At 33.4% G+C, this 66,366-nt stretch overlaps 6 protein-coding genes and 1 long non-coding RNA gene across 10 annotated transcripts; 4 read left to right on the plus strand and 3 right to left on the minus strand.

Moving 5' to 3' along the window:
• Positions 1-531: 531 nt before the first annotated feature.
• Positions 532-2,086, minus strand: N-23 (nodulin-23). The gene is made up of 2 exons (NM_001248913.2): positions 1,383-2,086; positions 532-780 (listed from the first exon to the last, which is right to left on the minus strand). The coding sequence occupies exons 1-2, from the start codon at positions 2,032-2,034 to the stop codon at positions 758-760; spliced, it is 675 nt and encodes a 224-aa protein (NP_001235842.1). The 5' UTR covers positions 2,035-2,086; the 3' UTR covers positions 532-757.
• Positions 2,087-6,989: 4,903 nt separating this feature from the next.
• Positions 6,990-12,551, minus strand: LOC100809333 (NUS1-like protein). 2 transcript variants are annotated; one of them, XM_006605315.4, is made up of 8 exons: positions 12,208-12,551; positions 11,564-11,640; positions 11,252-11,386; positions 10,167-10,221; positions 9,899-9,986; positions 7,783-7,881; positions 7,330-7,437; positions 7,039-7,246 (listed from the first exon to the last, which is right to left on the minus strand). In XM_006605315.4, the coding sequence occupies exons 1-8, from the start codon at positions 12,507-12,509 to the stop codon at positions 7,223-7,225; spliced, it is 888 nt and encodes a 295-aa protein (XP_006605378.1). In that variant the 5' UTR covers positions 12,510-12,551; the 3' UTR covers positions 7,039-7,222. The 2 variants fall into 2 exon arrangements, with proteins under 2 accessions (NP_001242346.2, XP_006605378.1); NM_001255417.2 differs by having other exon boundaries at positions 6,990-7,437; positions 12,208-12,547.
• Positions 12,552-26,032: 13,481 nt separating this feature from the next.
• On the plus strand, positions 26,033-34,436 carry LOC100811132 (glucosidase 2 subunit beta). The gene is made up of 17 exons (XM_006605472.4): positions 26,033-26,386; positions 26,513-26,629; positions 26,747-26,842; positions 27,568-27,807; positions 28,627-28,853; positions 29,374-29,487; positions 29,613-29,705; positions 31,915-32,245; positions 32,342-32,431; positions 32,525-32,626; positions 32,730-32,787; positions 32,902-32,970; positions 33,124-33,211; positions 33,636-33,697; positions 33,807-33,858; positions 33,934-34,019; positions 34,092-34,436. Exons 1-16 carry the CDS (start codon positions 26,275-26,277, stop codon positions 33,994-33,996), a joined length of 1,914 nt encoding a protein of 637 aa, XP_006605535.1. The 5' UTR covers positions 26,033-26,274; the 3' UTR covers positions 33,997-34,019; positions 34,092-34,436.
• Positions 29,712-31,052, plus strand: LOC106797798 (uncharacterized). The gene is made up of 2 exons (XR_001386972.1): positions 29,712-30,145; positions 30,258-31,052. It is a non-coding gene; the product is annotated as an uncharacterized lncRNA (long non-coding RNA).
• Positions 34,437-36,219: 1,783 nt separating the features above from the next.
• Positions 36,220-41,258, plus strand: LOC100811666 (protein FAR1-RELATED SEQUENCE 6). Its single transcript, XM_003556641.5, has 2 exons — positions 36,220-36,449; positions 39,109-41,258. Exon 2 carries the CDS (start codon positions 39,109-39,111, stop codon positions 41,113-41,115), a length of 2,007 nt encoding a protein of 668 aa, XP_003556689.1. The 5' UTR covers positions 36,220-36,449; the 3' UTR covers positions 41,116-41,258.
• Positions 41,259-43,347: 2,089 nt separating this feature from the next.
• PK3 (pyruvate kinase) lies at positions 43,348-46,543 on the plus strand. The gene is given in 3 exon segments (NM_001249502.2): positions 43,348-43,582; positions 44,484-44,945; positions 45,417-46,543. Coding segments are annotated over 3 exon segments (1,509 nt in total). The 5' UTR covers position 43,348; the 3' UTR covers positions 46,230-46,543.
• A 1,590-nt stretch (positions 46,544-48,133) lies between these two features.
• Positions 48,134-60,136, minus strand: LOC100776559 (uncharacterized). Of its 3 annotated transcripts, none has more exons than XM_041013139.1 (5): positions 59,608-60,136; positions 59,311-59,504; positions 57,215-57,533; positions 54,569-54,661; positions 48,134-48,737 (listed from the first exon to the last, which is right to left on the minus strand). In XM_041013139.1, the coding sequence occupies exons 1-5, from the start codon at positions 59,713-59,715 to the stop codon at positions 48,687-48,689; spliced, it is 765 nt and encodes a 254-aa protein (XP_040869073.1). In that variant the 5' UTR covers positions 59,716-60,136; the 3' UTR covers positions 48,134-48,686. The 3 variants fall into 3 exon arrangements, with proteins under 3 accessions (XP_040869073.1, XP_003556582.1, XP_014628474.1); XM_003556534.4 differs by having other exon boundaries at positions 48,134-48,727; positions 59,608-60,127; XM_014772988.3 differs by lacking the exon at positions 48,134-48,737 and adding an exon at positions 48,746-54,119 and having other exon boundaries at positions 59,608-60,124.
• Positions 60,137-66,366: the final 6,230 nt, after the last annotated feature.

Here is a 66,366-nt window from a genome sequence, read left to right on the forward strand (position 1 = left end):
CAATAGATATTAAAAAAATTCTAAATAATTTCAAAAGTTGTTCATAGTTTAACAACATTCAACATATTTAGAAAACAACTTTTTAAGTTATTTAAAAATTTAGTGATCAAATTGAATCTTTTAAAATAATTTAGAGACCAAATTGATAATTAAGCCTAAAAGTCAGAGTTTACATGTGCAATCTTTTAAAAAAGTGAAAGATGATGATGAAATTATTAGAAAAAGAACATAACAAATTATATAAGAATCAGCAGAATGTGAATTGGAAAGTCTAAAGGAAGAAGAAAGTAGGGAACCCATGATAAAACAAGTATGTTTAAGTATCTTTGAAGAATTCCCTAAAAAAAAGTATATTTGAAGAACGATGCAAAGAATAGAGTCTAAATTTGCCCAATTAATGATACAAAATATTAATATAAAGAACTCTGTTGTTAAGATTGGGGGTTCAACACGGATTTGGATTTCCCCCGTTCAACAGATGCAGCTAGGTTCAACCTGAATTGATTATGCATGCTAAGAATCCAACGAAAAAATAGAAATAAAGCATGTTTTATTATTATTTAGTAGGAACACCATATCGTTCGTGACATTCAATGTTTATTTATGCATGTCAATGTAGTAGCTACTTGGAATTTTGAAGGTATAACAAATCCTTCATCATAAAACAAGCTAGCTAGCTTAAATCTAGTTGACGCATGTCTGGCTATTCTTCTACTAGCAATACTTCCAACATATTTTCCTTTATGCCTGAAATAATTTACGCCCTAATAGGCGGGCTACCTGCATCAACAAAATAATTTTTAAAACTTAATTAAAATCTAAACAACTGATAAATATAATTAATTTAAGAAAGAAAATCATTAAAAGCCACATTATTATACTACTAAAACATAGTATTATACACGGGATTACACATAAATTTAAATGCACTTACGTGTATGTATTTGTGTAAAATGAATTCTCTCGAGTTAGATTTTTACATAAATTTTCCATTTTAAAAAATGTATTTATCTCTCTTTTAATATATGGACAATATAAAATTTGATCGATAAAACCCCAGTTATTTAATATCAATGGAGAAAAATTAAATATTCTTCATGATTTTGTTACTCGAAAATTTCACATGAAAGAATGCATTATTCCTGTATTTGTATGAATAAAATGTTATTGATATGAATGACATTTGTATAAACTAAAACAATTAGAAGTATATAATAAAGTAGTGAGAAGTCAAGATAGAATTTATTTTTTACAAGGTTTATACATGAAGTAAGTTTGTAAGTAAAATGCAAAAATAAAAGTGTATTAATCGTATTTCATAATTTATAAATGGTTTCTTTTATGAAAAAAAACGGAGAATTAATTGGGAAAACAACACGTACCATATTCAGCTCCACGAGGATAGATGCATTGATTCATGGATGGAGTGAGACAAGCCTCTAAATCAGATGTGGCAACATTTGGAGCAGTGAGACAAGTTCGTGCAGTGACATGAGTACAGGTTCTCAAGGCAGTTCGTAATTGTATAGTCTCAATGAGTGACAAATCTCGAGGAGCTATGGGTGGTGATGGAATCGTTCTTATAATCGGACTTGTTGGTCCTAGTTTTGGCATTGGTGGTAATCGAAATGGTGGTAATCGAAATGATAAGGGTTGAACTTGATGGTCATCTAATTTGGACTTACGTCCACCTTGTGGATTATTCTTCCTTGGAAATACTTCAGAAGGTTCAACTTGAAGGTTAGTAACACTTGTTTGATAAAGTTGGGCACCATGGTCTACCAAGCATCTCTCCATAGAATCGAAAAGGCAAAGAGCCAACCCACCCTGGTTCTGCATTAATGCTTCACTTCCACTACTACTAGTAGTACTGCATGTTTCACCAACATGCGAAGTGCAAGGTGTGATGAACTTTTTTAACTTAGGAGACACATACGCCTCAGCTTCGCTAAGGAGACCAATACCAACATCTTCTGCAATTGCTGCACCTATAAATAGGAATACAGTAATTACTATCACCCTCATTTTCTCCATTAATTACTTGGTTACTTAGCTAGCCGCTAATAATTAGCACCTTACTTAATTTGAGACTAGTTTGGTGTGTGCTCATGTATTTATACTCATACAATATGTGAATTTTATAACAAAATCTAGGAATTGTATATAAATATTTATTCTAAAAAAAATTGTAACGACCTTTCATCTTTATAATATATTCAATTCTCACGAGTTGCCAAGAGACAGAAATATATCTGTAGAATATATTTTATCATTAAACTAATTACTAGTGCATTCATATTTACAACATATAAATGATAAAAAAAATATTTACAACCCTTTGTGTATTGGATAGAACAAATTAAAAACTTCCATCAAGCATTAATTTTTACATTATGGAAGATTCGGTTTAACAAAGGGATGTTTCATTAAAATTAAGAGTTGCTTTATTTTATTATTTAAAAATGTCTTTTTTTACAAGAATTTTAAAGAGACTTAATATATTATATAAAATATCAATTTTTATATTAATCTTCTAGTTTTTTTAACTGCAAAATCATTTATCAGAGTTTTATAATCAAACAATTCTAACACTTTACTTTCAATAGATAAAATAACTAACTCATTCAATCTATCTTGTAACATTGTTGATTTTAGATATGATTTAAGTAATTTTAATTTTGAAGAACGTCTTTCAACAGTAGCAACTGTTATAAGGATTGTCAATAAAATTCTATATGCAATGTAAACATTTGGAAAAGAATCTAAAGTTTTAATATAACTCAATACTTCTATTGGTGTGCTAACTTCTTTTCTTAACACTTCTCTTAATACTTTCAATTCTGAAAATAAATCAAGACCATCAATATCATAGCATTCATTAAACCTTAAAAACTTTTCAAGATTAATACAATATTTTTTCAATTCATCATCATCTAAAGCTTTAATTTTTTTGGAATCAAATAAAAAACCAAAAATAGTCTCATATTGTAAAAATTGTTCAAATCGTGTCTCAATAGAATTAATTGATTGATCTAATATATATAAAAATACTCAATACAAAAAGATTCTTCAGGTTAATGTGTGATCTCATTACTAATATTTTCATCAAAATGAAGTTTTTTAATGAATTTTATGTTTTTCACGAAATTTTGGCTCTATATCCATTTCGATAACCATTTTTTCTGTGGATTCTAAAGCCAATGCAAACCCGTTTTATATGTCAAAAAATATTTATTTATTCTGAATTTCAATTATAATATTATTTATATATTCATTTTTCCTTTAACCAGAGACGACTAAAGCCCAGGAAAACATAAAATAACACAAGTATGATGGTTTTTAATTGTTATATATTCAAAAGTATTTAGCCTACATGTATATAAATTAGAATAATTATTTTTAAGAATTATTCTTCAATAAAATTATTGTTAGGAAATTTTATTTACATGAAAAAATTTAGGTTTTTTTATAAGGTATTACACCTTTCAATCTATCCTTTTTATTAAGAAAGTATCAATGGTTAAATTTAATCTAGTATTTTTATCACAATATAAAAATAGGGAGGTAAAAACATCCAATGTCCTACAACAATAATTCGGCGAGTGTTGCTAAGTGCACCCAGCATTCTAAAAAATGGCAAAATTGTCCTTGCTTGGTTTTCCTCTTACGGGTCAAGTTGATCCGTAAATTGATCCGGAAGTCTCTTCCGGATCAAGTTGATCCGTAAGAAGAAAAATAAAAATTTTGTTAATAATACAATATATTTAAAGGTATTTATTTTGTTAATCAATCAATCATAATCATAATTCATGCTAATCAATCAATCATGTTAATCAATTATAATTTCCTAAAAGAGGATATATCTATATATAATCATAATTCATTCTAATCAATCAATCATGTTAATCAATCATAATTCATTCTAATCAATCAATCATGTTAATCAATCATAATTCTAAAAGAGGATATATCTATATATAATCATAATTCATGCTAATCAATCAATCATAATTCCCTAAAAGAGGATATATCCGAGAAAACTAAATCTAATTCAATCATAATTAGCATAAATTATGATTATATATAGATATATCCTCTTTTAGAAAATTATGATTGATTAGCATGAATTATGATTATGATTGATTGATTAACATGAATTATGATTATGATTGATTAGCAAAATAAATATCTTTAAATATCTTGTATAATTAATAAAATTTTTATTTTTCTCTTACGGATAAGTTGATCCGGAAGTTACGGATCAAGTTGATCCGGAAGTCTCTTACAGATCAAGTTGATCCAGAAGAGACTTCCGAATCAACTTAATCCGTAAGAGAAAAACCAAACAAGAACAATTTTATCATTTTTTTAGAATGCTGGGTACACCAACAATAATACTGGGTGCACTTAGCAACACTCTAATTCGGCCCATTCAGTCCCGTCACACAACCCATTTATTTTGTGGGCCGTAGCCATAACACCAATGCCCATTTCCCCCAAATTCTCGTTTCTTCTACTCACTGCACTGCACTTCACCTCACTTCAATTCCCCAAAATACCAAATTCCAATGGCAGAAGCAGAATCCGAAGCACTGCGCCTCAAGGCCATGGCGGAGTCCAAGTTCAAAGGCTCCAACAATAACGCCAAATCCGCTCTGAAGTACGCCAAGCGCGCCCACCGCCTCTGCCCGCACCTCACTGGTGTGTCGGAGACCGTCGCTGCCCTCTCCGTCCTCGCTGCGCCAGACTGGTACCGCGCCCTCGGCGTAGAGCCCTTCGCCAGCAGCAGCGTCATCCGGAGGCAGTACAAGAAGCTCGCCCTACTCCTCCACCCCGACAAGAACCCCCACGTGGCCTCTGAGGAGGCCTTCAAGCTCCTCGACGAAGCCTTAGACTGATGCCTAATTTGCCTTACATCTTACACGGCCCTGATTCTCATCACCCTTTATACATTTCTTCCAGCATTCATATTTCCCTAAGTTTGAGAACTTCACCAAAAGAATAAACTTTGCTACCAAGTTTATTGCATAACAAAACTAAGATATTATATAAAAAAAAAGGTGATTGCTATTCACAGCTCTCTCTTTCTTTTTAACACAATTTCTATTGTTTATCCTAAAATACCCTTAATCTAGTAACGTGTCTCATAAAACATTTTGAATTTTCTCTACATTATAACAAATTAAACCTAACTCTTGTTGCTAATGAAAATTATCAAGTTTATCACTACACAGACGAAACTACTGCCTTAAGTCATGCTTGAGTTTGAATCCATCTTTGCACTTCATCTTTGACATCAACCGCAGAGATCAACAAATAGTCAATTTTCCATCCCACTCGGGCGAGTTGCACTTAGTGGCTTTTGAGTGTGGTTTGTTACATAATTTTTTTTTTGTTGTAGTTTTATAGGAAGATGAAAATGTTGGTTTTGTATTTTTGTGCATTTTTTAAAATTAATTTCATTACAAATCCTAAAATTAAACAATAAAATAGAATAAATAAGAAGAAAAACTAAAATGAGAATGTAAAAAAAAAATTGTCAATGTCTTCTTAGAGAATCATATTTATTTAGCTTCTTACTAATTTAATTACTACAGTGCCAATTTTAATTTAACTATAATGATAGTTCACGCAATACCAAGTATAATAGTCTCATTTCAATAAGGTTATGTTTGACAAGATATTTTAATTAGTTTCTAACTTTTTTTTACTTGCTGAAAAACTTATTTGATTGTTCAATAAACAAACTTTTTTAGTAGTTTTTCAATAGATTTTAGCGCTTCTTGAAATGCTACTTGAAGTAGCATTTTTTAAAATGTTGACTTTTAACTTTTTATTTTATTTTTATCCTCGATATATATATTTATTTTCCTGTTATCTTTTTAAATAAATCATGATTTTAGTATTTGTCTAACATTTTATATTTTTCAGCTACTTCAATAGCTAATTTTACATAATACTTCTAATTTAATAAATTAGCTTCTTAACTTTCGACTACCAATTAATTTTGTCAAACATAGCCTAAATTAAATGACCTTGCACAAAGAGATTTAAGGAATATAAGTACTATATATGTGTGTACCACACCCATATATTTAACTTGGTTGAACCATCAATTAAACCTAACTTTTCTCTTTGTTGTTTGTTTGTTTAGATGAGAAGGCATAGACCTACTAACCCAAAAGAAAATAAAGGCACTTAAGTTTTAGAGCTTGAAGCACGGATACACCATCCTATGGCCCTATGTAGTGCATGTCCATAAATTTGACAAAGGATATAAGCATAATAAACAAAACATGCATCTTAGGAGGTGTTTGGTAGGAAAGAAGTTGAGTTTTTTGAGAATCATTAGTTTCTTATGTTTGGTATCTATTTTTAAAAACTTCACTATGAAAGAAGTGAAAATCTTACTTTCTTGAGTTTAATTTTTTTTATTACAGTATAAATATCATGTTACTCTTATTAATTTCATAAATATTTAAAATAATTGATAAAAATATCATACAACTCTTCAATTCGTAAAAAACTTATTTAAATGTTTACGATGACTAACTAAACCACGATTCCCAAGAATTACATAATTCTCCAACATCAAAGAAAAATTTCCCCTAACAAAGGCCCCTTAAGCTTAACAAGCACTGAAAAATAAGACTGCGCCAACTGATCTAAACACAGACCATCAGAAAAAAGGCAAACCAAAATGAGAGGAGCAGACATAAAAAAAAAAAAACTAAAACTGATAAGCAACAGTAGTGAACAAGTAGAGCAAACGAAAAAGTAGTTGCCAGGGTCACAATAATGGAGCTTCCATAAGCAAATGAATAATACCACAAACGAAACAAGAGTGACACTAAAGATAACAAGGTGCGTCAAGCGCAATATTCTGTTATGGGAAAGCCAGGTGTGAGTGGATGAACAAGAAGTGACTGTATTGTGTGAGGTGCTGTTTGTTGAGAAACAGAAAGAGTGTGAAATAACACATTTTAATTGTAGTACCATGTTTCAAAAGTACTTAATTAAATTAAATTTCAAAAGTTCTTTAACTTAAACAAAATTTATTACAAATCCCACGAGCTAGCATACATAAAATATACATATACACGATTACAATATTGCAATGTCATAATAACTGCTGTAAAAACAAAATGTCATAATAACTCTACCAGTTTCAAACAACACGATTCCTAACTCAGGCCTTGTCTACAGGTCAATATGCAAATTATCAAACCCCCATAGGTGATATTTCCTGAAATGCACGTCAAGCTTTTCAATGACCCAAGAACTACAACGTGTAGACAATCTGACAATGTACATCAAGGTCAACTAAACCTGGTTATTCGATGCTTCAAGCTCCAGTTCTCGGAAAAATGTGCGGAGACAGCCGTTAATGATGCGAGGGGCTGCTCCATCACAAAACCGTTTAGCAAGATCTACCGCCTTCAAAACAATTATATACAGAGTTATTTTTTTGGTGTTTGTGTGAAAACTATACCATACAAGATAAACATTTTTCATACAACATGGGCACGTGAATATGATAAAATTTTAAACACAATAAGACATGACATGGATTATAATACTAGTATCATATATAAAATTAATCTAAAGATAAAATAAAAAGTTAAAAGTATAACATTTTGGAATATTTTTTTAAAATATATTTTGGTGATAGATAGATAGGCCAGGTTAAGTAATGTTTGGTTAGCTTAATTTATACACCGGTCATTGCTCGGTTTGGGTTAACATCAATTTCTCTTCTCATCACATAAACTTAAGATGTACCTCATTAATGACGATTTGGTGTCTCGTTTCTAGCACTTCCATTTCGGACATGGCCAAGTGAAGAATAGACAGCTCTAAAATCTTCGCAGCTGGTTCATTCTGAAATCATCAATAGATAAGATGCAAACTACTATGAGCATTAGCAAACAAAGAGATCTTTAAAAATTAGTATAATATGTGTGCAAGGAATGAAACAGAAATAAGTTATTAAAAGCCAGACATGAATTCACAAATCTGCTGCTGAAACCACAGAAGGGCGGGCTAGAAATAAAAAGAAGCAAAGTCGAAATTATACATTAACAAAAGTAGATACAATAAACATCATCAAAAGATTATCAAACCAATAAAAATAAAATGCTATGCTAATGAAAAACTTGACAATGAAAGACAGATAAATTGAGATACACCAAACTTAATAACGGTTGTGCAGCAGGTGATATGCAAGGCTTGTAAATTCAATGTATATAGCGCAGCCAAGATGTTGTACAAATGAGAAGCATTTAGCAGCGATGAGCAAATAAACTAAGTGATCAAATGAAAATGATAAAAATCTAGGATCCAAAAAAATAGTAATCTGCCCAGGGTAACAGCTTACTTGCCTTTCAATAGGAGGAATTTCATGTTCTGTATATTAAATGAAGCAGGGGAAGGATGGAGTATAAACAGAAAAAGATGACATCTCCCATAATTAAACCCCATCCACTGATCAGGAATTTTCCTTATGAAGATTAAACTGTTCGGCAAAGTCCCAAGAATGTTTTCATATCTAGCACCCCCCCCTCCCACACACACACACACACACACGAGTTCTTCACTTTGACAATGGACAAATATACTAGCCTATCTACACCCTAGCTTGTTATTGCATTGTTTATATATAATAATGGGAACAAGTATCAAACTCTTGACAACTTGGTCATGGAAACTCTGATAGTGATAGTGATATCATGTCAAGAATAAGAAATAGGAACGAAACTATTTCCCATGATCTTAAATTTCCAACCCTCCATTAACTCCTCTCCTATTGTTTGTTGTTTCCAACATTGATTGCTTAATGATTTCAATACTTCCAATACAACACTAAATAGTAAATATTATTACTATTTCCAACATCATTAAAACTAACAGTTCAATACCTCCATAATCAATGTGAAATCTCACAACAGTTTTATAACACTCAATACTGGTGATAATGATATAAGTTGTTTTAAAATTTGAACTTTTAAATTAAGTTTCATGATTTGTTATTTAGGGATTTTATCCTCTTTTGGATTATCTTACTCCAGTATACAGTATGGTTATTTTATTAGGAAATAAAGTTATGTTAAATAGATCGTTGGTGTAAACTTTAATAAACTATTTTTTTTTTGCATAATAATATAAAGTATTAAGATTTCCTTTCTTCAGAGTGTTATATTATATGCCCTAGAAGGGTATTCTTAGTTTATCATTCTACATCAACAGGTCATTGATACCTAATAATATCAGTAATGGCAAACCAGCAGATTTTAGATGTAACCAAAGACAAGTCCAAATTATGTATTACACAACTTTTACTTGTTTATGTATTCTTTTCTTTTTAAATTAAATACAAACAAATATGCCTTAAAAAAATACTTTTGCTGCACACAAACAGATGATATAACCAGAAAATGGAGGGAAGAAGTACAAAGCAAAAATAGCACAACATTAAACACATACATTATGTGTAAAAATTGGTGATGGGAGAGATACATGAAAAAAGAAGCATAAAAGGAAGCCATGTCTCTGAATTTGTAAGCTTGGGTTAAACTATTTTTGCATGAGATATTTTATTCTTCTCATTGATCTACTCATATAGGCATTTTCTGTCTTTATATTCAACTATTGGGTTGTTCCTAAGGATGACAAATATATCAGGGGACAAATAAGTTTCAACATTGACTTTATCTATTTGCCCTTTTACAGGGAGGTTTGACTTTTTATGACAAATAATTGATCAAGATTGACACCATTAATAACATAGAAGTCTTTCAACTATAAAAAGAAATTGTGTCCATGGTTCATGAATTTGCAAGGGGGAGATGATCAATAATAAATTCATTACAAAAGCTACTGTATTTATCAATTATCATACCTTCCAATTTTGTGGGGCAATTTTGTTAATGACCAGGACATGACTGTCCCATGTATCCCTGACTGCAACCAATAGTTTCTTGGTGAATCTGCAGATAAAGCATGGTGTTAGATTATTATCATTGCTCACAAACTTTCACACACACAAAAGCACTCAGTCTTGAAGCGTGTATGTGTTTGGGAGGAGGTGGGGGCATGAAATGACAATCTTTAGCTAGCTACCAGTATAAATTTGAAGTATGAATTACATGTAAAGGGCCTACATTTACCTTAAAATCAGTTTGTTGTATACCAGCTTTGGAGGAGCTGTAAGGACTTCTGCTTCTGCCATGCAGAACATAACATATTATAACATTCTAGAGATGAAAGCAACAACAGAAAAACTGCACAGATAATAAATGCTTTACAACCCATTAAAAATTTCTCCGGGCATATATGTGACAGAGTGTTGTCACTGACAACACAGACTTCAGTCATATGAAAGAATGTAACACAATAAGGAAGGCTGTACCAATTTTACAATGCCTGAGATATAATACCATAAAAGTAAAAGTTTTCACCTGTAATATGTGGTGCCTGAATTAAAAGGTTCCAAAATAAATGTCATAAATATGAAACAATTTAATAGCAGAAAAAAAATGGTGCTTAAGTGTCCATAATGTTACTTGTGAATGGGCTTTACAATGTAATCACAACATAACTCTTGTCTAACATACTGTTAGCGTAGAGAAGTACCATTTCAAGGCTAACTTACAGTACCAGAACGCAAAACCTTGTTGCAGTGACAACCAAGGTAAAGACTTATTTTATATTTCTGGTTCTATTGACTACTAAACTAAAATGTTTGATATTGTATTCCTATGCTTTACTGATTTACAAATGCTACAACTTATAAGCTTAAACGATCAAAAAGTTAAAAAAAAAAAAACTACCTATGCTTACTTTCCATCCTGGGTAGCAAGAGAAACACAAAATAAAGACACGATTGACTTTCATCCCCAACAACTGCAATTTGACCAGCAAATTGAATTGACCAACCATATTTATAAGTCACAAAGTGTGCAGTGCAGAGGAGACATCAAATCAACAATGTGAAAAAAAGACTACTCAACATACGTATGTATATACATACACAAATTATGACAAATATGTATATACATACAATTATGCATACACAATATCATGAAGCAGTGGCAAATCCAGTTGACTGTATTTTATGCTTTCTTTTTTAAATGTTGCAAAGTTTAAAGTAAAAGAAATGCAAAATAGAGACATTGAACTTTCTAACACAATCCAAGCATCTTCAACTTATTTAGTGAGAGATTCTGGATCTATAGTTTTCTTGTTATGTTACCAATGGCAGACTCTTCTTCAATGTGCCGCAGTAGCTCATTTGCTTCTTCGTCCGATCCAACAGTAACAGGCGGCCCTCCGAAACTCATATGATTATACTCCAACAACTTTTCCTCATTAAATTTATATCCGGCTTCTGAAACAAACACATCAAATTCAACACAAAGGAGTTATAAGGTTTGGCTTGGTGGTTAAAAGGAGAAGAGAGAAGGAGAGGTCATGAGTTCAAATCCCTCCCACTAACAAAAACTAACAAACTAGCAACACAAGCCTCAAGTATGTAACACAATTCACACCAAAGCCGAACCGTTACCTCGCCGCGCATTCATCCGTTTCTCAAAGAGCCGAACCGGGTCCATTCCCTCCAAGCACGCAGCATAGATTATCGACCTGCACAAAACACTCTTGTCACAAACCAGAGTACCAAGTCTAATAATTGTGCTGTGAAGAATGGAACCAAGAGGTTTATACTTTGCAGTCTCAGTAGGAGTTATAAGGTTCACTTCATAATTAGGAATGGGGTTAAAGGATTAAAGGGAGATGGAGGAAGAGGTCGTGGTTCAAACTTTGAATCCTCACTAATAAGGGTTAACTAAAAAATAATATTTATCATAAAAATCAATGAAAAGCGTAAAAAAAGCTATGAGTAATTTTTTAATTCTTTGTGGTTAGCATTTGCCATATAGTAATATTAGTAGGTTTGAAACTTGGAATCCTCCATAATATACAAATAAAAACTAACAATTAATATTATCCAATAAATAAAACATAAGGTTGAATTGGAGGTTGGGAAAGAGGTTTTTTAAGGGTTAAAGGAAGAAGAGGTGAAAGATCGTGAGTTTGAACTTCCAGTCCTCACTAATATAGTAATAGTAATATTAGTGGCTTCGAACTTGGAATTCCCCACTAAGGTAACAACAAAAACTAACCACTAACCGATAAAATAAAAGAACTTACAGTGCGAGTTCTCTGGCGGCTCTGGGGCTGCAGAAGCGTCCCGTCTTATCGATTTTGGGAAGATAGGGTGAAGAGTTGTTGTTGTTATCGGGTTTGCCCAGAACGGGAGCTTCGTGTTGCGCGAGTGCGAAGGTGGAAGTGCGGAGAGAGTTGCGAAGGGAAAACGCTGCGTTTTGGGAGAAGAAACGGTTGTGTAATAATGGAGAAGGGAAAGAAGAGCGTAGCGGAATGGGGATTCTGGGTTTAGGAGTTGCAGAGCAAGAAGAAGGTGAAGGACACACGGGAAGCAACACTCCCTCCATTGCAACCCAAGATAATTGCAAATATCTCACACCTTATTAGCTGATACTGATATATATATATATATATATATATATATATATATTGATTGTTATGATTCATAAATAGGTGAATATCCATTTTTGTGGCTAAAGAATCAGTCGGTAACAAATTGATAAATTTAATCCTATACAAAATGTGACAGATTAATTGTTTCATTTATGAAACAATTTTATTGTTAATTTATAATATTATAGAATTAATTTGATGATAAATTATATTTTTAATTATCATATTAGTAGATCATGTTACTTAATTTTGTCTTTTAAGATTATTATATGAAAAAAATGTGATAAATTTTTTTAATTTTAATAAAATAGTTGTAAAATTTCTTATTTTTACCAATTTTTCTTTATATTTCATAATAAATACATAAATAAATTAATTAAAGATTATGAGATACGTAAAATTATAATTGATAAAATAATAATTAATGTGATCTTAAATTTTGTAAGTAACATATAAATATTAATAAAAATTTGACAATTAAAAAGGAATAAAGATAATATTAAGTTGTAAAGTTTAAGAATTAATTTATTATTAAATCATCTTTAAAATTGATCGGTCATACTTTATATATTTTTAGGGATTACATTTGAATTTGTCATTTTTTTAGAGATTAATTTATTATTTTTTCACACTTTGATGCACTAAAATACGTATTTAACCTAAATAAATAAACAGTAGATAGTGTATACAGTAGTTGAATTTTTATGTGCTTTCTTCTACATTCGCAGATGTTTTTTTATCAAATAAAAATTATAAAATTGTGGATATTTCACTAAAAGATTATCTACTAGTGTAAATATATTTTTTCATTTATTATTAAACTAAACAAATAATTTTATCATGATTATTTTAAACGGATTGTTTGTGTGAAAGAAGGTTGAAAATAAAAAAGAATATTTTAATGTTGTAAAATAAAATTAGGTTTATTTACTAAATTGGTCCCTATAGTTTTATCATTTGTATATTTTAGTTTAAAAATGGTTTTTTTAGTCCCTATAATTTACATTTTTATTCTTTTTATAGTTTGAAAGTGATATTTTTAGTTCTTATAATTTGTATTTGAATTTTCTTTTAGTCTTTATAGTTTGAAAGTGAATTTTTTAGTCCTTATATTTTATATTTTAATTTCATTTTAGTCATTACCATCAATATTATCAATTATAATTAACTACAAAAATATTGACAAGTAGTTCGTAACTAATTTATCACAGGATGATTTGTAATAAAAAAAATAGTTGATAATTTATAATTAATTTGTAGTTAATTATTTTTATATTATTTTATTGTAAGAATTAAAAAATAATTAAAATACAAATTATAGAGATTAAAAATATTATTTTTAAATTATAGGAACTAAAGAAAACTAAAATATAATCTATAAGAATTAGAAAAACCATTTTTAAATTATAAAGACTAAAAAAAATAAAAATGTAAATGATAAGGAGTAAAAACATCAGTTTAAACTAAAAAATACTAATCATAAAACTATAATAAACAAACCAGTAATTTAAACATAAAATTTCATAAAAACATCTATGCACATTAGGATAACATAAAAAGTTATTTTGTTAAATCTGGAAAAAAAAATTGTCAAAATCTAATTTTGTTCTTGATACAACTTTAATCCCTTTTTTAAAAGCTCATAAAGCAAAAGCAAAGACGTATTTATTTGGATTCCATTAGAAAATCATTCAAAAAAGTATTAAAAAATATAGCTTGATTAAGCTATCCATATTTGGCCTGCTTATGTGTTGGCTTGTTAAGTTAGCTAAATCTTGCTCACTGGGCTCGTTAAGCAATGGTAGCAGCCATCAATTTTTAAAACTTTCCATGCTTAAGCGATTCATAGTTGACTCACTTAAGCAGGCAAATTTCTCCATTTGGAGTTTTTTTAAAAAGTATTTTCCCAGATGGGGTTCTTTTGTTATTATTTTCGACAGGGGGCAGTTTTTAATGTGGAGGGCATGCCATGCAGGACCCAAACCGCCATTGCCAATGGCGAGTTTGGTCTCGGTGAGCAACTCGCTCATGCTGCTGGCAATACGTGCATGCAGTCCTAAAATCGCCATTAAAACTGGCGATATGCAGAAAGCGTATGGAACCGCCAGTCAAACTAGCGAGTTCCATGGTCTGAGGTTACAGCTACGTCGCAGGCGCTTTTTCAGTGCAGGCTAGGTTGCAAGTGCTTTTTTCAGAGAAAGGGGAGTTGCAATTGCCATTGGCAAGTTGCCTGCAAGTTGCAACTCCCATTGGCGATTTAGGGCAGAAAAAATAGCCATCAGGAGTGGTGATTTTGTGCCTATAAATACGAAAACTCTTCTTTTAGTTGTGTGCTCACAATCACATAACGTTTTTAGCTGTTCTTGAAATTAGAAGTAGCTTAGACGAAGAAATCTTTCCTTTTTCAGTTGTGTGTGCTCACAATCAGTGGCTTTGAGTTTTCTGAATGCACAAGGAGCTTTGAGTTTTCTGAGTGTTTAGGGATTTATCCACATAAAGTTTTAAATTTGTTTGCTTGAACTTAAATATTTGAATCAGTTTTGTAATTTTGAAATTAATAATTTTTGTTATAATTTTTTTAACTATATTTTTATAGCAGTTAGAAGGTATAATTTTTAGTAATTCTTTAATTAAATTAGTTTTATATTTTTATTTCGTAATGTCCCGTAAAATAATTTGTATTATTATTTTTTTAAAGTAATTTTTTGTAGCAGTTTCAATGTATAGTTTTTATGAAATTTTGAATTAAATTAGTTTTATATTTTATAAGATTGTTTGTGTGTAAAAAATAGAAAAAATTTGTCATCATATTTTTAATTTGTTTGAAATTTGGTTCTTGAGGGTTAAATTTGTGAATGAGGTTCGTAAATTTCTGTCAAATAAATTATATTATAAAATATTTTTGAAGTAATTTTTTAGACCAGTTTGAATTTATAGTTGTTAATAATTTTTTAATTAAATTAGTTTTATATTTTATATCCTTGTTTGTGTGTATAAAATAGAAGAAATATGTCATGATATTTATTTAAAGAAAATTTTTGAGTCCTGAAAAAATTTGGTAAATATGAAATTTTTAGTATATTTTTAATTAGATTAGGTTGGTGTTGATAGTTTGTTAAAAATAACATGTTCTTATATATATTAAAAAAATTGTAATTGATAATACGTTCCTTTTTTGGAAGTCAAAATAATACGTTCCTTTTTCGAAATTAATAATTTGTTATAATTTTATGTAAGTAATTATTTATAGCAGTTTGAATGTATAGTTTTTATTCATTTTATAATTAAATTAGATTTATAGTTTATTTTGTAGTTTCCCGTAAAATAATTTATATGATAATTTTTTTTAAGTAATCTTTAATTAGAAGTAGATTTTTGCTTTAAAGTAATTTTTTTTAAGTAATTTTTTTTATTTATTAGTTTGTAGTAAAATAATTTGTATCATAATTTTCTTGTAGTTATTTTTAATTAAAACTAGATTTCAGCTTTAAGAAATTTTTTTTAAGTAATTTTTTTTATTTCTTAGTTTCCAGTAAAATAATTTGTATTTGTATTATAATTTTTTTAAATTAATTTTTAATTAAAACTAGATTTCAGCTTTGAAGTTATTTTTTGTTAGTAATTTTTTTATTTCTTAGTTTCCAGTAAAATAATTTGTATGATAATTTTTTTAAGTAATTTTTAATTAAAAGTGAATTTAAGCTTTCAAGTAATTTTTTTTATTTCTTAGTTTCCAGTAAAATAATTTGTATGATAATTTTTTTGAAGTAAATTTTTAATTAAAAGTAGATTTCAGCTTTAAAGTAATTTTTTTGAAGATTTTTTTTTATTTCTTAGTTTGCAGTAAAATAATTTGTATCATAATTTTTTTAAGTAATTTTTAATTAAAACTAGATTTCAGCTTTCAAGTAATTTTTTTATTTGTTAGTTTGCAGTAAAATAATTTGTATTATAAATTTTTTAAGTAATTTTTAATTAAAACTAGATTTCAACTTTCAAGTAAATTTTTTTAAGTAATTTTTTTTATTTCTTAGTTTGCAGTAAAATAATTTGTATTATCATTTTTTTTATTTCTTACATTTTACTATTTTGAATTTATTATGAATAATTAATTAAAATATTGTTTTTGTAGGTATATGATGAATTCGGTTATAACAGTGTTGTATTTCAATGGAAGGGTATATGAAGATAATGATGGTGTAATATTTGAAGGTAGTAAAAAAGCGATTCAGATTAAACGTGGAATTAGTTTCAATGCTTTGAAGAAAAAAATTGGAGACAAGGTAAATTTAGAAAATAATAAAATTATTTTTGCTATCAGTTGTAGATTTTTAGTGTCAGGAAAATATATTGCTATGTGTACGACACATAGCAAGCAACTTCAATCGAAAATTTAATAATGCCAAACAAAAAGAAATGTTGAAGAAATTGGGTAAGATTTCATATTTGATGGTCACGTTTATTTTACTTTCATTTATACTTAAAATTGTTATTCATAACTAATTTTATGCAGCCTACACTCCATGCAAGCACATTTTTTATCAAAATTTAGAAAATTTTCGTGAACTGAGTCCAGCCATAGCAACATGGATTGATCGTATCTCAAAGGAAAAATGGACGATGGCTTACGATAGAGAAGGACGTCGATATAGCCACATGACAATGAACCTCTCAGAATGTATCAATAAGGTTTTAAAGGATTGTCGCAACATTCCCATAACAGCATTGGTGAAATCAACAGTAGGTGTCGAAAGTACTTTGTTGAGCGTGGCTGCCAAGCCCAAAGACAGTTAAATGAAGGCCAAGTATATTGTTCAAAGCTTGTTAAAGAACTGAGGAAAAATCAAGAACAAGCTTGTACGCACATCGTTCGCGTGTATGATATCCACTCCACAAGGTTTGAAGTAGAAGAGAGCTTCAACCCTATAACGCAATGTGGCGGACAAAAGTGGGCAGTAAACTTGAATGATCGTCATTGTCAATGCGGAAGGTATTCTGCGCTTCACTATCCATGTTCACACATTATTGCAGTTTGTGGTTACGTGAGCATGAACTACTACCAATATATAGATGTTGTTTATACAAATGAGTACATCTTAAAAGCTTACTCCACACAATAGTGGCCTCTTGGGAATGAAGCGGCTATTCCTCCTTCTAATGACGCATGGACACTTATCCCTGACCCAACTACAACTCGTGCGAAAGGTCGGCCAAAATCAACAAGGATAAGAAATGAGATAGATTGGGTCGAACCATCTGAGCACCGAACAAAATGCAGTAGATGTGGAGCCGAAGGGTATAACAGGCGTCGCTGTCCAATGCAATCTGAGCGTGGGAGTTGTTCAAATTGTTGATTTATGTATGTTAGTCGAGTGATTTGTATTTGTTTACGTTCTGTTCAATGTATTGAATTTCTGGGGTTCAATGAATTCGGTAGTTTAAAACATTTTGCCTTTTGTACATTACTTATTTGTGGGCTTCAATGAATTCGTTAAACCATAACCACTAACCCTAAAAAAAAACCACTAAACCTAAACCCTAACCACTAACCCTAAACATAAAACACTAAACCTAAACCCTAACCACTAACCCTAAACATAAACCACTAACCCTACACATAAACCACTAACCCTAAAAATAAACAACTAACCCTAAACCTTATCCACTAATCCTAAACACAAACCACTAACCCTAAACCCTATCCACTAACCTTAAAAATAAACCACTAACCCTAAACTCTAAACATAAACCACTAACCCTAAACATAAACCACTAACCCTAAACCCTAACCACTAACCCTACACATAAACCACTAACCCTAAAAATAAACAACTAACCCTAAACCCTAACCACTAACCCTAAACCCTAACCACTAACCCTAAACATAAACCACTAACGCTAAACCCAAACCACTAACCCTAAAAATAAACAACTAACCCTAAACCCTAACCACTAACCCTAAAAATAAACCACTAACCCTAAACCCTAACCACTAACCCTTAAAATAAACCACTAACCCTAAACCCTATCCACTAACCCTAAACCTAAACCATATACTTAGTTTGATGCGCGACATAAAAATAGTCATTATTACTACCGTTACTTATTTGATTTGTGGACTTTACTTTTTCTTTATGACTTTATTCATTATTCTAGTCTGATGCGCGACATAAACATAGTCATTATGATTACTAACCCATAACCCTAACCCTAACACATAACCCTAACCCTAACTCATAGCCCTAACCCATAACCCCTAAACCTAACTCTTAAACCCTAACTCCTAAAACAAACTCATAAACTCTAACCCTAACTAATAAACCCTAAAATTAAATGATAAACCTAACTGTAACTCATAACCCTAAGTAAAAAACCCTAAACTTAACTCATAAACCTAACCCTAACCCATAACCCTATCTCATAACACTAACCCATAACCCCTAAACCTAACTCATAAACCCTACGTCCTAAAACTAACTCATAAACTCTAACCCTAACTAATAAACCCTAAAATTAACTGATAAACCTAACCCTAACTCATAACCCTAAGTAATAAACCCTAAACTTAACTCATAAACCTAACCCTAACCCTAACCCTAACTCATAACACTAACCCATAACCCATAACCCCTAACCTTTCACCCTAACCCTAACTCATAAACCCTAACACTAACTCATAAACCCTAAGTCCTAAAACTAACTCATCAACCCTAACCCTAACTCTGTATTTGTCAACTTTAATTTTGCTGTATGACTTTATTTATTATTCTAGTTTGATGCGCGACATAGAAATAGTCATTATGGTGTCCGCGATGGTGATTCAATAACAAATGATGATAAAAAACGCAATTCCATAACAAATTCCATAACAAGTACAATGAGATACCATAAATTAAGTCTGAAATTCAAATTACAAAGATACAAAACAAATTTCAAATAGAGACATCAAAATCAGTCATTATGGTGTCCGTGATGGCGCGAAGATGTGCCACATGGTCGATCCCACCTTCGAGCTTGACGATCCGGATTTCTTCTTGCGCGCCGTCTCCGCCCTTGTTCCTCAGCCTCTGTAGAAAACTCGTGACGCAAATCAACACCTAATAAGTCACCCATAGCAGGGATTGCTCCGGGTACATCCCATTGTTGACCTAATGGGGCATTAGGTGTTGCCATTGGGGCATCATGTTGCTGCGAAGGGGTCATGGTCGGCCATGAAAAATGAGGCTGTGTTTCCGCAACACCACCAAACGAATGTTCACTTGCAGACATATCAGTGTCATGGCCTTCAAAAGGATACTGATACATCTGCGAAGGATACTGAGCAAATGTTGGTGGCGTGTAATACATTCCATGGCCACGCTGCTCCATGTGTTGGGAAAAATCTTCCGCTTGAACAATCTCCCTTCGTCTGTCAAAACCTCGAGTTTCAACACTTGAGTGAAGCATGTCAAACTGTTGTGGGGGAAATCGACGCTTTGATGCTGGACCATGTGCCACAGGCTCAGTGATCCTCTCTTGCTCTTGGGATAAAATCGCTAACTTTTCCACATATGGCACGAGATCATCAACTGTCCATGTGTTTCGCCCTTGTGGTGACACCATATACTGCAATGTCTCGGTAACTTCACCCTGCAATTATTAGGGTAAAGAAATTAATGTCGATGCTTTAAAAAGTAAATTGAAGTTAAATAATTAAAAAGAAATAAATACCAATGTAGCCATGTTTGCATTGTTTGGGTCGATAAACATTTTTGTTTTGCGCCTATACCACACCATGTAATCCGAGTTAAAACTCTATAGGCCCTCTTGTCGAGCATAAACATCGACCCTAAACTCAGCTCGATTATTCCATTTTGCCTTTCAGTGTTAGCCCGTGGACATTCCATGGTTGTGAAGGAGACTCCGGAATAAGTTGTTGCATTCCAAATTGTCGCAACACTCTATTCGGTTGGTGCCACTCTACAACATGGAAACAAATGAATGGCACCACTGCGCACCACGCCATACTGCCAACCAAACAAATGGGAGGCAACATCGACATAACAGTTGTTGTGTAAGGCTCCCACAGAAACTGCATACAATAACACAATTGTTAATTTATCTTAAACCATGACATTTTATTTATAATTTAACGAATACATGATGATCTTGTTACCTCATGTCGTTTCATGATATCCAATTTGCGACGGAAAACTATTAGATCATCATTGCCAATATGTTGGTTTCCACGTCGCAGCCACCTACAAAAAAAATATGAAATAATTAGTGCCGACGTGTTACATTATTGATTATTTTCAAATGAATTTTTTTTCAAAACAACTAACCTGTGTCCGAGTGGTTTGTTTTCTATTATAGGAGGAGTTCTCTTTGGAGCCAAAGTCGTGCAGCGTTCCCATGCCCACATTTGGATTAAGATGCACATACCTCCGATTGATTTTATTTTGTAATCGGTGGCGCTACACATCTCTCTGTATAAATAAGCAAGCACGGCAGGTCCCCATGCATACGTGCTGCACTGTTCAAAGTCCCGTAAAAATTGGAGGTACCTTAGGGAAACTTTACTGCTGCTTTTATCAACAAATAGAACTCCTCCTATGAATCTGAGGATCCATGCACGGGTAAACCTTTGTAATTGTTCTACATTACCGTCATGGATATTTATTTCTGAAAAATGGTGAGTCAGCCAACTTAATTTGACCACATTGCCTTGAAGTTCACCTTCCTGTGGTCTGACTCCCAATAATTCTTCACACAATTTAGCCCAATCAAGATTAGTCTGACCAATTAATGGTGCCCCCTCAGTATGAAGACCTAACAAGACTGACACATCTTGAAGAGTAATCGTAGCCTCTCCGCATCTCAAGTGAAACGTGTGTGTCTCGGGCCTCCATCTTTCAATCAAGGCTGTAATTAATGAAGAATTAATTTTCAGGTACCCCATTTTCATTATCCAATAGAATCCTGATTGGCGAAGCAGAGGAATAATTTCCTCTGGTATTTCTTCTTGTCCTTGATAGATGGGTACAGCTCGTCTGATATGTAGTTTTCTGTCTGCTTCCCCATTCCAAACATGTTCGGAAACATGTTTAGGTTGCAGCCATAAGACGTCTCCATCTATTGGACCAGACTTAATATGTATACTAGATGAAGATGATGACGAAGATGCCATTGATGCTGAAAAGTTAAATATAATACAAAAAATTGACAACAAAAATTTTACATTAAAAAAAGTAACAAATTTAAATAAATGTTCTAAAATACTCTACAAATAACAAAATTACAAATTTAATAGCTACACAAATTAAAATAAATGACCAAATTAAAATACATAGATTTGTTACACGTACAAAAATTTAACACAAAAAACATAAAATACTACCTAAAATAGTCTACAAATAAAAAAAATTAAAAATTACATACCTAAACAAATTTAAATAAATTACCAAATTCAAATACATAACAAAATTAAAAATTTAAACACGTACATCAATTTTACACAAATAAACTTAAAATACTACCTAAAATAATCTACAAATAACAAAATTACAAATTAAATAACTACAAAAATTTAAATAAATGACCAAATTAAAATACATAATAAAATTAAAAATTTAAACATGTACATAAATTGTACACAAATAAACTTAAAATAATACCTAAAATAGTCTACAAATAACAAATTTAAAAATTAAATAGCTACACAAATTTAAATAAATGACCAAATTAAAATACATAACAAAATTAAAAATTTAAACATGTACATAAATTGTACACAAATAAACTTAAAATACTACCTAAAATAGTCTACAAATAACAAAATTAAAAATTAAATAGCTACACAAATTTAAATAAATGACCAAATTAAAATACATAATAAAATTAAAAATTGTTACACGTACATAAATTTTACACAAAAAAACTTAATTTACTAACTAAAATACTCTATACATAACAAAATTAAATATTAAAATACGTACATAAATTTAATTAAATGCCCATATTTTTTTCCAATTATTAAAATTTAAATTAAATAACAAATATTGTACACAAAAAAATGGTATTAAATCAAAATATTTTCATGGAATAAAAAATTTAAAGAACGTATTTTAATATATATATATAATTAATAAAATATCATATATTTCAATAAAAACTATAAATAAGTCAATTAAATAATATTCACATTCTAACTAAACCTAAAATATCATATATAAAATACAAATAATATCATACAAACCTAATAAATCTAAACCAAATAATAATAACATAACAACTAAAATTAACCTACAAATAATTTTATCACAAATAATAACATACAAAATTAAAAAATCTTAACAAAATCATATTAATAAATTCACTACAACTAACATACAAATCATAATATACCAACTTAAATTTGTAACATAACTAACCTAACATATATCTATATATATAACGTGCAAATCATAAGAACTTAACTTAAATCATAATATATCATTACAATTAAAGAAAATAATATATATCAATTTAACTATAACTAACCTAACATATATATATATATAACACAACTAATAACATATTATTTTTAAAACCTAACTTAAATAATATTAACCTATCAACTAGAGTTACCAAGTTAAGAACCACTTAACAAGTACAGAGAAGTCACGCGTAATATGAAGAGGAGAATATGAGACAAACCACGTATAAGGAGTGAAATAAACCACAACCCTACAAACATAAACAAAAATGAAGAATGCAGTAAATATTTATATAATATATATACACAATAAATATTTATCATTCAAAAATACTTACCAAAAACAAAAGACAACAACAAAATGAAGAACGCAGTCAGTCTAATGGAGAAACTTATGAAGAACAATAGCGAAGCAAAGAAGGAAGTGCAGTTGTGCACTCTCAGAGCTCCAGCTTTTATAATGGAAGAACCAAAATTTTCAAGCAAAGGCAACCCGCCAGCCATGCTGGCGATCCGTGGGCAAGGCAAATCGCCAATGGTAATGGCGATTTGGCCTTGACTGACGCGCTACTGCACTGCCATGGCAGGACTAGCCCTCAGGTATTGGAACTCGCCAGTTTGACTGGCGGTTTCCTACGCTTTTTGCATATCGCCAGTTTTAATGGCGATTTCAGGACTGCATGCACGTACCGCCAACAACATGAGCGATTTGCTCACTGAGACCAAACTCACCATTGGCAATGGCAGTTTGGGTCCTGCATGGCATGCACTCCACGTTAAAAACTGCCCCTTGCCGGAAATAATAACAAAAGAACCCCATATGGGGAAATACTTTTTAAAAGAACCCCAGATGGGGAAATTTGCCCACTTAAGCAGTTAGGGTATGTAACTTCCAAAAGTGCTAACAAACAATCTAATGGCTTCCCAAACACTTTCAAAACCTTAATCATTTCGAAAACATGATTTCCTACAAAATCTAACATCAATTACAATTATTTCCATGCCCAAAATCACACCGACATGAAATTGTTGCAATGTTAGACCTTCCTTATGAGTCTCCAAGCTTGGGTTTTTTAGAAGAAGAGAGAAAGGAGAAGCCTTGAGCTCAACAACACCCCTCACCAAAAACCATGAAAGCATAGCCCAAAACCAACACAAATGAGAGTTTGCACAAATACCCATTATGGATCAACTCAAAGAAAAGGAAGAAAGAGAGAAAGAGAGCTCGTCGTTCCAACAATGGGATCACAAACTAAAGAAAAGGTAGGAGAACCTCTTGTCTTGGAGAGAAGAAATCAATTCCCATCCTTAAGAGAATTCCTTGTGGGTGGAGGAGAAATAAGAGTTTGTGAAAGGAAAAGAGAACACCTGGGAAAAAGAGAGAAATGGGAGTGTCTCTGGATATAGGGTTTCTCATAAAGAATAGAAGAAAATAGGAGAATGAACTCTCCCCGCAAAAGCCAATGGCCCAAACCAAAGCTCCAACACAATTCAACACATCATCTAAGCGATTTTTTTTCCAGCAACATAAAATAAATTTAATTATCCTTGCAATTTAATTAAAATCACTTAATTATCCATTAAGAAAATCACAATATTATAGTAGAAATGAAAAAAGTGTGGGAGAATAAAGACTTCAATATGACTAACTGTGTTGACAGAGCCTTAACTTCTTTTTCAGACTAACGCTTTCCACACCAGTTTCAAGAATCAGCTGGCAGTGGTGCTCCTTGTTCCAATCTTCAAGCTTGGGTGCTACCTATGGATGATACTCAAGTGTAACATTGATGCTACTTTCAGGGATCACAAGCTCAAAATAGGTTGGGGGATACGTATGTGTCTGTGACAAATTTGGCCGTTTTGTTGCTGCAAAAACAAATGTGCATAACATCTGTTATGATGTCAATATTGGAGAAGCTTTGGGCCTCTTTTTGCATTGAAGTGGGTAGTCTCTCTGGGATATGATTAAGTCATCTTTGAAACGAATTGCATGACCATTGTTGATATGGTTAATTTTCCTGTTACTATTTTTTTTAACTGTGTTGAGTTAAGTGAGTGTAACAACATCCTTTCACACCATTATAACTTAAAATGTTATCTTTGCCAAGAGGCTAATATGGTAGCTCATTCACTAGCTCAGCCTACCATTGATTCTACTTGCTCCATTGATTATTCTAGTATTCCTATTAGTATTCATTCCTTGGTTTTTAATGAAATAATATAAGGTATTTCTTGTAAAAAAAGAAAAGAAAAGAAAATCAGTGTCACAAATTTCCCTAGAGTTGCTTATTATAATTCAATTATAGCATCATTGAAGTTAGACCGTATATTAAGGAACACAAAGTAAATGGATGGACATTTAGTAATATCAAAATCGCATAATTTTAAAAATAGAGACGTTAAATGCTCACAATAAAAAAATGTTTAATTATACTTTTTAGTTGTTAAAATTTAAAATGAATATGTTTTTTGCCTCTAAAAATTTAATAAGATTATTTTAGTCCCCAAATTTAAAAAAAAATACATTTTTAATCCTTAAACATAGACACTGAAATGTTTTTTTTTCTTAAACATGAAATTTGATGACTAAAATCATATTTTTTTAATAAAATTTGAGGAATTAAAATACATTTTTTAATTTGGAATATTAAAATTGGATTCATTGTTTTAGATTTTAGTAACTAAAAACATAATTAAGCCTAAAAAGAATTAAAATAAAAATCTTATGTTAGAAATTATAATTATAATGGTACTAAAAATTGTAGTAATTAACACATCACTTGGTTTTAAAAAGAAAATTCCCAACAAAAAAAAAATGGATGTTTCATTTGCAGTTATAAATATTTTAAATCTAAAAGATTGATGCACTAATACAAGATTTTATTACCTAGAAAAAAAAAATATACTGCAACACTTATTTCAATACAAATCCGACATACGAAAACAAAATAAGCACAAAAGTAAAAATCTTGATGACTTTTGCACAAACTTAAGTTTGTAGTTAATTCCCAAACTTGCTCTAAGTAGTTCGGGTTGGGCATGGCCCATCTTAAATTACAGTTGCTTCTCGAATCTCATTTTGACACTACAATAGGCCATAGTCGGAAACCGCAAGGTCGCTCCGCTCGCGTCGCCGCATAACACAACTTCCAATTTTCACAACCACCACCATTTAACACTTGATCTAACTACTCATTAGCTCACTCATTAGTATCATTATTCCCATTTTCAATTTTCAATTCACCTTCTTCCTCTGCCAGAGCATGAAGCTGCTGCGTCTTCGAATCCTCCTCATTGCTCTGCTTCTCATGTTGTGCGCCCCATTTTCATCTTCTTCCAAACCCAAAGACCCCTTCCTCGGCGTCGCCCCCGAAGGTACCTCTTCTTCCAAGCTCCACGCATCATTTTTCACTACCGTTTTTGTAATTTTATTTTATATTTTGAGATTGTTTTGGTTTTTTATGTTTCGATTGAAGAAATGCGTGTTGCTATTTCTCGCAGATGACGACTATTACAAGTCTTCCGATGTAATAAGTTGTAAAGATGGATCCGGAAAATTCACCAAGGCTCAGTTCAATGATGATTTCTGCGATTGTGCTGATGGCACCGATGAACCTGGTTTTTATTTAAATTATTAATTGTTTAATAATTAATAGTATCTGATTAATTTTATTTGCTTCATATTGGATCCTTTGCTGTTTCTGGAATTCTCTGTTTTATTTTTTTGGGGGGCAGGTACATCGGCATGTCCTGGTGGAAAATTCTATTGTCGGAATGCAGGACATTCTCCTGTTTACTTGTTTTCATCTAGAGTGAACGACGGAATTTGTGGTGAGCGCGACGTGTTTATCTTTTTTAATTTTTATGATGATTGTATTGTGCAATTCTTATGGTATGGTTATGAAAATTGAAACAAGGAAAAAGGGTGGAAATTGAAAGAAGAAGAATATCCTAACTGGATAGTTATGCATGAACAAGGTCCTATAAGTACAGGTTTAGAAGGATGTGTTGACTATGATTATGCATTTATTGATTACTTTTCAGTGTTCCATTTGATATATAAGCTAAACGTTTTGGATCTGGTGGATATGTTTTGAGCTTATGGGAATGCTTTCGCTTTATCTTGTTATTCTCACTGGTATTATTTGAGGAATTAATTTTATAGATATATGGCATAGTGATTGGAGAAGCTGGTGGAGTAATGCTGGCTGGCACTTGATCTAGATGGAATTTTTTTTGGACATTGTCATTATAGTTATTCCTTCTATATTTTATAAGTTCAATATGGATTTTTAATTCTGTTACCATGTAACAAGATTGATGAGTATGGAGAGTGCACTAATTGTTTTGATCCTTTTCACTAACATTGTGCATTTGCACATCCCTTCTGAAAGTGTTTTCCTTGCTTTTAAATAATGGCATTCAAATTGTCTGTGTTGTAAAGTTAAAAGTGCTGTTATCCAATACATTCCTTGTCTATACTTTGAATTATTGTAGACTTGTGAGTTTTGTTAGCTCTGAAGTAATTTGTTTTGCTTTCCTGCCATAATATGTAGATTGCTGTGATGGAACCGATGAATACGATGGTCAAGTAAAGTGTCCAAATACCTGCTGGGAGGCTGGTAAAGTTGCTAGAGACAGACTGAAAAAAAAGATTGCCACTTATCAAGAGGGTGTCAAATTGCGAAAGCAAGAAATTGAACAAGCTAAAGTAGCTATGGAGAAGGATGAGGCCGAACTTTCAAAATTAAAAAAGGAAGAAAGTATACTTAAAGGGATCGTGAAACAGCTAAAGGGTATCTCTTTTTGGTTCTATCCTGTTCTTGTGAATGCTTTACTTAATAGATATAAACTACATGGAACTTTGGTTTAAGGATTTTGATCATAAAAATAATGATCATCCACACAAAGACAAAATGGAAAGGAAATGTGTCAAATGTACTTGTGGCTAATTTAAACATGCTACTAATAGGTTTATTTTACATTGGTAAGAGGATCAAGTGAATGCATGGAGAAATCTGGTTAGGGATACAGGAATGAATTTAGTGTTGTGTTCAGTTTGAAGTGTTAGATGCCTTCGTTGGTTTTGCAAAAAACCTTCTGAATGTATAAATTAGGGATTAAGGATGCAGTGAGTGCATTTAGTGTTAAGTTAGTTTGAATTGTTAGATGACTTTATTGGTTTAGCAAAAAAACCTTTTGAATTTATAAATTGAGTACAAATTGGTAAGTGTGCAAGGTATTCTGGACTGTCTGTTTAATTACACGTATGACCACAAGCAACTACTTGCAATTGATGAGTGACATATGATGAAGTAAGATCATCATTATCAGTGTATTTAGCATGCGAAAGTTGAAGATTCTGCTTTTGGCTTTTTTCAAATTTTATAATTGAGGAGGGGCAGCATTTTACATGTTCTGAAAAGCAAACATGATAAAACATGTTTGACTGTTAAGTTTACAGATTTCATGCTATGTTGTAAACTATATGTAATTTTGATCAGGGAGAAGAAGGAATATACAATTTTTTTTGGAAGTCTTTTTGCTTGTGTAGCAATTTTCTATCCTAGCAGTGGAATACTTTCTTTGACAAATTCCTTTTGCTTACACCACAGATCATAAAGAACAAATAGATAAGGCAGAGGAGGAGGAGCGTTTACAGAAAGAAAAAGAAGAGAAGCAGAAAAGGGAGTCTGAGGAGAAGGCTAATGAAGCAAAAGATAAAGCTGATGAAGATACAGAGCATAGAAATGAAGCTGAAAAGCATTCAGATATTGAAGACAATACTCTAGAAAATAACCATGATAAAATAGAAAATCTAGAGGGTTCTCCTGCGGATCAGGTTTGATTGCATTTGACATTAAGGTTGCAGAACTTGACAGTACAATCATAATGCACCAGACTGAATAATTTTAGTTTAACTTTTGAATGCATTAATCTGGTAATTGTCAATGTGAGGTGACACTATATGTGTGTGAGAAATTTTCCTGATCTTTCATTAACCCTGTCTCATCCTTAGGTTAGTTATCCTATGATAAAAAGAGTAATACCCTGTCATGTTTCTTGATGCAGTGAAATGCCCTACCTCTAAATAACATGTGAATAATGAATATATTATTGCAAGAAAAATCAATTTTTTTTGCTATTAATATGTTTACCTGTACTTGCAAGCACTGGTAGAAAAACAACTAATAATGACTATTTTTCTCCCATCCCACTGTGAAGCAGATTGCTTTGTCTTTCCTATACATTATTCCTTATTTGTGTGTGTGTACACAAGTGCACTTGCATGATCTTGCACTACCCCCATCACGTGGTAGTGGTTTAATTCTTCTATTTTAGCATTCTATGCTTTCTTACAGGATGAAGCAGGGGACAAATTAGCAGATGTACTTGATGATGATGATGATGATGATGATGATGAAGCCAGTGATAGTCATGGGAGTGAAGGATCTTTGCATAATAAAGTGGAAGAGGTTTTTTTTTTTTTTTGCATTTCTTTTCTTTTCTGAATTTTGGTTAGTTGAAATGACATTTTCTGCCAAACACATAAGATTTAAGACTTGCTTAACATTTTAGTTCGGTTTTCCACGCAATGTAGAATGCAAAAGAAGCTGAGGAAGAACCTATTGTTAAATCTGAAACTGATATAAAGGTCAGAAACAAAGAGTCTTCTGATGAAATCATCAATAAGGTATCTCTCTGGCCCATACTCTCAATCTGCCACGGTATGGTTGGAGTTTACTCTTATTTTACATTCATCTCATAGTTAAATATTTCAATTGATGTATACTGCTTGATAGATTCATGATCAAAAATAAAAATAGCATATACTACTAACAAGACTTATAAAAGCATAAATCCAGGATCAATAACTAAAAACGTAAATCTAGGAGCATTATTATAACATTTAAAAATGCATCAAAAGTCAAACCATATATATATATATATATATATATATATTGTGGAAAGAGAAACACGTGTAGATGCAGACAATGACCAGAACCCAAAGTAAAATAATGTGGAAAGAGAAACACACAAAGAATGATGGGGGAGTCGGGGAGAGGCAAAGAAGAGAAGAAGAAAAGGCAAAAGAGATACAAATGAAGAATGGACCCACCCTGGGACTGATTGGTGGGAAATTCTCTCTTTTCCTCTATTTTTTTGGAAATGGAAACTAGTTTTTAGGGTTTCCAGAATTGGGTCTCGCGTGACCTGACCCAGTTAGATGTGTGACTCATTGCAGTAGAATCGTGTGATTCAGCCTCAAAACCACGATTCTTGCGATTCAGCTGTAACTTAGGTGATTCATAGTGAAATTCAAGCACCAAAACAAGTCAGCTTCCGATTTACATCGCCAGCCTCTTGAATTGTATCATGAATTGTACGATACTAGTAACAATGCACTCAACTAATTGCAAGAAGGGCCACTTGCCGCACTTGAAGAATGCCAATAAAGAAACCGCAGCTCTTATAGATACAACAGAAGTTGCAGGTACCAAGCTTTCACTTGTAGCACCAAGGTTTAGGGCATCCATTGTTGCAAGACCACTCCCAGGCACAGGTCTCACATCACAGCAACACAATGGATAGTGGTCAGTGGTCACAGGTCTATTAGATAATGGCCTGGGACTGGGTTTTCATCCCTGTTCCCCATTCTACCAACTGGAAAACTGGGACCAAGCATCTATAGAAGGATCTCATGATCCCACTCAATCCTGCCAATTTTATTTCAGAGGTGGGAACAGAATGCTTCAGTTTCCAAAACACCTTGACATTGATTGTTACCCTTCTTTCTCTTTCCTCCTTAACAATCACCAGTAAATTGGAGGTGGAAAACCATAATGTCATTTTGAATCTACTAACTACCTTCATTGAGATCCCTATCTATGGCACATGAAATCATTTGGCATCGAAGTACATCGACCACTAAGCCCTTATAGGAGAAGAAAATAAGAAGAAAAAATTAAATAAGTTGCTAAAATTAGCTTATGCATAGGCTAATTTGTTGAAGCTTTCTCACTAAGCCCTTATAGGAGAAGAAAATAAGAAGAAAAAATTAAACAAGTTGCTAAAATTAGCTTATGCATAAGCTAATTTGTAGAAGCTTTCTCTTATTAGCTTCTCCAAAAGTTTGTTTTTAACTCGTGCATAAGCAAATTTTAGTTCACGGAGAAGCTTATTTCATTTTTCCTTCTTTTTCTTCTCCTATAAGTGCTTATGGAGAAGTTTATACAAAAAGGTCCAATGAGAATAAAGTTCCTTTTTCCTAACTTCCCACTTCTCATGAAACTGATAGTTTAGCTTACCATATACAATCACACAAAAACTTACAGTTAGAGAAGTCAGCAACCCCCACCTGTGAAGCACTAAAGACTTCTCTGGTTTCTTGAGAACTTTATTTAATCTACGATGACTCACCCAATCATGATGAGCTTTCTCAAAGCCCAACTTAATAACTGAACCACATTTTTGTCTTCTTTGAAGTTTGAATCATTCTCCACCTCATTCACTATTTGAGCTCATGAACCATGTTATAGGAGTCTGAGTGAGTTTGCATCAAGACAATTGTGATGGCTAGAGTTCATCGGTTCTCTGGTATTTAACAATCCTAGCTGTTAGTGTCGTTGCACTTATTTGTAGTCATTGGCACTGAATACAATCACCATTAGCCTTGAAGGTCTATTTCCAACAATATACTGTATGTTATGTGCCCTTTGCAATTCGTCAACCTTCAGCTCTTACTATATCTCCTGTTCTGATGAGATTGTTTTGTTTCTCATACAAACTGATATATTGCATAGTTATGGGTGATATTTTAGCTAAGAAATATCTTCAACTTTGCAATTTTCTTCCGCTTGCCTTTTCTGCTTGTTATTTTCTCTTTGTTGGCATATCTGTAGGGGAATGATGCATCTGAAAATACTGAGGGATTATCAAGGGAAGAATTGGGCCGGCTTGTTGCTTCACGTTGGACAGGAGAAAATACTGATAAGCCAAGTGCTGTACCTGATACAACATTAGACAATGAAGATCGGGAAGATCCAAAGGGGAGAAATAATGAGGAATATGAAGGCTATGCTTCTGAAACTGATGATGACAACAACAAATATGATGATGACAGCCACAAATACGACGATGAAGATGAAGTTGATGATGAATATCGAGAGGATGAGCATGATGACCTTTCTTCCTCCTACAAATCTGATTCTGATAATGAACCAGACTTGTCAGGTTTGTTGTAGATATTACATAATCTTTATCCAAGTTTGATATATAGATGGAGTTGTGATGAGAAAATTTAATTGAACTCATACGGTACCACAACAGATAATCCTTCTTGGTTAGAGAAAATACAGAGAACTGTACGCAATATTTTTCAGGTTGTTAATTTATTCCAGGCTCCAGTGAACCAGACAGGTAGACGTTTAATACTTTTATTTTTATTACCTGTATTTTATATCCACGTAGATGTAACTTAAGAGTTAAGCCTTTCTCTTTTGGGTTCTTTAGATGCTGCTCGTGTACGCAAGGAATATGATGAATCAAGTGCCAAGTTGTCGAAAATACAGTCTAGAATATCAAGTCTGAAGCAAAAGCTAAAACATGATTTTGGTTAGTATGCTGCTAGTAACATTTGTCACCATTATAGCATGAGTTGTAGAAATCAGTTTTGGAATTGATTTGAATAAACTGAAGTAGAACTTAAATATTACAGGTCCAGCAAAGGAGTTTTATTCATTCTATGATCATTGCTTTGAGGGCAAGGAGAACAAGTTACATTATATCTCCCTACCAGTTTACTTTCTCTTTTATTTGGTTTTTTTTCCGATTCTGCAAGTTAGATAGTCCTGCTCGTCTCACTTTCTGGTGATGGAAATTTTGTTCAGGTACACTTACAAAGTCTGCCCCTATAAGCAGGCTTCTCAGGAGGAGGGTTATTCCAATACCCGTTTGGGGTAAGGTTTTAGTAACTAGTTGATAATTTTTGTTAGGGTGCTTTTCTTCAGTATAAATAAAATAAAAAAAGTGCAAGCGTCAATTGGTGGAAACAAAGTTCTATTTCCCCCCCTCTAAAAAGGTAAATAATTCAATTTCCTTCTTTTTAACAGGAGCTGGGACAAATTTGAGGATTCGTACAGAGTAATGGTGTTTTCTAATGGTGATAAATGCTGGAATGGTCCAGATAGGAGTTTGAAGGTTATATGTTTTCAAATTTTAAAAATGACATGCAGTCATTTCTTACAATTTTGGCTAGATTATTTTGTCTCTATTCATTCTGTAATGCTTAAATAAACTGTCTTTGGTTAGATGTAGCAAGTGTACTTTTGTTAGATGTAGAAGTGTAATATAAAATTTAATTTTTTCCGTAAGAGCATGTTAATAGATAAATAGTGCCTTCTGGGTATGGGACGGGAAACAGGTGCAGTCCAAATCCAAATGCTGCAAGTTTTTCAAATTAAACTAACAAATTCTTTTTTATAACAAAAACCATAGTAGTCCAGTGGTGAAAATTCTCTGCAGTTGTATTATAGTGCTTAGTGTAGTTGCACATGGAAAGAAGAACTTGAAAGGCTCTAATTTGTGGACCCTCTGGGATTTAATGGCTTTGCGTTTTGAACAGGTCAAGTTAAGATGCGGGTTGAAAAACGAGATTACTGATGTAGATGAACCAAGCCGTTGCGAGTAGGGATTGCTGTCTTGTTTTTCTCTGCTGCTATCTCCTCTTTTTTGTCAAAATTTTCTATGTGATACTCTCCTTTTTCTCATTGTTGTCTCACTGGCCTCATGGCAGATATGTAGCTGTATTATCTACCCCGACCCTTTGCCAAGAGGAAAGGCTGAAGGTACTTCTCTAATCACATGATAACAAATGTCGTCTTTACCTTGATATGGTATTAATTGTTACCGGAACTTTACAGGAGTTACAACTCAAACTAGACCTTTTGAATTCGGAAATACCAGCAAACCATGACGAGTTGTGAACAACCGGGACAGATTTTAACTGGTAATTTTACTAGGCTGTGATTCTTTTTCTTGAGACTTGAGTCCCGAGTTGATCAAATTTTATTTTGAACAGGTAGTATGATGATCATAGAGCAAATGAAGAAGTGGTGCCCTAAGTTTTGTATGCTAGAGCTTACACAAATATGATATCGGGTGAGGTTAGGGAGAGGCTAGAAGCTGATTTGACTTGGGGTTGGTAATCCTTGTGGTTGTCCAAGTTTGCAACATTCTAATATGACTCATCCCGCACATTTTTCCTTTATTGAACTCAATTACGAAATGGTCTGTGTGCCTCTCCTTGAAATTGTCCATTCCATACCAAAGGATGGATATTTATACTATGCAAGATACTGGACAGTCAGAATTTCTTGAGCCAAAATTATTTGTTGGAATGAGTTCACGTTATTATTGATTCTTACATGGATTTGTGCCATCTGGAATTTTCATATTTTGTTTGCGTGGCCTCTTGAGGAGAGTTAATATATATATATATATATATGGTTTGAGACAAAAAAAAAAATCACAGGAGAAAGCCCAAAGGAAACCAGACCAAATTGATGTGAAAAAATTGAAAGTTGATCAATCGATTATGAAAAATGTAAAACTAAGGTCCCGTTTGGGATGGTTGTAAGTTTATAGTTTTTTGTTTTAAAATGCATTTTCAAAACGGAAATGGCAAAAATGAGGTTCAGTTACTTTTTTCCTTGTTTTGAAAACAATTTTTACTCTATTTCAAAAACAATAAAAATGAGTTTATTAATTTCTGTTTCAGTTTTTATCCAACCCTCACATTTCCTTTACTTCACAATGCTTCCTTCATCGTTGTTGGTCTCCCTCTCTGTTGTTTGATCCTCATCGTTCGTCACTCACCATCGGTAATCGTTTGTTATTCTTCTTCTCGTAAGATGCTTTCTCTTTCTCTCTCAAACCCGTTCTTGTTTATCATTGTCATTGTCACTGTCATCTCCTCTTTGTCTCTCTCCAAGATTTGGATATACTTTGATGTTAATCCTCTCCCTCCCCCCAGATCGTCGCGTGCCCTTGTCACATGTTTGTGCTGTGTTTCGGGTTCTATATTTTTTGTTAGTGTATTGGGGGTCTGGATCTGGATTTTTTGTGGTAAGTTCTAATTTCTAACATTGAGTTTTAGAATTGGAAATTCAATTGTTTCTTGAATTATAGATTGAAGGTCATGGTTAATAAGTTCAAAATAGTTAAATGACTCCTCTTGCTTAAACAATTTTTTTTAAAAAAAAGAGATGGGTGTATTTGGTTGTGCCATTTAAGAAATTGGATTAAAAGTGATGGTTTTTGTTTGTGTGGAGTTGAAGATGATGTTGAATTCTGCGGATAGAGAAGAGGCAAGTAGACCAAGGAGTGCTGTTGGATTGGCATCATGCTTCACAAGGGATGTGATAGGGTTGGAACCTCGAGGTGTTGTGAGAAAGATAACTTTTCAGTCAAAGTTGATTTTTTTTAAACTGAAAATTCAAATCTAAAATTAGGTTTAGTTTATTAAAATTTCAAAACTACAAACTAAAAAACACCCCGAACTGGGCCTAAAAAATGCATTTTTTTTCGGATTTGGTTTGGTTTTCTTTTCTATTGTTAAGACTGAACTAAACCAAATTTTTTAATACACTTATTTTATATTTTATATAAATTTCAATTCTTTCTTTACTTCAAATTGAATATTTAGTAAATTGAAATTGTTGTTTTTCAGAAGTTGATAAGATTTCAAATTATTATTATTTTGCAATGTGTCAATTTGTTGTTAAATTTAAAATAATTTTAAAATTGTTAAAAATAGAAATAATTGAATAACTTATCTAAATTCTAATTCTGACTTTGAAATAAACTTATTTATTTATTGTGAAAGTAGTGATTATAAGTTAGGATCAATTTTTTTCAACAATAGGCTTAATTATAAATGTATTTTCTTTATTACTAAAATTCAGTTAGAATATATTACTTCAAGTTATTTTACACTATTATTTATTTATAAATTGTTGTGTATGGTGACATTGTTGAATTTTATAATAATGATTACATTAAGAAAACGAAAAGACAACAAAAATGAAGCATCACAATATCAAGAAGATACACTTATATCAAGTGGACTAAATTGTCAATTCACTTATATTTTTTTAGACTAAATTAATTATTTTCCTATAAGAACAAAATTGTCCCCGAATCTGTCACCCAATGCAAACTAGATGGATCAAAGTCACTATTTTCCCATTAAATTAATACATATAAATAAGTCCAAGTGAAATAATAATAAAAAAAAAACTTGGTGGGAGTGAGAAGTGATGCCCATGCTTATTTTGCTTTTGCCACCGTCAAGGGGAGTAAGGAGCAGCATTGACCCGCCCACTGCCTACTAGAGTGTGATGCATTGCGCGTAAAACCCAAACTTTCGCCAAAATAGGTATCTTTTCCATTCACCTGCTTAAAGTGTTTAGTTTTCACTCTCTGTCTCAAATTTCCTTCATGTTTCTCAATTTCAATGCGCGTGATTTCAATTTCAACCTTGTAGATTGTTCATATATACAATCGTGTAATCTTCTTCGGTATGTATGTGATTTGAGCATGTGCAAAACCACCCCAGTATGGTTTGTTATTATAAATAACTTCCCTTGCTTTTACAGGGCAAGCTGTTGTTCTTGTCTTAATTGAATTTTCTGATGGCTGTACTGTACACTGGGAAAATTAGGATCTAGGTGCACTAATCAAACGGTTTATGTTTTGATGATAAAATGCAACCATAGGCATAATAAACTTTACCAACTTCACTTTTTGACTATACAAGTTATAAATTCTGATGGCTCCTTGCTTTGCAAAGGGACGGGGGAAGGTTATTGTATGTGGCCTTCCCCTTACATATGCAAAGAAACTGTTTCTGGATTCGAACCCATGACTGACCGGTCACAAAGGGCAGCTTTAATGTTGTGCTAGGGCTCACCCTCACACCTGATATATTAAATTAGTCAAAATTGTTCACCAAGTGTTTCTTTAACCCTTAAAACAGTTACAGTCGTAAGTTGTCATTGCAAGTTAGCTACCAAATACCCGCATTTTGGCTCTTCAACATAGAATTGTAAGCGAAATTGGTTGTGTTTTTATTTTTTCAATGTACATTGCAATAGATGAGGTTCCTGCCATTGTATAGTTGGTGAGATTTAAATGTATACAATCTTACCCCGTCCCCTTATTTTCCATTAAGGACTTAAACATTTGTGTAGTTAATGAGTCTCCTTTATATTTAATGGAGGTATTATTCTCTTCTTTTCTTTTGCCGGAAACAAAACTATTTTTTTTCTCCTGTATGTTTTGCTGATTTGTCGAGACTTGCAACATTGACATTGGCTAAATCTCTGTTATTGCCCTTCCATGCAATATAATTGGCTTTTCATTCCATCCTATAGAGCAGACCACTGTTTTGGTATGTGGTGCAGCATGTCGGACACAATAAATTGACGACATGTGTTTGCCATGCAAGTGACAAGTTCATTTGAAAAGATAATATTCTGCTCCTACATGGTTAAGACACAGTCAACCAATTAATTTTTAAAAAATAACAGTTGTGTTTGTTTAAAACTTTTAAGTTATAAGAAATTTAAAATAATAGAAAAGAATAAGGCCGGGATGCCTTTTACTTTCCCCAACTTTTTCGTTTCATTTTGGCACATATGGAATAAATCAAGATATTGTGAATCTTCAACCTTAACTATATGAGATATTATGAACTATGAAGCTTTTTCCATAAAATTTTCAATGGTGCACTCAAACTCACATCGTGTTTGTGTCCTACAACTTTTACAATTTGGTATGTCCCTGTGTTTGTGCTTCATAGATTCTATCTTATCTCCCTAGACTTTCAATGAGATTTGACAATACTATATTATCTAATTTTGCCGATAAAAAAAAACTATATTATCTATGTGTTTAGCTTATTTTCTTGCTATCTATATTATATAATTGAAAATTTAGTGGCCAAATATGTCATTGTTATGACCTATAGCATGGTGTGAAAGCTCCGTGTCTGCCTTCTGATCTTTGAGATTTTTTTTAATTTGATGAGGTATTGTGCTAGATTTTGTAGTGAACCAAAACCAGCAGAAGAGGGTTTATAGCCTTTCCACTTTTGGAAACATGTATGGAGATCTCAAAAATCTTTATACATGTTATATGCATACACTGGTCTGAGCTTACTTGATTCTGTGTCCTTAAGTGATTAAATTGTAGATACCATGTATTTATTATGCAAATTAGATTTATTATACACACTTCATATCTGAATCTGTGAGTATGCATATATGTGCAATAAGTCAATAGCAAAGAACTGACTCATTCTTTTTGACAAACCCATTGGGAAGTCCCAAAGCTCTCTCTAAGATCTAGTATTTTATTTGAACAGTGATACTTAACAGGATTAATAATTTAATATAAATGACTTGTTGCATATTCACAGGTCTCACCTTTCTGCAATCTACAGGCATGTCTGTTGTATGTGGGTATAGTTAGGAAACATTAGGCCCCCCTTCATTCTTGTTTTGTTAGGTGTTCATTTTCCTTGGGAACAACCTTTTCAAGGTTTTGGGTGAGCATTGTTGTGTGTGTGTATCCCAACTGAATAGTAGTTTCTGATGGCTCTTTTTAAAGATTTTGGTAAAAGATATTAGGCTAAAATTTTCTGGCAAGATGTAGTTGATACAGTCCTTTTTCTGGCTGAATGGTTACATTTTTAAGGGTGTCCTTTCCCCTTTAACATGTATGAGGATATGGTTATGCTTTTGTTTCTGGAGTTTTGCTCACAACTGTTTCAAAGTAGGCGTTATTTCTGATAGACAGAGTGTTCAACCATGTTTAAGTCAAGTTTCTTGTGGTTCCCTACTCTAGTTTTTTTTTCTTTTTAAGAGGATATCATAATTGCCCCTATTTGTACTTTCCCTCTTTCCCCTGTTGACAATTTTTCTTGATATCAATACAAACTATTTGTTATGCATTTATTCCCAAAGGCTGTATATAGTATAATATCAGCCTTTATTGATGTGCTGTTTTTTTAATTCTTTTAGTTTTTCTTTTAGATGGAAGAAGTTTGTCTGAATAGTGAGCCACTTTTTGATGAAAGTGATGAGGTTGATGTTGAGGGGAACTCTTCTGTAGCAGAACATGATCTTGAATCTTTAAACTCACAACCGAATAACTCTCCACTTCCAACTGTGGGTCTGGAGTTTGATTCTTTTGATGAAGTTTACAACTTCTACAATATCTATGCAAAGGAACAAGGCTTTGGTATCAGAGTGAGCAATTCATGGTTTAGATTGAAGAAAAAAGAGCGCTATAGAGCAAAACTTAGCTGCAGTAGTGCTGGTTTTAAGAAAAAAAGTGAAGCCAATAACCCGAGACCAGAAACAAGAACTGGTTGTCCTGCAATGATAGTGATTAGAATGGTTGAGTCCAACAGATGGAGAATAGTGGAGGTTGAGCTTCAACACAACCATCAAGTGAGTCCACAGAGCAAACGGTTTTACAAGTCACACAAGAAAATGATCGTTGAAGCCAGCAAATCACAACCACCGTCAGAGCCTGTAACGGAAGTACACACCATTAAGTTGTATCGAACCACTGTCATGGATGTTGATTACAATGGTTACTCAAATTTTGAAGAAAGTCGTGACACCAATTTTGATAAATTGAAATATTTGGAACTTAGAGAAGGGGATGCCAGTGCTATATATAATTATTTTTGCCGAATGAAGTTGACCGATCCAAATTTCTTTTACTTGTTTGATATTGATGATGATGGGCACCTAAAAAATGTTTTCTGGGCTGATTCCAGGTCAAGAATTGCTTATAATTACTTTAATGACATAGTTACAATAGACACAACTTGTTTGGCAAACAAATATGAGATCCCTTTGATATCATTTGTTGGTGTAAATCATCATGGACATTCTGTTCTATTGGGTTGTGGCTTCCTTGGACATGAATCAGTGGATTATTTTGTATGGATATTCAAGGCATGGCTTCAGTGTATGCTTGGTCATCCTCCACATGTTGTTATTACTGACCAGTGCAAGCCATTGCAAATTGCAGTTGCTCAGGTTTTCCCTCATGCTCGTCATTGTTATTCTTTGCAGTATATCATGCAAAGAGTTCCAGAAAAGTTGGGAGGGTTGCAAGGATATGAAGAAATCAGAAGACAGCTGTATAATGCTGTCTATGAGTCATTAAAGATAGTTGAGTTTGAATCTTCTTGGGCTGATATGATTAAATGCCATGGACTGGTAGATAACAAGTGGCTTCAGACATTGTACAAAGATAGACATCTATGGGTTCCTGTTTACCTAAAAGATGCTTTTTTTATAGGACTGATCCCAACTAAAGAAAACGAGGGCCTTACTGCGTTTTTTGATGGATATGTGCATAAACACACATCCTTTAAGGAATTTGTTGACAAGTATGACTTAGTTCTTCACAGGAAGCACTTGAAAGAAGCCATGGCGGATTTGGAGACTAGAAACGTAAGCTTTGAATTGAAAACGAGATGCAATTTTGAGGTCCAGCTTGCAAAGGTGTATACAAAAGAAATCTTTCAAAAGTTTCAATCTGAGGTTGAGGGCATGTACTCTTGCTTCAACACAAGACAGGTAAGTGTCAATGGATCTATAATCACATACGTTGTGAAAGAAAGAGTTGAAGTTGAGGGGAATGAGAAGGGAGTTAAAAGTTTTGAAGTCTTATACGAGACTACAGAATTGGATATTCGTTGCATTTGCAGTTTGTTCAACTACAAAGGATATTTGTGCAGGCATGCATTGAATGTTCTCAATTACAACGGCATTGAGGAAATCCCATCTCGGTACATCCTGCACCGCTGGAGGAGGGATTTCAAGCAAATGTTTAATCAATTCCATGTCTATGATAATGTTGATTCCCACAACCCTGTGCCCTTGTATACTCGTCTGTTTAACAGTGCTCTTCCAGTGTTAGAAGTAGGGGCACAGTCACAGGAGCATTATATGGTTGCTTTAAAAGAACTGGAGGAGTTGTTAGGCAAGTTTGATATAGAGGACAATAACATAATGTAAATAATTAATACAAGATCCCTATTCCCTAGTTATAATGATGTTACTTCTAATTGACTATTTATAACTCTCTCGTGGTTGGTTTATTCAAGTTTTTGTGCTCATTGTTGATTGTATAATATGAAATGCCAGTGGTTCAGTGCCAATTACATAACATTTTCTTTTAAATGATTTGGACTATGTTGATACTAATACATATGCAAACGTTCTAGCTCTACACCTACCTTTAAATTCTACTTCCTCCACTTCCTCCAGACTGAAATACTAAGCAACAAAAAATCAATATTTTGGACTAGAATATAAACAAATTTTAACTAATTCTTTCTTTTTTAATGATGGTATTTCTAAAATATCTTTTACTTAATTAGAGTTTTATTTCTAATAATCTTTTCTTTTTTTATCCTATGCAATTAATGTAAAAAATACTTTAGGAAATGGATTGACTTTTTTATTGATACTATCAATATAAAAGTATGTTAACTTATTTTCTTGATAGGTGTGAGTTAGTTTTTTATCTTCTTATATTTCAGTCCAGAGGGAGTATAGACATTGTAGCAATCATCAACCTTAAATTTCAGTGTCTGTTTATATGCAACCAGCAAAAAGATACCCAGAGAACTTTGCTAGTGTTTTTGTGTTTTGGGATACAGTTTTTGCCCTTAGTAAATAAGATTTGCTTTGAAGATTTCCTCTACACAATTCATGACCGAATAGAGGTAAAAAAGTCTGTTAAGGTGTTAATTCTTAAATACCAATAAAACAATTCTTAGGTTTACTGTTAAGTGATGGCCTTTAATAGAAAAAAATGGTAATCAAAATCAGACTGGGCTTTATGCTGAGCACTATTTTGCTGTTTCAAAATTATTGTATTTAACTACTTCTAAATATACATTGGATAATTAGTGAGTTGGTGTAAGACTAACATATTGATTCTATCTATGAAAATAGATATTTGTTTTTTAATAGTGAAAAAATATATATTTAATTTATTTTATTTAAATTTAAAAATATACATGTAATTAAACAATTACTTAATACTTATTTTAAATATAATTTTTTATTAACTAACTTTAATAAAAATCATAAAATGTAGTGAATCTCATATCCAATTTAACGAGCTTTATATATGAAATTAACTAATGTGATACATAATTATAATAATACTAATAAAGAAATGTTTTGATCCTATTCCTAAAAAAATTGACACGTTTTTTTATTAAAAAAAAGGGTTAGTAGGTAGCGAGACAGTGAGTAGCATCGCAACGATACAAAGACATAAAAAAACATAACGCAAGAGCCGCATCACAATTAACAACCTTTATGATTTGTTTGCGTTTTTATTCCCTCAAAATATTTTAGAATGTTAGGTTTAGTATTAACTTTTGATTACTTTTTTTATTTCCTCAAAATATTTTAGAATGTCAGTTTTAGTATTAATATATCGTTGATGCGAGAACAACCGAACTCAATATTAATATCTTTAAATAAAGTCTCCTATTTGAATCTTATAAATAAAAAATAAAATAAAATTAAAAGTAAAAAAATCGCAAAATTAAGAAAAAAAAAATGTAATTTTTAGTTCTTATAATTTTTTTGACAATTTTTTAATTTCTATTTTATTTTATTAATCTAATTTTGATCTATTCTTAGTCTAAACTAAATTGATGAATTAAAATATGAGACTAACATTGGTAAAAAAAATTATAAGAATTAAAAAATCAGACACAAATTTTTTAATTAATCATATCCAATATAAGGAACTTCACTGGGTCAAGCAAGTTTACTTTAATTAATTGAACAAAATATGAATTATTCTAAATTTTGTAACATATTTTTTTATTCTTTCCCATAAAAAAATTAGCTTTACATGGGAAGTTTAACCGTTAATAAATAAATAAAAAACTTGTGAAATTAAATAATGTTTCTCAAAATTTTAAAGAAATGTGTGGATCCAATTCCTAAAACAGTGACACAAATGTTAAAAAAAGAAGAAGTAAATAGGTAGCGACAGTGAATGGCATCGCAGAGGCATCATATCATATTGATTGCATAATAACAAGAGTCGCATCGCATCACAAATCTTTTTTGTCTCTCTCTACTTTTTTGCTTTCTTTCTTCTTCTGTTTATCGCATCGCGTATTGGTTGGTCGAAAAACAAAGAGTGTGTGTTGTGTGGTTTGGTTTGGTTTTTCACTTTTCTTCATCTTTTTGCGAGAAGACACACACACAGAGAGAGATGGCTACGACGAGGATTGAGGCAGAGAAGAAGCCGAAGACGAAGATCGTGTGCACTCTGGGCCCCGCATCACGGTCGGTCCCAATGATCGAGAAGCTTCTGCGAGCAGGCATGAACGTGGCGCGCTTCAACTTCTCCCATGGGTCCCACGAGTACCACCAGGAAACCCTCGACAACCTCCGCGCCGCCATGGAGAACACCGGTATTCTCTGCGCCGTCATGCTCGACACCAAGGCACGATACGACCACCAGATTCGATTTTCATATTCCATATTCTCCCCTTTTTGTTCGATTTGTATTTATTTTATTTATTTATATTCTCATCGCCGATTTTGTTTTGATTTACTTTTAAATCTTGTGTTTTAATTGCTAATGTTTATGATTGGATTAGGTTATGTATAAGCGGTTGTTATTATTATTATTATTATCTAATTCTAGCCCAACTATGTATGTGTGTGGAAGTGAAATGTTGAGATTTGAGTACTTAATCTTATGCGAATAGAATCTAATCTTGAATACAATGTTGGAGAATCGAGATCACCTGATATGATACGTTTGATTTATGTATGTATTTTTTTATCGGCAAATGTTAGTGTTAGTCTGTTAGTGTTAGTTTTTTTCTTAGTAGGAGGGATCAAACTTGGGACCTTTTCCTCCTTCCTTTCTTCTTAACCACCCAACCAACCTTATGTCTCTTGATTTTGGTCACAATACTATACCCATCGTCATGCCTAGCATTGAAGAGAAATGGGTATTCTCACCTAATCAATATCTCAAATCAATGATGGATTCCGTTTTATGGCTAAACCCTTTGTCTTGTTTTGTTGCATGAGATGGAGTATGACTTGGATTCCTTACTAAGATAAACTCTTTTGATTACAAGATGGACTTTTTTTTTATAAAAAACATATGTATATATTTTGGCGCTTGTGTAAACATTGCGCTCTACCTAACTTAGCTATTGTCCTTGTGCTTTTGATACATATTTTATCACAGTTTGTAGATAATTTCTTTTGAAGATCCAATTGTTTGAATTGATATTGGGTTAGCATTGTTTTGTGGACCATTTTTTTGAAAACTTCCTTCCACAATTAAGATTATCTTTCAATTTATGTTACTATCTACATTGCTGCAGGGGCCTGAGATTCGAACTGGTTTTCTCAAGGACGGTAAGCCTATCCAACTGATACAAGGTAATGAAATAACCATTTCCACTGACTATGACCTAAAGGGAGATGAGAAGACGATTTGTATGAGCTACAAAAAGCTGCCTGAGGATGTGAAGCCCGGGATGGTCATACTCTGTGCGGATGGCACCATATCATTTACAGTTTTATCATGTGACAAACAAGCAGGCTTGGTTCAATGCCGATGTGAGAACTCTGCCACTCTTGGCGAGAGGAAGAATGTTAATTTGCCTGGAGTGATAGTGGATCTCCCAACTTTGACAGACAAGGACAAGGAAGATATCTTGGCCTGGGGAATTCCGAATAAAATTGACATGATTGCTCTTTCTTTTGTTCGAAAAGGTTCTGACCTGGTGGAAGTCAGGAAAGTTCTGGGAAAACATGCTAAGAACATTATGCTCATGTCTAAGGTATGCCGTGCTGCATTCCCTTTTTTGGAAAATATAAGTGATTCCAGATCTGGTTAAAAAGTGATAGTGTTCTGCATTGGTTATGATATCCTTTGAGATGCCTTTTACATCTCCACTAGTGCATGTTATAGGATATCATCTAACAAATTTGTGATGCTCTTTTAAGAAACTAGCTTGTGTGTTTCTAATAATATTTGCTATCTCTAATATAATGTTATATTTAAGAGGAATGCTAACAACACTTTATCTATACATTTTTTTAACTCCCTATTATTGGGTGAAATCAATGTGGGTGCTATTAAATGATGTGGTTTTCACTTCTTATTTAACGGGTTCACTCCTTTATTTAGTGGATCTCATAGATTTCACTAAATTTTAAAGTGTTTTGAAAAAAGTGTGTTGCTATCATATCTCTGTATTTACCTGTTTCTGGTCACTTATTCCGTCTGTTACTTCAAATATATGTGGCAGGTTGAAAACCAAGAAGGGGTTGCAAATTTTGATGAAATCCTTGCAAATTCAGATGCATTTATGGTGGCACGTGGTGACCTTGGAATGGAAATTCCAATAGAGAAGATATTTCTCGCACAGAAAGTGATGATTTACAAGTGCAACATCCAAGGAAAACCAGTTGTCACTGCAACCCAGATGTTGGAGTCAATGATCAAATCTCCCAGGCCAACCAGGGCCGAAGCTACTGATGTTGCCAATGCAGTTCTGGATGGCACAGACTGTGTGATGCTTAGTGGTGAAACCGCTGCTGGAGCCTATCCAGACCTTGCTGTTCAAACAATGGCTAAAATATGCATTGAAGCAGAGAGCACCCTTGACTATGGTGATGTGTTCAAAAGGATTATGGAGCACTCACCGGTACCCATGAGCCCATTAGAGAGTCTAGCTTCTTCTGCTGTTAGAACAGCCAACTCGGCTAGAGCGGCTCTTATCTTGGTTTTAACTAGAGGAGGGAGTACTGCAAAATTGGTGGCGAAATACAGGCCAGGGATGCCAATTCTTTCCGTGGTTGTTCCCGAGCTCAAGACTGATAGCTTTGATTGGGCATGCAGTGATGAGGCCCCTGCGAGACATAGCCTTATATTCCGCGGGTTGGTTCCCGTGTTGAGTGCAGCTTCTGCTAGAGCTTCTCATGCTGAAACAACAGAAGAAGCAATAGAATTCGCCATGCAACATGCCAAGTCCAAGGGTCTCTGCCACAACGGGGATTCAGTGGTGGCACTGCATCGTGTGGGCACTGCATCTATCATCAAGATCTTGACTGTGAAATGATCACCCCCATTACAAGGAATTCTTCTGCTGTTTATGGCAAATTTTTTGGATGGTGCAAAAGAGGTCTCGATATACCTCTTCATATCTACATTGGATGCAAACTTCAATTAAAAGCATTTATTAGGATCGGTTACCTGTTTTTCACATATCATATATTACTGGTTTTTTTTTTTTTTGTTACATTTGCCTTATCATTGTGGCGAGTAGCCACTTGTTTTCATTTGTTAAGATTTTGTACGAGGCTTTTGGTGAACCAAAAAACTAGCCACTTCTGGATTTTGAATTTTGCGGTCTAAAGTTGTTTTAACTTTTAATTGAGCAGTCAGCAGTGTATGTTTTTTCTTTAGTATGATCGGTGAAGCGGGTTATTCCATTTTTTTTTCAACAATGAGTGATAAAGCTAACCCATTCCAATTGCGATGGATGGAAAATAAACTTGTTTAAATAATAATAAAAAATTAAAAATAGAAATTAAATAGGCAGAACTGGAGGAGAAAAAAAATATTCAGAATAAGAAATGATGAGAACTGTGGGCCTCCGGATTTATCATTGGGGAATAAAATAGGGATTTTGTTAATAATGTTTTTTCTGAGTTTGGTTTCGTTGTTTTAAACGAAATGAAAAATAATTGACTTTCGAAATATAAATTCTGAAATTATGTTAAAAAAACGATTTTCAAAATTTAATTTTTGGAAGTTAATTTTCTTCACAGTTCCAGAATTTAAATTTCTGAAATCAATATTTTTATGCATTCTAAAATTAAAATTCCGCAATACAATTTGAAAGACTAGAAATAAGTTTCTAGAAGACAAGAAAGTTAAAAAGTCAACAGCAACTTTGAAGAGCATGATTTGTGCCGGGATGACTAGAGGGAAGGAAGCAGCCACCTTCAACAATTTGAAAATTGTTCCAATATATACTCCTTTCCGGTCATCCTTCCTATATCGTATTCTATATGTGAATAACATGACTTGTTTAAATTCTTATGAATAAATATGATGTCAATGATTAGTTGGAAGACTTTCTGCATCTGCTTTTGTAATTTGCATTCACATTATCTTTGGAAAACTTATTTCCGGTCTTTAAATTAAAGGGTTTTTTTTTTTTTTTTGCAATTAACATGCTTGTTAATTGTATGAGGGAAACAAACCAAATTAAACCATGTTAAAGTTTAGTTTGACTTGCTAAAAATGATATTTAGCTTGAGACTCGTGTCATGTTTAGATATGAATTACTAGTTTTTAGTGTCAAAATAAGTTCAAGAACCATTCATTTCGGCTTTATGTAAACCACTTCATAATGACTAATGAGATATGAAGCTCATGAACAGGTTCAATAACTTCCCTTCGCACTTTATCTACGTAAAACCCTATCAATTTATTGATCATTAAATAAATAAAACTATTTGAGAAGCCAATTGAGGACGATATTGGGAAGGACCTCACTTTTTTTAGCAGGGTAAGGCTTAGATCGTTTTTTTGGTAGTACAACTACAATGGTGAAATTATACCTAAAATGTGTAAATTGTTCAGATCTGTTAGTCCTCACCATCTAATCCTGGTGGTTTTTATTGCTTAAATATTTTATTTAGTCTTCAAACATCAACATTAGAGTCGCGATGCAACAACAGTAACGGAAAATGTGGATGGAGTACCACCAGTTACTTTAATACCCGTATCTCAAAGCACGTTATCATGCGAACTAAGCTAATAACACCATATCTTGAAGCAATGCTCCTGTGAAATATCAAGTTACAAGGCTTTTGGGTTGGTCAATTTAAATCCTACATCTTTGTTTAATTTTAGTTCATGATCGATGTTTTACACTACTACTTGATCAGGTTGGTGTTGAAGAATCTATAGTCGTTCACATGCTGCTCAATTCAATTACAATATGAACACTAATTGATTTCAAAGCATCTTTAATACCGCATATATACTCATAGTCTAGTTTTTTTTATAAAAAAAATTGAAATGAAAAAAAAAACATTTTGCTTGTATTTCCTTAGTAACTACATATTCACTAACTGGCCTCCTAATCAATCACTGCAAAAGGAAAAACAGAGAAAAAATAGAACCCTGGAAAACAGATAATACATCCCCAGGCCGCTTTTCCACCTATAGACTCAAATGCAAAGCTATAGTGCAGTGTACTAAACTGCTTGCCCATTTGCAGATTTGTTGGTAACATGAAACCCTAATCTTTTGACATGTAATGTAATCAGAATGGCTTCCTTAGCTCAATTTCAGACATATTCAAGTAACTGCTTCAAGGATAAACAGGATATCTCTTGTCCTAAGATGTACAGTCAGTGTGCCTCTCCTTTCCATCAAGGTTCACAATGAGAAAGTTGCCAACAAATTGCATATGGTACAAGATTCACTCCCACACAAGTTGCAGAATAGTGAAAAAGAAACTTGTACCAAAACAGGAGTGAGAAAACTGCTTTTTGGGGCTCTATTTCAAACGATTTCCTTCTTGATTAACCCATTCTCTTCCTGCAAGGACCTAATCATATTAGAAGTGACCAGGACATGTCCCCACTCACCAATGGGAAAACAAGTAAAAGATTAACATATATATACAAGATGATGAGGATTTGAAAGATAACCAGATCATATTCAAAATAACGAATTTAAACATCCAATAGATAGTTTGATTTTGGTGGATCAGGAGTAGACATCAAAATGAGAAACATAAAATAAACTCAAGCAAACAACGAAGAAAATTTAAACATCGCCTCCTATCTTTGCAGTAAGAAACAAAAATATTATGGACAATGAGCTAATTCAATTGAAACTGTATTTGTGTGGAGAAAAAATATATGCAGTACCAGAAAATAATACTAGAGAGGCTCGAATGAATCGAAAAAAATATTTTCTTTCCTTGGAAAGAATTGCAAATAAATTATCCTTGGTTGGGGAAACAAAAGCACATGATATGCATAAAATGAAAAACTTATTTACAATAGAGAGATAGAAGAAATTGAAATTGGAGATGAATCCCTAAACTCAAAACTTAGAGACGGGGAAGAAGGCTGAAAAGGGAGAAGCAGATGAGGAAGGATAAAGAAGAGAGCAACAAGCATAAATGGCTACAGTCAAAGTGGATAGTGAAAGTGGAAAATGAAATCTTGTTTACAAAGATATCTACACAATGGTTCGGGGTGGCTTCTTCGGATTTGAAACATGAGAACACAAAAAAAAACTAACCAACTGAGGTCAGGTTGAGTAAAAAGAAACCAAACCTATTCAATTTCCCAAACCAGCCTGTAAGTTGTTTGGGTTGGGTTAACTGGTGCTACATGTGAAGGTGGTGAGAAATTGGAACATCCGGAGACGGGTCATCATTGAAAAGTAATAAAAAGTGGAGAAGCAAAGATAGCCGTAGGACAAAACCTTTGCTGAAGAAGATAGTATTCCAGGAAAGACAGTTGAAAGCCTTGACAGTGAACATACCTTTACTTGGAATAATATTATGAAGACTAGTAAAGAGAAAAATATAAAGTGATGAAGAATATACATTAGAATCGGGAAACAAAATAGATCTGGGAAATTGATCCAATTAGAGGGCATGCAGCTAATTAAATAATAAGATTTAATACCATCAACCAAACACAAAATGGAACATTCACAAGCAAGAGTAAAAACTAAATCTTTTATGTTGAGCAACTCCATTTTGTCTATAAGATCCAAAGTTTGGTCATGAATTCATAAAAAGGAGTACAAATATTATTTTTTTTTACATTGTCACTATGAAAAAATAGGAAAAGTTGTACAGCATTAAGTACTAATTTCAGCATATAATTCTTTTTAAATTTTAAAAATAATTAAGAATGATTATTGATGAAAAATATCCAAGGGCAACAGGAATAATTGTCAATAAAGATTACTACTGAGACACAAACCTATAATTGACACAACTCAGTTGAGGTGTGTAGTCAGCTCAATAAATTAGAAGATAGGAGAAAAGGACACAAAAGCACTTTCCTTTTTTGACAAGACTTCAAAAAAGTAGAGTGGATAGGTGAGGAACCATTTGTCAAGTTTAGGCAGACTGAAATTCATAAGGAAAAAAAAAAACAGTTTAGACAGACTGGGACATCAAATACAACTATGAATTAAGACAACAGCAAAAAACATTGCTAAAATTGAGACACTATAAGAAAGGAACTTCTAGAACTGAGGTATCGCAGGGAGAGATCCTAACGGATTTGGAAGTTAGGGTCAGAGGAGAGATGGATTGAAATTCACTCAGCTACCAACTTGATTTTGATACTAGAAAACAAAGAGTACATTGGAATTGTGTATATAACAGACCACACAAGGTATATTACACTAGGGTGGTATTATTTACAATCACTGTTACACTTGTAATTTTCTCCTAAAATAGTAGGACTGTAGGAGCACTAATTGACTGTATTCATACACAAAACTGTACAAGATATTTTATAAAGACAACTTTGTGTTATAGGAACAAAGAGTAAAAAAAGTAGCTGCAACCAGCCTTGAAATTAAGATATGGATGGAATGATCTACAAGGAATGCCTTTGATCAGTTTGTGAGGATGTTGTAATAAGCTAATTATTTATGAACTTTGAAATTGTGAGACTATGTTTTGATATTATTCCTGATATTGTATTTATTATTAAAATATTTTATTCCCTATTAATCAGTAATTGATTGATCTTGTAATCAATACTGATTCCCTTTTCCATATTATAAATAGCATGAGATGTGATCTACATTGACACACAACATTACACAGTAAATAACATTGTTACATGGTATTAGAGCTTGGGTTATTCTTATTCTTGACAGAGGAATAACGAAAGTCGTTCTCCACCAGGAACCTACTGTTGCCAGAGATGAAAAGTTGACATTCAGTATTTCAATTGCAACATGTTGCATGCTAGATCTTTAAATATCCTTCCTATCTATAACAGATCATTCATTTAATCAGATTAAGTTCAATAGACCAAACAAAATTTTCCACCTTAGGCAGAGCCTTAATCTCTTCCAGAGAGAATTACCAATATAAAATTATAACAATATAATCAAATAAAGAGGAGGACAAAAAAGCAATGAGATCTACTTTGAAATATTCCTATTATTTGGGCCCACGAAAATTCTAAGAATGGAACCTTAAAAATAACTACAATCAAACAAAACATCAATGAAAGTAAAACTACTCTTTAAAAAGACCATGTGCTTTACACCATGTAGAGGTCAATCACCTAACCTTATCCCAAATCAACTAATGAGCCTAAGAAATCTTCTTAAAGATGCAACCTGGGGCCCTCTAGGTAGAAACCCAGAATAACCAGGACACAATTATAACTGAAAATATATGTTGTTTTTTATACTATATACATAACTGGATCTTTTATAGACGAAATAAAATTGGGATGACAGTTATTCCTCTGTAAGTATCTTAATAGGACCCTCCTAATCTTACTATATTTACCATAAAAATATCTACACTAAAATAAAATCTCAAAACTGACAATTGTTTAAGTTATATAAAAGACAATAAAAATTAATAAAAACATTACACCCGTCTCCTGAGATTTAACTCAGAGTTGAGGATGGGAGCTTTGAGGGCTCAGAATGTTGAGAAACAGAATGTGATACAGCAGGAGAGTTGACAGGAATGGGAGAAAAACCAGGGGGAACACTAGGTGCAGGAAGAAGAATGTTGGGATGGTTGAGGGGTATGACTAACTGATGGTGGGGACAGATTTGGACTAAGACTGAAATAAGAGTCAAGAATCTTTATTGTGTTAGGTGAGGAAGGAAATAGGTCAGAATAGGGAAACCTATGTTCAATGAACAAGACATCTTTAGAAATGTAAATTCTGCCAGTGGAAGACGGACACTTGTAAACTTTGTGGGAAGAGGAGTACCCTAAGAACAAACATTCTTGAGATCTAAAGTCAAGTTTGTGTGCATGATAAGGTCTCAACAAGTCTATAAAAACAAGTTCCAAAGGAGAGTATCTAGAAAAGGCATCAATGAAAGACACAGTATTTAAAACCAGCATAGGAAGTTAAATGAGAAGGTCCCCACAAGTCTATAAAAACAAGTTCCAAAGGAGAGTATATAGAAGTAGAAGAGTGAGAAGGCAATCTATGAGATTTGCCCATACAACAGGATGAACAAAAGTCTGAAACAATTATATTAGATGAAGAAATATTACAATGGTTGAAGACTAGCTTCATGACATGACTAATAGGATGACCCAACCTAGCATGCCACCAACTTACATTGCTCGGTGGCAAAAGTACAGAATTTGAAACTACATTGGAGGCTTTATTTGCAGCAGTATCAACTACACCAGGCAAGGAACTATCTGTGGCTGAGTTAACAAGAGGATCCAAGGAAGACAACAACACAGATGAATGGTCTTGAAGCTTGAGATTGCAAAAGGAATAAAGACCATCAGCACCAACAACTCCCTGAAGAAGGACTCTATTGGTCCCCTGAGATTTAACAAGACACATGTGAGGATGAAACTCAAAGAAAACTGAATTATCTTTAGCAAATTGGCTAACACTCATTAAATTTTGTTATGGAAGGAACATGCAATAATTTCTGAAGTTTAATGGTAATTTGAGAGTCATTAGGAGACACAAAGGAAGAGGAACCAGCAGCAGAAATGCTTAAACCTTCACCATTTCCTATCAAAATCTGAGACACAAAGGAAGAGGAACCAGCAGCAGAAATACTTAAACCTTCACAATTTCCTATCAAAATCTGATCCAGTCCATCAAAGTGACTAAACTGTTTGATATTCTGAGGTTCACCAGTGACATGGAAACTGGCACCAGAATCTGGAATCCAGGTGTTGTTAGCATTGCCATGAGAGCTGGAATTAGTTATGCTTGGCACTTGGCTGTGTAGAGGCTGGAGCAGCATTTCCAAACTTGGAATTGGGATTAATCCAAGTGTTAAGAGGTTCTGACAGAACCAGAGGAGTAGGGAATAGGTTGAAGTGTAGTTGGATCAAAGAAGGTGAGGGATTCATGAGGTTGATAACTCATGTCAAGACCGAAAGTGGCAAAAATTCACGGTATGACCATACTTAAGACAAATCTGGCACTGAAAATTGGCAAATCTGCCACCACTGCAACCTCTGCCGGAGCCACCACCACTAACACCGCCGCGGTTAGTGAAACCACCAAGATTACCACCGTCACGGCCATACAAACCGCAAGAACCCAGAATTGTACGAATTAGGGTTCAAATATCCCTGAGTATAGTTCAATGAAGCAGAGCTAAGTCCCTGAGTTTCCTTGTTGTAACGAACAAGGCGAGTCTCATGACCGTAGAGTAATGCCTCAATTTCAGCAATGGAAGGCATGCGCTTCTTGCTTTCAATAACAGAGATCACCAGTGCATAATCGGACAGAAGTCCTTCAAGAAGCGCATCAACATACTCCTCGTGACAAACCGACACTCCAATACTGGCGAGCTCATCAACAAAACCTTTGATCTTGCACAGATATTCATCAATAGTTTTTCCTTCAAGCAAAACTACGTGCATCGCAGTTCACAATTGACGCACACGAGACTTCGTCTAAGCACTGAAGTACTCGTGAATCTTCACCCAAACCTTATAGGAGTGATTCAATCCAAGCACGGGTGACAGAACAGACTTCGAAAGTGTGGATTGGAGCCAAATAAGGAGTGTTTGGTCATGAACTTCCCACGCTTCATATGCAGGATTGATGTGATCAGCTTCACAATCTTCTTCGGTGAGGTATCGCAGCGGAACAACCAGATTCACCACAAACCGTTGCAGCTTGTGCGACTTGATCATAGGCTCAACATGTTTCCACCAATGGAAGTAGTTTGAATTGTAGAGTAGCTTTGAGGAGAAGACCTAGAACTTTCGAAGAGAGAAAAACTTCAAAAAATTGGCTCTAGATACCATCTTAGATAAGATGAGAGAGAGGATTTGTTTAACAGAATGAATGAATCTCATTTCATTAATCACAGCAAAAAGTTAGTTACAAAGCAGATATTTATAGCTTTCTCAACTAAGAGTAGTACAGCTGTCAATAGCTGTACACTCACTAAGTACGAGCTGCTGTTAGCAAAGGCTAACAGCTCTGACTAAACTGTTTGAACAGTTATACATTTATATACTCTAATAGCACCATTCTTTATAACACTTACCTGGATGAAGTTCTTTGTAAACTGTTGTAAATCTAGTTTCTTGCAAATATGTGATCAGAGTAAATGACTATATGAGGTTCTAGACAAACTAAATACAGATTGATGAGGTTGTAAAAGGTTAATAGACTACAAAAGGACATATAATAAGCAGATACTTACATCCGCTGCCTGGAAAGATCTTCCCATGGTTGACTTGAGAGAAACTTCAGCAGATGATGTTGACTCATTCTGGGTAGTTTCATGATTTTCCATCTACAACCAAATGAAATGAGAGAGAAAAATCTTAGTAGGGTTTATCCAAAATGAGAATTGAATAGATAACAGAATTTGATGATAAGATATGAAATCAAAGTCTTCCCTATAATTAAGGATCCTTCTTATAATTTGGGTTTTAAGACCTAACTCAATCTCATAAAATCAGTTTGTAAGGGGGGGACTGTGAAAGCATTACAAGGACTACTACATTGGCTATATCTCTATTCAATGTGAGACTAAACACCCCCGCCTCACACGTTGCACAATGAAGGAGTTGGAGGCTGCAATGAAGGCAACACGAAGAGGCCAAATTAAGGTGGCCAAGGGTGAATGCAATTAAAGCGACTTTTCAGCACACCCCTTTGCTCCTAGGGCTATGGGCCTGAAGTGTGGCAATGGGGGTGACCTAACAATAAATCTAGGATAGACTTTTAATACCATCTAAGAATTTGGGCTTGGTATTTAACTCAACCCTACAAAATTGGCTTGTAAGGTGATAACTGCCCAAGTTTTATAAGGATTACATTAGTCATATCTCTAGTTGATGTAAGACTAAACACAACCCCTCACACCTTGCACAATGAAGGTGACAGAGGCTATATGAAGGCAACCCAAAGACACCGCACAATTAAGTGGAAAAGGGGGTGACCACAATTAAAGCGACTTTCTAACACTCCTGAAAAAAAAATCCAAGAGATATCAAACTCTTCCATAGTGAAAACTTAAAACTGTCGATGGGAGAACAGTGCATCTCTGAAACATGACACAAACTGGACTAGTAACAACAAATGGAACCCCCACCCCTGCCACAAATCTTACAATAGGGAGGGAAGCATAGAGTTAAAGTATGAAAATGAAATATTGAAATTTCATCACTTGGATGCATAATATTTGTCCATTTGATCACAAGCTGAGGAATAGATAAAAATTAATTGGTTTGACAAAATGAATACAAACAAAGAAGGCTATTGGTAACACCAATGAGAAGAGTATATTGCATGTTTTAGTCCTGAGAAGAGAAGGATAGGGAGACCAAAAAGGACATTAGAGGAAGTTATCAAGAGAGATTTCATGGTAAATACTATCTTTGAAGATTTGGCTTTTAACAGAGTTGAATGAGACATTGTGTGATTGATGTAACCAACCTTACCTAGTGGGACAACACTTTGTTGTTGTTGTTGTTGGCTAGACAAAATGGACAGAACATGTATCCTAGGGAAAAGGTGAAATACAAATCCCAATATTAAGAAATAGAAAACTTGGAGTTCACCAGTAAAACCTAATTTATTTTCCTCAAAAAAATATTTTTCTTCTATCCAAAAGTTCACAAAATTGGATATTTGTTTACAGGGGTCGGGGGGGTCCAAAAGACACAGTGTGACAATTTCTGGCTATAGACAACTCTACTACCTAGCATAGCTACTTCGAAACAAAATATTCCCTTACCTAGAAAAAAAATAAAGGCACTAGTTTATAGCTCACTAATCTAACCATTGTTGAACTGCTGTTAAGCTGGTGACAATTAAATATATTTTTAATATTAAATAATCCATTAAGACTCACAAAGGGAAGCCTAGACCAGTTGACCCTAGATGCAAGGTTGCCAAGTGACTAGGCAGTCACAAGTTCAAGTCCTGGAATCAGGCTCTTGTAAGTGCAAGGTAAAACTTGCCTAAAATAGAACTATAATGAGTCCAATCCTTTCCTGGACTCCACCATGGCGGGAGCTTTTTAGCACCAGGTTGCCCTTTTTATTAAGTAAAATTAAAATCACAAGAAATCTAGTTAAACTTTTAAATTAATATAAAAGAACCATGTTAAATGTCTTGCAAGATAAAAGTTTAACAACAAATAATAATAGTCTATAATATATAATACCAATCCACATGTGGACCTTTATTTGTCTTTTTTTTTTTTGAACAATTAAAAATTAAAAGAAAAAGGAATTGAAAGATTTAAAAAAAAAAATCAAACTGGTTTTAGTTTTTCTAGACTAGTGCAATTCAACGATTTTTCACCGGTTTTACCCTCCTCTAGTTTGATGGAAATTGTGAACCGTGCTGACCTGACCGGTTCTTCAGTTTTCTGCTGGATTGATCAGTCCTATTTTCTTAATCCTTGAAATATCCATAATCAAACACATTATAAAGTACCAAATGTATCACTCTATGAGAATTCTGTACTGGGTTAGTTAACTGAACAATTCACAAAATGACCAACAATGACTTTGTACACTGTACACAGTAGATTCATTTTGTATCATAAAAAAAATATATCAAGAATGATATTCTACATAGTAAAAAAAGTAAACAGTGCCCCAAAGTGCACCAGTTCTCTGCCCTGTAGGCAATTTATTGACCATTGGATTGTGCACCAAGATTCAATCCAATAGTAAATAAAGCTGCTACATGACTGGTTGACCAAGTACTAGAGTAGATAAAATTGTTTATCTGTAGGATAAGTACTGCAGCAGATAAAATTGCACAGTGCCTAATTGATACCAACTGAAAAAGTAATCATGGCTATGGTTTTGAGCAAAGTTAAGCCTACCTCAGATGAATATTTGTTTTCTTGAGCATCTTCAAATAGGGATGAGTAGTATGATGGATCATAGATAGAGCCTCCAAGTATCTCATTGGAATTAGAGCATTGCCTAGCTACTGCAGGTGTCATGGGACTCAAAAAACTACTCCTCAAGTCAGAATCTGCTGCTCGAGAAGCTGCGTTCACATAGGAAGCACCCAACCTATAAATTTGAATCCATAACAACGAGGATGATAGCCTCACTGTAAAACCAACAATTTGCATAGCCAGAGTAAGTTTCACTGAAAATGTGAAAAATGTTGTGTAATACTTGGTAGAAATGTTCCTGCAAACAAACATAATGCTATTCATCAGATATGAATGAAAAACACAGTCAGATCACTTGTTTGATTCTTACAAGCACAGAAAATTGGTTCATATAAAACTTTTCACTGCATACAGCAGCCACTGCATATTGTTAAATTGATAAATAATACTAAAAATGGGATGCAATGCATGTTGTTGAAATTTGAGTTTAGGTAATGAACGAGGAAAAGAGAGAATAAATACAAAAATATTCTATTTGAATGATATGATGTGTAAGAGTGTGATAAATATTAAATAAATGGTTCTATTTGTACTAATGATTAGACATTACTCGCACGAGCCCAAACCCACAAATACAATAACACATCTAAGTGTACTAACAATAATTAAACAAGGAAATAAAACAAGAAATGCAATGAAATCCAGAATTAACTCTGAAGATTGCTTCCTCTGTTAGATGACAAATTGATTCCACAATATATTCTAAGATGTTGCAAATATATTTTGAAGATTTTTAAGATACTCCAAATAAAGTCAATACTTATATATTCTAACATTCCCCCTCAAATTAAAGTTTACTGAGCTTTAAGCTTGTCACAAATAAACAATTTAAAAATGAAAATAAGCTTGATGCATTCAGTGGCCTCCATTGATGAAATAAGAACTCAAGGATGCAGTAAGATGTCAAAGAGACGAGCATTGCAAGAAAGATAAGTTAGAAAGACAGATGAAATGATCACAGCCTAAAAGAGTTGGTAGTATATCAGCATGACCAAGGAACAAGACACTTCATTGAAAACTTGCTCAATGGAAATTCCCTAGCAAGCAATTATACACAATGGACACACAAAATGAGTCTAGTAACAATGCAAGTGATTTAAAACACAGTTTTATTAATAAGTTCAGTCACCCATTCTGGGGCATATCTCATCTCACCCATTCTGGGGAAAAAGAATAATCCATGACAAAACATAAATGCAATTCTATAGGTGCTTTTAGTGTTGTTTTCTTATCAAAATTTGAGTTCCAACTCAGTAATCTGCATAATAAAGGTTTTGCATAAACAATTAAGATAATAGATTACCAAGATGAAACTTCAATTCTGATGTGAAAACAACACCAAAAGCACAAAGTAACTATATGCATGCAAGTTTTGTTATCTCAATCCATATTAGCTCTTTATAACTCAAAGTCACACTTAATACAAAAAAAGACAATATCATAGTCAATGTCCCTTCCTTAGATGAAGCTCTATAGGTGCTTTTAGCACTCTCTTCCAATCAAAATTAGGGTTACATCCGTGTAACAAAAGTTTACATTAAAGACTAACATACATTATTGAGCTGAAACTTCAATTCTAATTAAACAACAACACCAAAAACACCTAAGGAACTCTATGTAAATTTTGTCACAATCCATATTTGCACTTTTTATATAACCTAAGGTCACATATAATACAAGATAAAGACAACATCATAGTCAATTCCCCTTCCTTAGGGGCAAGAATCATTACACAAGCAAGCCAAAACTCATAGTGTGTTTGGATTCACATCCACCAAACTCAAACGTGGATCACAGAAGCAACTTTTAGTTGTTTTTGGTGCATCTTGACGTGAAAATTTGATCAATCGCGGATGACGGATGCTAATTCAAACACGCACTCAGTCACTTGGTCTCAACAACATAGTCCACAACGGTACATGAAAAGTAAATTTACTAAATTACATTATATATATAAAAAAAAGGAATTATATCAAGTAAAGAAAGAAAGAAACGAAAGAAATAGCAGGACGCACCAAATTTCGTTGGCGAAAAGAATGAACCAAGAAATGTCGAGCAAGATGGCACAAAAGAGAAGAAAAGCGTAGGTGCGGCCAAGGCTCTGACTGCTACTCTCAATTGCGACCAAAGCGAACAACGCGATTGCCAGATTTACGAGCGACACGCCATTGTACGATGCTCCCAGCGATCCAATTAACGCGCATCCAATCTTTGCATCATTTTCCAAATTTCCACACACACACGCACACATTAATTCAACAATTCAATAACTAACAAGTAACAAGAATGCAATTAACAATGCAATTAAGAACCTGAAGGTAAATGAGGATGACAGCGAAAGACTGGAGCCTATCGTAGTCGCGAATCCATTGCTGTATTCGATCTCGCAAATTCAAACAGAATGAACCACAAAGCATCATAAAAGAGCCTCTCGCCAATGATTAAGCCTTTTTCTTTTTCTCTCAATCTGAATCAATCGGAGCAAAAGCGTGTAGTGAAAAATAATGCATCTTCTTCTTCTTCCTCTCCGAGTTTTTCTTTCTTTCTTTTCTTTTCTTTTGACAACTGCGATGGTGGTGGTGGTGTTGTGCTGTGTCGTTCACATAATCACATTCACACTCTCTCGTTTTGCACTTTTTGTGTTTGTTTTTGTGTGTCCTTGCTGGCGACTAGCGAGCAATTGCCATTTTGGGGGCAAATCCCAACAGCGAAAGAAACAGTAGTGCTTTCGTTTGGGGGGCGATTTTTGTAACCAACTTTTCTTTTCTTTCTCACTATGCTTTGTTCGCTCTGCTCCAATTCAATTATTTTATTTCCCCTTGCTTTCGATGCATCACATTTGCATATGTAGTGACAAAAATGCTTTGGTTTGTTAAAATGACTTTTTAGTTTTTAGTTTTACTATTTTTACTGTTTTACTTTGATTTTTATACGGCGAACAAATTTTAAATGAGGAATTCTTCGTACCTGGTGCGAGAATTAACCCATTTGTCAGCAATTTTTTAGTAATTGTTTTTCTAGGCTTCATGTTATTGGTAGGTGCTTGGAAGATGTAGCATATCACGTGTAGAAAGAATGCTAGATATTTGCCGAGGGTAATTTGATTCTGCGTCTCTCTTAACGTCTTCTTTTAATAAATAAAAAATAATAGTCTCTCAAATTTCAATTATAAAAAAAATAAATATAAAAAAATTTCACGTAATTTTATCTTATTTAATATTATTATTATTATTAAATATTTTGTATTTATTTAATTAAGATGATAGTTTCAATAATTTTTTCTTATTCATCATATCAAAATTTATTAAATGGCAGTTTAATACTTCTCACGTTTCTATTTATAAAACATTATTATCTATTTCATCACGATTAAGAAAAGTGATTAAATTAATTGATAAAAATAAACTTGTCATTATCAACAATGTTTCTTTATTCCTCTTAATTGTTTGTTAATATATTATTTCTCTTATTTTAATTAGGAGTATTTTAGTCTAAAAATATTTAATGATTATAGAATAAATTTTATAAAAAGGAGCAAACATCATTTCAACTTAAATCTTATAAATATAAACAAAGGAGATACATTCTATTTGTACATATACACTAATGCTTTGTTTGATAGAAAATAAAAAGAATAAAAAATGAGTAAATTGATCGGTAATTTGAAACTAAAATCTCGTGAGACTCATATTTTTACTCTTTACTCTAATTCAAGACTTTCATCTCTTTTCTTTTCACAATACCAAACATACACTAAGTATAGTTTAATCTCTAGAGTTGAGGGATTTTATTTTATTTTTTTACTAAAATGGGTTACTTTGCAAAACTAATTACCAGAGTGGGTGTCTTAAAAAACTACTTACTTGTCATGGATAATTCTTGTCACATAGTGATGCAATCCTACCCCGCAAGGGCATTGGATAGAAAACTCCAAGTAGATTGGGCCAGAGATGCAAGAGAAGGCCCTAGGGTTCTTATGAGCCTTAGGGTAGATTTCGGGCCCATGGGCTAAGTACGAGCCCACTTATCTTTGTAAATATTAGATTAAGGTTTCATTTTTTTTGGGCCTTGTATTTAGGGCTCCATAATGTAGGTAGGGTACCCTAGAAATATAGGATTTTTCAGCCCTTGTATTTTAGGGCACCTAGACTAGTTTTTGTATTAGGGGTAGTTTTGTAATTTTACATGCACTAAGTGGATATTTGATGTGTGTGGTTGGAAATAAATTTAATTGAATTGGTAGAAGCCCAATCCAATTAAATTTTAGAGGGGGAGGTGAGCATTTGCTTACTACACCCCATTGCCACATCATATAGTCACACTTTGTGCATGTCCTTCATGCTTTTCATGCCTCATGACACCTAAGCACACTTAGTGGAGAATCTTGGAATTGATCTTGGATTAGTGGGCTGAACCATAACTAAAATTCACTAATCATAATTAGTGAAATTTTGGCTCCAAAGTTTGGCTCCACAAATTCAATTTCAAATTCAAGTGAAATTTGAATTTCCCTCCAATTTTGTGTGACACTTAGGCTATAAATAGAGGTCATGTGTGTGCATTTTTTTCAACTTTGATCATTTGAATATTAACTTCAGATTTCAGAGCTCCTTTTGAGCACAAAATTTCGTGCTCTTCTCTCCCTCTCCCTTCATTCATCTCCTTCTTCCTCCAAGCTCTTATCCATGGCCTCCTATGGTGGTGAGCTTCTTCTAGACTCATCTTCTCCTTGAAGTGGCGTCTCCTCTCTCTCTTCCTTCTCCATTCCGCTGCCATTTATCTTCCAAGAAGCAAAGGAATCCATTGATGAAGAAGATCCTAGGCCTACAAGCTCCAATGGAGCTTGCATCATGTGGTATCAAGAGCATCTTCATCTAGGTGATGTTCTTTTGCTTCCTCTATCTTTTTGTTCGGTGAATTCTCTTTAATTCCTTGTTCTTCATCTTATTCTCCATGTATATCCTCCATTGTCTTGTGGTTTGGTGCTGTTTAGTGTAGATTAAAAAGAAATAAACCGATTAAATCTTAGATCTACACTTGTTCTTGCATTTCTATGGTTCAAATTTTGTAGATCTACTCTTGAATCTTGTTTTTGTGTTGATTTTAGGTTCTATCAATTTTCATTCATAATATTCTTGTTCTGAACCTTTAGATCTAAATTTTGTTCCAAAATATTGATTAAAAAAAAAAACACAAAAATCTAAGTGTAAATCACTTAATCCATGTTGTCTTAGAGTCATGTTTAGTCATAGTAATTGTCACATTATGTTCTAAGTTTGTGTTGAATTTTATTTTGTTGATTGAATTATAGATACATTTGTTCATGTATTCTTGTCATTCTTAGCCTATCTTTTGAATTTTGAGTCTAATTCATGCATGTTATTTAGTTCATAACATGTTCTAAATCAATTCCTAGAAGTAGTCTTGTTCTTGAACTTTTTTTTTTGCTTTCTAAGTTTCCTACATGATGCCTATGATGAAGTTGAGTTGTGGTGCTGAGTTGTGGCTGGATTTGTGAATCAAAATAAGTCTTAAGCTCTCTTTAATTGTGTTATTCAAGATAATTGAGCATAAGCAAACACAAATTGTAACTATCCAAGCCTTAAGCAACATAAACACTACTCTTGATTTCTAGGCAGAAATCGCTGGTGCTGGCAGCTTGAACATACGAACTTGTATAAATTACTGGGAATTGGTAACTACGTTTTTTGAGCTGAAACTTTTACTGAATTTTCTAGACATCTGGACCAAAATTATAAAAAAAGAATCAAGCGATTTGGATTAAAGAAAAAAATAATAAAAATCTCACAAGTTGGCAGAAAAATCAGTGTCCAGGAAAAAAAAGAAAAGTGAAAGGAAAGTGTGCTTGTTGTTTTGGCTCAAAATTTGTTCTATAATTGGTGCATATTTTATACCAATCCTAGTTCTGAAATTTCAATTGAACATTATTTTGAAAACAAGTGCCAAAACTATAGGTTTCTTGAGTCTTTTTTTTTTAGAGTTTTTCTACTCTACTCTAGAGTCATTCTAGGTTTCTCTTTGAGTCCTAGCTTGCTTTTTGTGCTTTTCATTGCTTTAATTGTTGAATAATCCTTGGAAATTTGTCTTGTTAAAACTCTATTGGTTTAGCTTTCATTTCATTTTTTTTTTGTCTTTGGTTATTGCTTGTCTCTTTGTTTCCTTGCTTGTGAGTTGCCATATAGGGAATTGGAAAGGAGGATTGGTGCCATATTTTGAAGAATTTGAGTCAAGAAGCAAGGGGCCAACCACCTTAAGAGCTATTGGACTAAGAAGCACTCCAAATTGAGTGAAACACTAAAGAGAGAATAGCCACCACAATTGAGGACTTTTTTCTTTGTAATTTTGTAATTGGCAATTTGCTTTGCTTTCAAATTTTGTAACAAAAAGGCCTTTCATTGGAAGTAAGTTGGGAGCCTCCGCTAGGTCACCCTACTTCCATTTGTGTGTAATAATTTTAGGCAATTTTCCCTTAGGATAGTGAGTGTTTTGTTGGGAACCTTAAATGAGGTCATCCAAACACTCTTAGGATCCGCCTAGTTTGCATTTCTTGCACTTTAATTTCTTGCTTACTTTCATAGCTTATTTCCTTTACCCTCCATTGTCAAACCGCCTAGATAGCTTTCCTTTTACCAATTAGTTTTTACCTTATCTTTCACACCTTTTTTAGTGTTTATTTTGGCTAGTTTCAACCATAGTTTCTTTTACCTTTTTTTCAAACCCCCAACAAAAAGAACCATAACTTAGGAACCAACATGAGTCTTCATTCTTCATCTAGTGTTAATGGTGAGGGTTCTACTCCTAAGGACCCCTTGTATAAGATATTAGATGAGTTGAGATCCCTTAAGTTGTGGAAAGAAAAACAAGAGAGAAAAGAAAAAGGTAAAAAAAGAGTGGAAGAAATAAGTCAAGATGAAAGAAAGAAAATAAGAGAGGAAGAAAGAAGAAAAATAATGAAAGAAATGAAAAGAGAAAAACATGTCTCCTATAGTAGTCATAACTCTTGCAAGAGCCTAAGTGAAGAACTTCGTGACTATTATGAAGGAAAGCATAGGTCACATCTTAGACCTCACTCCCATAGGAGAGAAAATGAAAGAAAGCCTCAAGAGGTTAACATTAAACTCTCATACTTCCATGGGAAGGACAATGAAGAGGCTTACTTAGATTGGGAAATAAGGGTAGAGCAAAAACTTAAAAGAAAGCCTACTTTAAAATCTTATGGCTATCATTCTTATCCAAAGAAAGACCAAGGTCTAGGCATCTTAGGGGCAGCACCTTCTAAGCCCAATGATGATAAGGGGAAGACAATAGAAAAGCAACCCCCTAAGGCTAGTATGCAAGAAAAGACTAGCTCCATAAAGTGCTTTAAATGTCTTGGAAGAGGACACATTACTTCTCAATGCTCCACCAAGAAAACCATGATTATGAGGAGTCAAGACATTTATAGTAGCCAAGATGAGGCTACTACTTCACCTTCCTCTAGTGAAAGTGAAGAAGCAAAAGGGGAAGAATCTAGTGAAGAAATCTACCCCCAAGAAGAAGGAAAACCTTTAATGGTTAAGGAGGAGTGTAAGGAGGTAAGTGTCTCCTCCAAGAGGTTAGCTAAGAAGGAAAGACATTTTGAAATAAAGACAAATATTAAAGAAATTTCCCCTCTTAAACAACCTCCACATTTTCTCCTTTGTAAAAAGACACTTGTTCGCATTGCCACACCTCTTAGGCTTGAGTTTATTCCTCAAGTAAAGGAGTTGTTGGATGAGGGTTTGGTTCGCAAGAGATTAAATCCTTGTGCTTTGTTGGTGCCCAAAATAGGTATTATTAGGCACCAAATCCCTAAAATAGGTGGTGTGATGAATGTTTTGGGTGGTGCAACACTCTTTTGTAAAATCACTCGTGCACCCAACATCTTCATGATTTGTGTACATAGGGACTCATTAGGTAGGTTTGTTCTTATTTTTAGTTTCAATACAAACTTAGGCACTCATATGGGACACCTTAGTTTTGTCATACTTTTTGGTAGGAATAATCAACATGAAAATACAGAAAAAGGTATGTTCTATTGCTTTACTTTTCTAAATTTTTTAAATTGTGATCAAGGGGTTCCCATGAACCCTAAGAGAATAAAGGTCATTCCTGAGTGGCCCGCTCCACCAAGTGTAAGAAAAATTTGGGGCTTCCAAGACTTAACAAACTTTTACAAAAGGTTTGCCCCATATTTTTCTATACTTGTAGCACCACTCATTGAGTTGGTGAGGAACCATGTTCCTTCATGGGAAGATGCCCAGGAAATGAGTTTTCAGACCTTACCTTACTTCAACATACTAAACACCACTAATACATATGTTTTTGTTCTTTTTACAGGTGTTAAGGAAAAAAGCCCAGCGTTTCAAGAACCTCGGGATTTGAGGTCAAATCCTTTTCAAGGGGGAGGGAATGATGCAATCCTACCCCGCAAGGGCATTGGATAGAAAACTCCAAGTAGATTGGGCCAGAGATGCAAGAGAAGGCCCTAGGGTTCTTATGAGCCTTAGGGTAGATTTCGGGCCCATGGGCTAAGTACGAGCCCACTTATCTTTGTAAATATTAGATTAAGGTTTCATTTTTTTTGGGCCTTGTATTTAGGGCTCCATAATGTAGGTAGGGTACCCTAGAAATATAGGATTTTTCAGCCCTTGTATTTTAGGGCACCTAGACTAGTTTTTGTATTAGGGGTAGTTTTGTAATTTTACATGCACTAAGTGGATATTTGATGTGTGTGGTTGGAAATAAATTTAATTGAATTGGTAGAAGCCCAATCCAATTAAATTTTAGAGGGGGAGGTGAGCATTTGCTTACTACACCCCATTGCCACATCATATAGTCACACTTTGTGCATGTCCTTCATGCTTTTCATGCCTCATGACACCTAAGCACACTTAGTGGAGAATCTTGGAATTGATCTTGGATTAGTGGGCTGAACCATAACTAAAATTCACTAATCATAATTAGTGAAATTTTGGCTCCAAAGTTTGGCTCCACAAATTCAATTTCAAATTCAAGTGAAATTTGAATTT

This window comes from Glycine max, chromosome 20 (assembly GCF_000004515.6).
Source record: "Glycine max cultivar Williams 82 chromosome 20, Glycine_max_v4.0, whole genome shotgun sequence".
Lineage (NCBI taxonomy): Eukaryota > Viridiplantae > Streptophyta > Magnoliopsida > Fabales > Fabaceae > Glycine > Glycine max.

What these genes read in the sequence shown, in the direction of transcription:
- LOC100811132 (XM_006605472.4), top strand. Translation starts at nt 26,275, where the DNA reads ATGAAGCTGCTGCGTCTTCGAATCCTCCTCATTGCTCTGCTTCTCATG. An exon ending in CCTCGGCGTCGCCCCCGAAG is followed by an intron (nt 26,387 to 26,512) that starts GTACCTCTTCTT and finishes TATTTCTCGCAG; the next exon opens with ATGACGACTATTACAAGTCT. An exon ending in TGCATAATAAAGTGGAAGAG is followed by an intron (nt 29,488 to 29,612) that starts GTTTTTTTTTTT and finishes CACGCAATGTAG; the next exon opens with AATGCAAAAGAAGCTGAGGA.
- LOC100811666 (XM_003556641.5), top strand. Translation starts at nt 39,109, where the DNA reads ATGGAAGAAGTTTGTCTGAATAGTGAGCCACTTTTTGATGAAAGTGAT.
- LOC100809333 (XM_006605315.4), bottom strand. Translation starts at nt 12,509, where the DNA reads ATGGAGGGAGTGTTGCTTCCCGTGTGTCCTTCACCTTCTTCTTGCTCT. An exon ending in TTGCCCCACAAAATTGGAAG is followed by an intron (nt 7,882 to 9,898) that starts GTATGATAATTG and finishes TGATGATTTCAG; the next exon opens with AATGAACCAGCTGCGAAGAT. An exon ending in ACCAAATCGTCATTAATGAG is followed by an intron (nt 7,438 to 7,782) that starts GTACATCTTAAG and finishes ATTGTTTTGAAG; the next exon opens with GCGGTAGATCTTGCTAAACG.
- N-23 (NM_001248913.2), bottom strand. Translation starts at nt 2,034, where the DNA reads ATGGAGAAAATGAGGGTGATAGTAATTACTGTATTCCTATTTATAGGT. An exon ending in TCCTCGTGGAGCTGAATATG is followed by an intron (nt 781 to 1,382) that starts GTACGTGTTGTT and finishes TTGTTGATGCAG; the next exon opens with GTAGCCCGCCTATTAGGGCG.
- LOC100776559 (XM_041013139.1), bottom strand. Translation starts at nt 59,715, where the DNA reads ATGATGCTTTGTGGTTCATTCTGTTTGAATTTGCGAGATCGAATACAG. An exon ending in TCATCCTCATTTACCTTCAG is followed by an intron (nt 59,505 to 59,607) that starts GTTCTTAATTGC and finishes AATGATGCAAAG; the next exon opens with ATTGGATGCGCGTTAATTGG. An exon ending in GATCTTTCCAGGCAGCGGAT is followed by an intron (nt 48,738 to 54,568) that starts GTAAGTATCTGC and finishes TAATATGATTAG; the next exon opens with GTCCTTGCAGGAAGAGAATG.